General features: G+C 54.0%; 2 protein-coding genes across 2 annotated transcripts; both read right to left on the reverse strand.

Moving 5' to 3' along the window:
• Positions 1-657: 657 nt before the first annotated feature.
• E2F2 (E2F transcription factor 2) lies at positions 658-28,368 on the reverse strand. The gene is made up of 7 exons (XM_065421774.1): positions 28,084-28,368; positions 7,815-7,920; positions 6,930-7,149; positions 5,504-5,662; positions 4,455-4,569; positions 1,896-2,052; positions 658-872 (listed from the first exon to the last, which is right to left on the reverse strand). The coding sequence occupies exons 1-7, from the start codon at positions 28,366-28,368 to the stop codon at positions 658-660; spliced, it is 1,257 nt and encodes a 418-aa protein (XP_065277846.1).
• A 9,231-nt stretch (positions 28,369-37,599) lies between these two features.
• Positions 37,600-53,769, reverse strand: CATSPER4 (cation channel sperm associated 4). The gene is made up of 11 exons (XM_065421852.1): positions 53,683-53,769; positions 53,216-53,299; positions 51,222-51,365; positions 49,086-49,187; positions 47,157-47,254; positions 43,367-43,487; positions 42,367-42,500; positions 41,428-41,620; positions 39,476-39,690; positions 38,005-38,167; positions 37,600-37,716 (listed from the first exon to the last, which is right to left on the reverse strand). Exons 1-11 carry the CDS (start codon positions 53,767-53,769, stop codon positions 37,600-37,602), a joined length of 1,458 nt encoding a protein of 485 aa, XP_065277924.1.
• Positions 53,770-70,261: the final 16,492 nt, after the last annotated feature.

A 70,261-nucleotide genomic window follows, 5' to 3' on the forward strand; every position in this document is an offset into this window, starting at 1 on the left:
GCCCCCCGAGCAGCTGCGGGAGCTTAAGGATTTCTTCATTCACAGACGCATACGTGCCCACCCCTGCCCAGATTTCAGGGAACGGGATCTCTTGCTCCGCCACGCAAATCCCCTGGCAGACCACAGAGCGTTCCACTCCCCCTCTGCTCCCCAGACACAGCTGCCCTGCGTGTTCCGCAGACAGGTCGCTTCGGGGGCGGGATGCCAAGATTCACTCTCCATGACAAGAGTCCCAGTCTCCCAGGGGCTCCTTGCCCGGCCCCAGCATCCCTGGACAGGCCAGGAACGTGTTACTGGCGTGTGTGTGGGGGGCGGGGAAAAGATAAACGGGCGAAGGCGCTCCATTCCTGCAGCAGGTTCTATGGGGACATGGTGGGAGACTCCTCCCCAGGTTGCCCTCTAGGGTCTTGTATTGCATTGACTGCTACGCCCAGTCTGTGCTGGCCCCAGCTGCCCCGAAGAGTGGAGGAGGAGCTGTGGAGACCACGCATGGGTGGAGCAGAGCAGGAGGAAGTCCTGCCCCACGGGAGGTCTCCATGCCCCTGCTCTGGTGGCCAGGAGGGGAGGAGCTCAGAGTCCACACTTCAAGTCAAAGCCCCGGACTCCAGCAAGGCCGTTAGCACCATAGCGGGGAGGGAGAGGGGCCCCCTCGCCGGTTCAGTTCTTCAGCAGGTCACCAAGGTCATAGGCCTCAAAGAGGTCGCTCACTCCCTCGCCCCCCTCCAGCCCCCACAGGTAGTCGTCCTGATCGAGGGGCGGGGAGAAGCTGACGAAGGGGGCGGGGTCGCCGTAGGGCAGCTGGTCCTCTGTCTGCTGCAGCAGGTGATGGGGCATGTCCAGGAGCCCGTCCTCCACCTCCATCAGGGGCTCGGCTGGGGAAATCGGAGAGACGGAAGGGAGAGCTTGAAACGAGCTTGGTGGAGCTAGGTACGTGTAGCCTGCCCCAGCGCAGCAGAGCCCCCGGTACCTCCTCGCACCATGGGCCAGGTGCCCCACGAGCCCCCCATTCACCAGCGGCATGGGAGGAGCCTGGTGAGGGCAGGCAGTAGGTAGGATTCTGCCACCCGGCCCTATTAATGCCCCTGAAACCCAGCCTGCAGCTCGTTATTATCTGCCAGTGTTCCAGATGGGGAGCCCCACCCCTACCACAGCTCTGCCAATGCCCCTCCACCCCAACCCGCAGTCCCCCCATTATACCAGTCCTGGGATCCTCACCTCACCCACAGCTCTGCCAATGTCCCTCCACCCCAACCAACAGCCCCCCGTTATACCAGTCCTGAGAGCCTCACCCCACCCACAGCTCTGCCAATGCCCCTCCACCCCAACCCACAGCCCCCCATTATACCAGTCCTGGGATCCTCACCCCACCCACAGCTCTGCCAATGCCCCTCCACCCCAACCCGCAGCCCCCCTGCTATTCTAGCCCTGGGATCCCCACCCCAACCACAGCTCTGCCAATGCCCCTCCACCCCAACCCGCAGCCCCCCCATTATACCAGTCCTGGGATCCTCACCCCACCCACAGTTCTGCCAATGCCCCTCCACCCCAACCCACAGCCCTCCTGCAATTCCAGCCCTGAGCCCCCAGCCAGACCCCGCCCTGCTTTGCCAATGCCCCTCACTCCCAGTCTGTGCAACTGGCAAAGGGCGGGCCAGGGTTCCAGGAAGCCAGACGGGAAGCAGGGCCTTGCCAAAGGCCGCTTGGCAATGAGCAGACCTGGCGGCTTGGAGGGGTGGATCTTGGCGCAGAGCCCGAGGCCGGGGCGGGTACGGCAGCCACCCGGGCGAGAGCTCAGGGGCCGCCACGAAAGAGAAAGTGAAACCCGCCAGCATCAGACTGGGGGGAGGAGAGGCCGGGCCTGGGCAGAGATCCCTGCAGCCCCAGCCGGGCGTTACCTTTCCCGGGGGAGGGGTCGGTGCCATCGCTGCTGTCCTGGAGGGAGGGGGTGGGGAAGCTGCTCTCCTTGCCAGGGCTGAACTCCAGGATCTCCTCGGGGCACAGGTACACCGCGATGGGGCCATTGGTGCTCTTCAGGTGGAGCTGAACGCTCTCCTGCCCGGAGAGGGGAGGGGTCAGCGGGATCCATCACACAGGGGGTCCCCTCTCCCACCCCTCCCTGCACTGAGCCGGTCGCTTGGCCAGCAGAAGGGGCTTCCCAGGGTGACTCAGCAGGGCCTTGCCCTCCAGGGTGGGTGGAGGAGAAGCAAAGACAAGTGCATGGGAAACCGAGCTCCCAGCCCCGTCCCGTGAGCCCTAAAGTCACCTCAGGACGGGATGCAGAGAGACACCTTAAATGACTGCTTCTTGGAGCAGCTAGTCCTGGAACCCACCAGAGGAGAGGCAGTTCTCAATTTAGTCCTAAGTGGAGCCCAGGATCAGGTCCAAGAGGGGACTATAGCTGGACCGCTTGTTAATAGTGACCATAATAGAATTAAATTTAACATCCCTGTGGCGGGGAAAACACCACAGCAGCCCAACACGGTAGCATTTAATATCAGAAAGGGGGACTACAGAAAAATGAGGAGGTTAGTTAAACAAATTAAAAGGTACAGCGCCAAAAGTGAAATCCCTGCAAGCTGCATGGAAACTTTTAAAAGACACCATAATAGAGGCTCAACTTCAATGTATCCCCCAAATTAAAAAACATCGTAAGAGAACCACAAAAGAGCCACCGTGGCTAAACAACAAAGTAAAAGAAGCTGTGAGAGGGAAAAAGGCCTCCTTTCAAAAGTGGAAGTTAAATCCTAGTGAGGAAAATAGAAAGGAGCATAAACTCAGGCAAATGAAGTATAAAAATACAATTAGGAAGGCCAAAAAAGAATTTGAAGAACAGCTAGCCAAAGACTCAAAAAGTAATAGCAATTTTTTTTTTTTAAATACATCAGAAGCAGGAAGCCTGCTAAACAACCAGTGGGGCCACTGGACGATCGAGATGCTAAAGGAGAACTCAAGGACGATCAAGTCATTGCAGAGAAACTAAATGAATTCTTTGAATCGGTCTTCACGGCTGAGGAGGTGAGGGAGATTCCCAAACCTGAGCCATTCTTTTTAGGTGACAAATCTAAGGAACTGTCCCAGATTGGAGGTGTCATTAGAGGAGGTTTTGGAACAAATTGATAAACTAAACACTAATAAGTCACCAAGACCAGATGGTATTCACCCAGGCCAGTAAGCCTGACTTCAGTACCTGGCAAACTGGTTGAAACTATAGTAAAGAACAAAATTGTCAGACACATAGATGAACATAATTTGTTGGGGAAGAGTCAACGTGGTTTTTGTAAAGGGAAATCATGCCTCACCAATCTACTAGAATTCTAGAGGAGGTCAGGTCAACAAGCATGTGGACAAGGGGGATCCAGTGGATATAGTGTACTTAGATTTTCAGAAAGCCTTTGACAAGGTCCCTCACCAAAGGCTCTTAAGCAAAGTATGCTGTCATGGGATAAGAGGGAAGGTCCTCTCATGGATTGGTAACTGGTTAAAAGATAGGAAACAAAGGGTAGGAATAAATGGTCAGTTTTCAAAATGGAGAGAGGTAAATAGTGGTGTCCCCCAGGGGTCTGTACTGAGACCAGTCCTATTCAACATACAGTATTCATAAATGATCTGGAAAAAGGGGTAAACAGTGAGGTGGCAAAATTTGCACATGATACAAAAGTACTCAAGATAGTTAAGTCCCAGGCAGACTGTGAAGAGCTACAAAAGGATCTCTCAAAACTGGGTGACTGGGCAACAAAATGGCAAATGAAATTCAGAGTTGATAAATGCAAAGTATTGCACACTGGAAACATAATCCCAACTATACATGTACAATGATGGGGTCTGAATTAGCGGTTACCACTCAAGAGAGAGATCTTGGAGTCATTGTGGATAGTTCTCTGAAACCATCCACTCAATGTGCAGCGGCATCAAAAAAGCGAACAGAATGTTGGGAATCATTAAGAAAGGGATAGATAATAGGACAGAAAATATCATATTGCCTCTATATAAATCCATGGTACGCCCACATCTTGAATACTGCGTGCAGATGTGGTCGCCCCATCTCAAAAAAAGATATATTGGAATTGGAAAAGGTTCAGAAAAGGGCAACAAAAATGATTAGGGGTATGGAACGGATGCCATATGAGGAGAGATTAATAAAACTGGAACTTTTCAGCTTGGAAAAGAGACGACTAAGGGGGGATTAGATAGAGGTCTATAAAATCATGACTGGTGTGGAGAAAGTAAATAAGGAAGGGGTCAACTCCCAGACACTGATTTCCTGTGTGATCTCGGGGAAGTTGCTGTATCTCGCTGGGCCTCAGTTTCCCCAGCTGTAAAATGGGGATAGTTGCCCTTCCTATCTAGGCTCCTCTAATCTCACACAACGGGGTACGGAGCTCCGCTGGGGTCTCCGCTGCGGGCCAGGAGGGTGGGTTTTCCCTGCACGCAGAGCCCTCCTCCGGTGCACTCACCTCATTGAAGTCCGGCACCTCCAGCTTGGTTTCCGGGGGGGCCTTGACCGCTATCACCGTCTGCTCCTGGAAGTTGCTGATGGCGCGGATGTCCTGGTAGGTGACATATGCTAATGTGGGGGTGGAATTAAGGAAATACCGACCACAGACAATCTTCTCAGCCCACAAATGACAACAGTCGGTTCTCTGCAGACCTCATGTGCCGGACCCTCCCCAGCTCCCAGCTCCCCCCAAAACTAGGCGGGTTCCCACCCCAGCCCATGAAGCCATCCTCCTTGCCAAGCACAGATTAGAAACCTCTTCTTCCATCCGGAGAGGGACACAGGACTACATACCTCTCCCGCACAATGAGGCCTTGACCACCATGCTCACCACTTCCACTCCCCCCAGGGCAGGCAGCAAGGCATTGTGGTGTATGGAGCTGAACGCCCCTGCCCAAGTCCACAGGCTGGTGGCAGGCCATCATCCCATGGCTCCAAGAACGCCGCTGGCTCCGTTTGTTACTGAGCCAACCCCAGAGTCCTGGGCCTGTGAGGATTGGCACGCGGCCATCTCCACGTCTGCTCCGTCCCCCCAGGGGCAGCACAGCTGGGAAAGGCCCTGGATAAGACAGCTGCTGGAGGTAAAGTTTTCTTGGCTGCAAAACCCAAGCCGTGGGGCTCACTGGCAGAGGAGAAGAGACGGAATCCAAGCCAAACTGTGCTCAGACAGGAAGGCAAGGCCCACTGGGAGCAGGCGCTTTCCCCAGACCGCTCTGAAACAGAGCCCACATGCTGACCTGTCAAAACTCAGCCCCTACCCGGGGGGGAGTGGGACAGACGACATGGACGGTGGCTTTATCAACAATGAGGCAGGAGTTCAGTCCAAATCTCTCCCCCAGGTTGGGCTGCTCCTCGGCTCCTCCCTCCAGGCTGCTCAGCCCTCACCCTAGATCCTCCCTCAGACCCAATATCCCTCTGAAGGTCATTTTCAGACTGGGTTGGCTCATGATGCAGAGACACCCCGCAACCCCCTTCCTCCGTAACCCTTTGCCTCCCCGTGAAGGATATCTCTGGTTAGTCTCGTCCTCTGTCAGGTGCTTCAGCTGGAGGGTGCAGTCCTGGATGCGCTCATCCAACGTTCTCTCGGTCTTGGCCAGCTCTGCCAGCTCTTGGCGCAGGGACTGCTGCTTCACCGTCACAGAGGTATCCTCGAAAATTCCTGTGCCCCTGGGAAGACAAGCAGAGCCGGCCACTGAGGATCAGTGGAAAGCAGCGCACTGGGGATAGGGCGACAGCATCACCCGCCTCAGCAGGGACAGCACAAGGTCTCCCGCGAGGGAGCATGTCGCTTTCACAAGACGCGCAGCTCCGAGCGCTCTGCGAAGCAGCATCGTAAATACTTGCCGCTAAACGGCTCTGTGAAAGGCAACAAGCGGGGCTAGAGAGCGGCCTGAAAGCAGAGCCCCCCAAGCCAGGAATTTAGAACCGTTCAAAGACAGAGCCACGCTGGGGGGAGCTTGGGCCCGTCTCTGCAAACTGGATTCGGTGACAGCTGCTTCCAACTATGTTCATTCCATCGTAAAATAACCTGGCACATGTGCCCCACTCGCTGCCAGCAAGGCTGGGAACATAGGAATCTCCATTGGAGGAGATCCCGTACTCCTGCCAGCTCACCACACGTCTCTGACAACAGCCAGCAGCTGACGCAGCAGAACGCAGTGCAAGAATCCTACGGTGGACAATTACAGAGTGGCCTGCCACAGGGGAAGTGTCTCCTAACCCCAGGCAGCCAGTGCTTTGCTTGTGCCCTGAAGCATCAGGGTTTGTAACAGCCGGTGGCCTTGGATCCTGCTTTTGAATCCTGCTGAGCTATTGACCTCAGTGTGATCTTGTGGTGGGGAGTTCCACAGGTTACCTTATGGATCATGTAAAAATATTCCCTGTATTCTCCTTTGTGGTAGTGTGTGGGGGGGAAGGTGGGGGGACAAGTGGGGAGAGAACAAGACCATTGTGCTTAAGGTGTGATAAGAGTCCAAACTCTGCTCTGTCCTACCGCCTGATCCAGGCTGGCGTGGGAGCAGGGCTGACAAGCTATTTCAGGACTGTTCAGCCAGACAGCTCAAATGGGGTCGTGTCCCATCATTGGAAGAGCTACGTTCTGGTCTCGCCTACGGTGCTGGGTTTAAACTCAGTTCTCATGGAGGCCCTTCCCATCCAGACTCCCGGGCCAAACCGTGTTAGAAACCAGCCGAGTTGGGACCGTGTTTGACCCTGGATCTTAACTCATACTCCTTCCTGCGCTGGCTTGGGGACAAAGATCCAGATCCCTGCAAGCCCCCCGGATAGACGCAGGGAAGGTCACTCCACCCCCAGACAAGACTTTCACTTGAACAAACAAGGCCCTTTAGAGCTGACTGTCCCAGCATAGCCGGTACCAGCCCCAGAGCCCTGCTGGGAACCCGGATCTCTGCCCCCTCCGCACAAAGCCTCTTACATCCACTGGATGTTGTTCTTAGATTTCTTCCGGATGAGCTGAATCCCCTCCAGCACGTTGGTGATGTCGTAGATCCGGCGCTTCTGCACCTCCAGCACCTCGGCCGCCCGGTTCAGGTCCAGCACCCCGTCCTCCGACTCGCTCAGCAGGTGGATGAACTTCTTGGTCAGCAGTCCCAGGGAGGTGTCGTACCGCGTCTTCTCCCCGGGCGACTTGGGGGCTGTCGTGGGCGGGGAGAGAGGAGACGGGTCAGCTGGGCTGAGCCGGGGAGAGGAGCTGAGAAAAGTCACAATGCCGCCCAGAGAACGGGCCAGGCTGATTCAAGATTCAACAGCTGCTGGCTAGAGGCACGCAGGGCCCCACCCACGGGGGCTGCCATGAGTGCAGCCTGCAATGGGTTTCAACAGCCTAGCGCAGAGGGCGGCTGGGTCCCTCCCCTTTAGCTCAAGCTGCGGAGGCTCATGCTTTCAGTGCCGACGGGCCCGGGTTCAAACCCCACGGCAGGTCCAAGCAGGGTCAGTTACAGGTGCTCCTGTATTTATGGCAGCACTAAGCCGGGTGGGGGTATACTGGAAGCAGATGCTCATGGATGCCTGTTCGCTCCAAGCCTGTCCTTCCCCACAGGAGGACGGCACGGACTGTTCCTAACTACAACACACACTCGGCTGCCTGAAGGCCACATGGCAGCCCCACCCCTACAGGGCTGGCTTCCCCCATCCCTGTGTGGAATATCCCAGCGTCACTACACGGCACTTTCCTGGTGAGAAACGTCTCCAGGACCCAGCTGCTTCGGACAGTGGGGCAATGCAGGTCCTTTGCATGGGAGCCCCCCACCCAGGCATACATCTCCCCTCCCTCACATCCCACCAGCTCAGCACCACTTACTTTTGGGGCTGGGGATTCGAGTGACCGTCCTGCCCTTCCCCTTGGGTGTCCGGAATTCTGGGATGCCCGGCTGGCCGGTCCCTTCCAGATCCAGCTTCCTTTTGGCCTGATGGGCAGGAGAGAGAATTCCAGTTAGTTCAAGAGACGGACCACCAACAGTAGCACCCACGACCCCATTTTGCCCTCTGGAGGCCCACACAGCACCCACGACCAAGGCCCACCGTCGTCTCATCTATCACCCTTTGATCACACTGGTCCCTTCTGGCCTCGGAATCGAGGACTGTAAGCTCTCTGGGGCAAGGAGCCTTTGTACAGCGCCTAGCGCAACGAGGCCCTGATCTTGGCTGCCGCTATTGTAAAGCAAATAAATGAAATCGTAACCAGAACTCGGGCCCGGTCTACAGCAGGGGTTTGTCGCAGCTGCAGCCCGGGGTGCCCAGTGCTAGTGTCGGCCTCTAGCTTATGGAGCCGGGCTCCAAACAGGTGGAAACTGCACCTGTGCAAATCACAGCTTGGAGCAGGGCTGTCCTGGGAACACCAGGGGATTGTATCAGCGCAGCTGCACCAGGGGGGCTCAAATCCCCAGGGAGCGGATACCCCACCGGGTCAGACCCCTGCAGCTCCCTTCCCCCTCCCACCAGGAACTCCATCACGGCCCAGCCTCTCTGCGGAGCAACACGGGCCCGATCCTGCCAGGTCCTTGGCACCGGCGGCCGGGATACGGGGAGCTGGAGCTGCCTTTGAGGCCAGATCGGTAGGGACATTAAGCCAGCTGCCAGTACGGAAGCCTGGAGGGGCACATGTACCTTGGAAGGAGACAGCCCAGCCTTGCTTCACCCCCACCCCTGGGGGGCGGGGGGCTGATTAGAACAGACGCTTTCAACACAACAGGATCCAGCCCCAGGTTGGGATAGTCCCAGGAATAGGCGTCCAGATTGTCTTTTAATGCTTTCTGGCAACGCCAGCCCAGCCCCCCTGCTTAACCCAACACATGCAGTAAGCAGCCTCCAGCCCTGTTGAGCCAGCCACAACCCCCACCGCCCCCCATGAACCAGGAGCTCATCCCCAGGCTCAGAGTTGGGCCAAGCCTGGCACTGTTTGGGGCCCTGGTACAAACCCAGCACACGCAGCCCTCTGGGAGCGGCCTCAGGGAGTTACCATGGACGGCTGCTCCGCGGCCTATGGGGCATTCGCTGCTGGGTCAGTCCCACACACTGAAGCCCGGGCGTCCATGTCACTGAGCCTCCATCAGGATTGGGCCCCGCTGCTGGCAGACGCAGAGAACTGACGGGCCCGGTCTCTAGCTCTGAAGCCCCAGGGCAGGGCTGAGGGGCCGCGTGCACTGATCTGAGCCCGGCCGCTGCTCCGTGCCCAGAGGCCTTTCCCTGGCACCGAGCACGCTATCAGAGAGCCCAGCCACAGGAAAGCGCTTGCGTGAGACATGTCCGGTTACAACAGCGGATTCTGGGAACCGGCTGCAGTTCAGCCCCGGGTGGGGGCAGAGAGGCTCGGCGGGGGGCATCGCCCTGTCCCACGAGGAGCTTGGGGGCCCGCCCTGAACCCTTCCAATTGCACAACAGAAGGGGCGAGCGACCCCCAGCGGGTTGGGAAGGGGAAGCAGCACGTGGCAAGGCCGGGCGGCCGGCTCCCAGCAGCTGCCAGATCGCTTCCTGCCCACTTCCTGAGCGGCACTGGAGGCTGGCTCGGGCGCTGCCTGCCATTCCCACAAGTGCTTCCCTTTTGGCACCGGCTCCTCCAGGCCGGGTGGCAGACCCTTGGAGCCGTATTGCCAGGCACCGCGCCAAACCAGAAAGAAGGAAGATGGGGAAAGCTCCCTCACCCTGATGCCCAGAGAGCAGCTGGCACAGTCCGCACCCAGGGAAGGCCGGGCTAGCAGTTGCCAGGATACGGACACCATGCAATCAAGGCAGCAGGTAGTGTTAGTGGGCTGGGCTCCCGCGCTGCCAGCTGGCGAGGGGACCGGATGCTGTGATCCACCATCCACACCCAGGTCCCTGCGAGGATGCTACAACACACCCAGCGCGCTGAAGCTAGAGGTCGACAGGAGCACGTCATACTAGCCCTCCAGCAACTCCACCAGCTCCCCATTCATTGCCAGGAGCCTGGTCCTCGGAGACAGCCTCACCATCCGTGAGCCCCCGAGCTAGCCAGGGGCAACCCAACCGGGAGAGCCCCGCTGTGCCTCTTGGGCCTTGGGGGGGGGGGGCACTTCCAGCCCCACGCTGTGAAACGCCTTGCCTGAGATCACACCAACGCTGCTCAGTCATTTCTGGAACCACACACCAGCTCCGCTCCCACCAGGAACGGCCACAGAGGGGTGTAAGAAGCAAGAGACAGACAACACAGGATTGAGCATTGGCCTGCTAAACCCAGGGTTGTGAGTTCAATCCTTGAGGAGGCCACTTAGGGATCTGGGGCAAAAAAAATAGTTGGGGATTGGTCCTGCTTTGAGCAGGGGGTTGGACTAGATGACCTCCTGAGGTCCCTTCCAACCCTGAGATTCTATGATAACACCCTACCCCATCATCCCCCCTCTCCATCTCTTAGCGATCACACACACCTGCAATAGGTGAAATCCCAGCTTTGAGCAAAGCTCTGCTGGGTTCCTTATTCCCTAGGAGCTTTTTGTTCCCAGAGCAGCATCTTCCATACACGGTGCGTCTTTTCCCCTCCCCCAAAACTCTACAGAGAGAAACAACTAGAGACGGACCAAGCGAGGGCTCTTTGGGTCTGGATCATGACTAGCCTTAGGCTCCGGGGTAGGTGTCGAAGTTGGGCTTGGGTTGGACCGTGCTGACATCAGCCGTCAGCGAAATGTCCCCGCCTCATCTGAGCCGACACACAAGGCTCCGTTCAAGTTTTGCATCAGTAACGAAAATATCCAGTGGCAAGTTCTGATCAGGGAATTGGTAGCCAGAAACGCTGAAGGTTCAGCCCAGCTCAGATAGATGCCGAGGGAGAGGGAAGCGAAGCCGCGCCGGAGAGAGATTTGTCGAGACAAGATCTGAGAGGTGACAGCGGGGAGGCTGCTCCAAAGGGCAGGAGCTGCAGAGGAGAAGGCTCTTGAACCAGCCGGGGCAAGACAGCATGACGGGCTCATGAAGGAGGCTGGCGCCAGACAAGGGGAGGAAACCGAGATGAGTAGAGAGAGGAACGGCACACGAAGTCTGCTGGATCGAGCCCACACTGGGGAAGGTCCCAATCCCCAAACACAGCAATTGAGCGGTTAGCAGAACCATACCACAGGAGCGTTGGAGCAGCCGATCAGAAAGCCATGGGAAGAGGGATCCCCCAGAATCAGAGCAAGCTGGCAGCAATCCTCACCCTGTGAATGCCCATCCCCTCTTTTCTGCACGAGCGGCTCTCAGGCCAGTCTGTTCTACCTATGTCCCTTTACAGCTTTTCATGCCTCTAGTATCTGAGCGCCTTCTAGTCATGCATTAAGCAACATAACATCAGTCACGGGCGGTTCACCCTCTCCCTGGGGAGAATTGCACGTGGAGCGTTCTTGCCGGGCTGTCTTTTTTGGGGGCGGGGGGGGGGGGGGGGAAGCAGTTCTACGTCCATGCGGCTCTGCCATTATATCAGAGAAGGCAGATGATAGAAATGGGTCCAGCCCTCGGCGTGGTGGTCTGGGACGGCCCTTCGTTCCTGTGGGCGATGCTTCCGCAGTCTCACCCTGACCCCCACAGTCGAGCTCTACCCACAGAAGCCCCTGGCAGCCGAATGGTTAAACCCAAGCACATGGGAAACACCTGCCAAAGTAATAATACCACAAGCACATCTGCTGCGCCAGGCTGCCCCCCATTTAGGCCCGGAAACCAGAGACAGCGGTGGGGGGGAGGGAGGGGGGATCTTCTTGGTTTCTCCCCCTCCTCTCTGCCCACAGGGCATCTGTTGGCAACAAATTAGTTAGCGAGGGCCAGCAACAGGTGGCTGTGACAGTGCATGGCTGGCGTGGCCAGGCAGGGAGCGGCTCGGCAGCCGGCAGGGCCAGCCCCCTGTGCAGATGCACCAGGTGTCGGGAAGGAGGATTTTGGGAGTCGGTCTGGTGCTTACTTTTCACTAACAGCAGCGCCTGGGGAGGGGGCCACAGTCCCCTTCGCGTCTCCCCCGCCCAAAGATGCCTCCTTAAAGTCCGTCACCACCGCAGAGCTACCAATGCACTGGTGGCATCACGGCCCCCTGTGATAGGCCACGGGCCACGCCCTCCCCCAGGCCACCCCACAGCGCCCTCCTCTGGACGTTCGGCTGCATGGTGCAGAAGAGGCTTGGGAGTTCAGGATGCTTGAACTCTCAAGGTCAAGAAAGGGCTAAATTCCCTCCCTCCCTGTCTAGACACTCTTCCCCTGCGCTAAGGATACTGGCTGGGACGCTGCCTCGCCCCTGCCCCCAAGAAAGGGGGTTCTGGGACCAGCCTGGATGACTGGGAAGGGGAAAGCATGGGGTACATTCAGATGGTAACCCCCAGCTCGTATCTTGCACGGCTCATCAACAGATCTCAAAGCACTTTACAAAGGAGGTCAGTATCACTAGCACCATTTTACAGATGGGGAAACTGAGGCACGGAGCAGGGGAAAAGTGACTTGCCCAAGGTCACCCCGCAGGCCAGTGGCAGAGCTGGAAATAGTCCCAAGGACTCTCAAATCCCACTTTGGGGTCCTAGCCGCACTGCAAAGAGGCTCCCAGATGAGATGTGATGGGAGAAGGAGCTCAGAATCCGCTTCTGCTCCCCGAGGCACTGTCCTGGCACCCCTTTGCCTTGGGCCAGGCCCGTTCCTGGCTGCATACCTGCATCCTCCCGCAACTAGAGCCCCCGTGAAGCGACTGCAGAAGGCAGATGCGACTCAGCACTACAGCGGACCAATGGAGCTCCCGAGAACAGAGGGGATCGGTCGCGCCCCATCCAGGGCACGCGGATGAACTAATCCCACTGGCGATACACCAGCGCTGCACCCTGGCCTCTAGAAAGATCTTGCAGGATTGGGGACTGGTTAAGACGTGGAACGGAGACACCCCAGGGCAATCTCGCTGCTGCCGAGGTGGTATAAGAGATGCAGTAGGGGGCGCTGTCCCCATGGGAGTACTGCGGCTACCCAATGCTGTTGGGGAGCGCTGTGCTGCTGGAAGGGGGCCCACCCTTTGGCTGAGGCACTGGGTACCAGCAAAGAACCTTTGGCCAGGGGCCCTGCCCAAATCCACACTCCGGGAATGATGTTCCCCCTCCTTAGCCCCTCTCCCTGCATTCTGCTGCCTGACCAGCCCTGTTACACACCTGTCACAGTCCACCCCAGAAGTGGCTGCATTTCAGCGCTGGGTGAAGCCCTCCCCAGTAGACACCGCAACGCACAGAGCATTTGGGGGTCCGCCAGGTCCGAGGGTGCAACTGAACTGGGAGATAAGAGCTGGGCTGGGAGCTATTGCCCAGCTCCTGAAAGGCTTCGAAAGGCAGGCGCTCCAGTCCAGGAAGAACAGGAGCAAATAGATGCTTTCTCTGCTAGTGAGCAAGCGCCCAGGTCCCTGGGTCAAGTGTGCACCCCACCCCAGCCTGCCGGGCTGAGAGCGAGCATGCGGGGAGCGCTGCTTCTTTCCGAATGGCAGGGAAGGGGATAGAGAGGAGGCGGATTTGCAGTCCCTGCTGTCCCACATTTGGGGGCAGGCGATCGGAGCAGAGTGGGGTTTACAGTGCCTCCCATTCGGCCTGGGCGGGGGGGTCACACCCTCCCTGCCAACCCTTGTGTTGGGGTCGGAGGGCGACAGTCATCGCCTGCCTTCCCCAGGCCGAGCGTGTGGTAACTGAGGGATGCTTGAGAAGCCCCGGGGTTGTGGAGATGGCGGGAAAGGACAAAGGGAAGCCCAGGGCAGATCTCCTGCCAGCTACTGGCCCGGCCCGGAGCTGGCACAGTCTCCCCTCCCCAGCAGGGGCTGGATTAGCCACACAACAGCTGGCCAGCCCCTGCACATACTCCTACACAGCCACAGCGCAGAGGGTGGGGAGCAGCTAGGCTGCGGCTCCGGGGCGGGGGCAGCAGCAGCAGGGTGAACGCTGGAAGAGTCAAAAAGAGAAAAGCCCAAGGGCCCCATTGCGCCCCGGACACTGCTTCTGCTCAGCAGCCTGGCTTCCAGGCCACAGGAATGTGGGAGGAGAAGAGGGATGGAGAGGATGCCTGGGGAAACTTCCTCAACCCACCCCTGTATTTCTGCTGAGGGGCATTTAATAATTATATTACCCGGCTCTTCTCTAGATCGCCAAGTGCTTTACCAAAGGAGGGCAGAGTCACTCTCCCCCATTTTACAGATGGGGAAACCGAGGCACCGGTTGATGACGTGACTTGCCCAAGGTTACCCAGCAGGCCAGTGGCAGAGCTGGGGAAAGAAGCCAGGTCCCATGAATCCCAGTCCAGTGCTCTAGGCGCTAGGCCACACTGCTCTGAAGAGAAACCAGCGTAGGAAGCCTGCATCCTCCAACTCCTCTCAACCCGGCTGCTCCTTGCCAGCTTCATGGGGGGGCGGGGGCATCAGTACAAGCCGCAGAGCTCCACGCAGCTGAGGGAGGGGAACGTCACAGCCTGGCAGGAAGCGGCTAGAAGGCTGCAAGGATGGGATGCAGGTGGATGGGAGCCTGCCCCACCTAGGCCCAGAAGCAAGAAGAGGGTAGGAGACGGGGAAACACCTATAAAGGCAGCTTCTGCACCCACTGCAGCCCCGGCGCCTTTGCCCTTTATTTCCGGGGGCGCTTCGTCTCAGCAGCACGGGGCTGGGCTTGCCAGGCCCGTCTGGGCAGCTCCGAGGCCTGCCCTCACCCCACACCCTCCACCGCAGGGCGTGGGAACCCTGCCTCTGGATTATCACAGAGTCCCACAGCCCGCAGCTCCAGAGCGCACACCCTCTACGCACACACCGGGGAGGGAAAGCTGGCAGCGAGCCTGTGCATAAAGGGGAAGACCGACTCGCCTCTTCCAATCCCCCCCCCCCCCCTCGCTTCCTGGAAATCCAGGGAGGGTTCCCCCTGCATGCTGCAGCCTTCCACCCCACCCCCCTCGCCCCCACCAATCCTGGAGGGGTCAGCAGAGGCATTCACCACAAAAAGCCATCTTCAGTGGCCTTGCTCAGCATTTTCCTCCAGGGGAAAAGCAGCAGCTGCCCCTGGGCGAATGCTGGAGGCGAGAGAGAGAGAGAGAGCGGCAATGAAATGAAAGACAAGCCAAATACACCTGCGCCAGAGGTAAGATGCGAGTTCAGACCCTCCCTGCCCAGGGAGCAAGGGCTAGAAGGGACGAAAACAGCCCACTCGGGAGGGGCCGTCCGAACCGCCAGAGCAGGACAGACAGCAGCAGCACTGCCAGGCTCGCAGGGCATATCGGGGCATCCAGCTGTGACCCAAGAGGAAGGATCGTGGTAGCAGCAGGGCGACAATAACTGAGTGCTGGCAAAAGGCCCCAGTTGGACAGCCCTGGAGGCTGAGGTCCCGTCTGTGGACAGACAGGTGCAGCTAGGGTCACAAGATCACAAGGTGCTGGGGTTTGCTGCCCAGTCCCTGGTTTGGCCTGGGCTATGCAGTTTGTTGCGCCCCCCCCCCCCCCCGCCCCCGGGGGCTGCGCCCAGAGGCTGGGCGCAGCAGGGCTCTGCCCAGACAAGGCAGGCTCTGCCCATTGTGGGTGGGGCCCGGCTGATGCTCTGGGTGTTGATCAGCTCAGATGCTGGCCTGACCGGTACCGTGAACCTCCCTCCGCGCTGGGAGCAGATCCATGACTGGTGTCTCTGGCCCACAGAAGAGTTTCCTCCCAGACTCCACTCCTGGGGCAGCAATTGACCAGCAGTCAGCTGCATGCAAGAGTGACTCGAACTCGCTGCTCCGTCCTGGCGCCGATCCGGCCTTCGTCTCTCTGCTCCAGCAGGGTGGGGAAGGGGGTTTAGGGTGCCAGTGGAAGCTTGCCCGCAATTCTAGCCCAGGACCGCATCTGCGGCAGCCCCAGGTAAAGAGGATCAGCCGAGAAATCTGGGCTAGCAGAACATGGTAGGGATTTCCCCTTCCCAGAGACATACACCCCCCACCCCCCTGTGCTCATTCACCACAACTCTCCAGCAATCACACACACTCCTTGGGCCCCGCCCGTGAGTCACAGGCCTGGTCTACACTACGAGTTTAGGTCGACTTTAGCTGCGTTAAGTCGACTTAAGCCTGGACACGTTTACACGACGAAGCCCTTTCTTTCGACTTAAAGGGCCCTTTAAACCGGTTTCTTTACACCACCTCGACGAGGGGATTAGCGATAAAATCGGCCTTATGGGGGTCGGAATTGGGTAGTGAGGACGGAATTCGACATTAGTGGCCTCCGGGAGCTATCCCACAGTGCTTCATTGTGACCGCTCTGGACAGCACTCTCATCTCAGATGCACTGGCCAGGTAGACAGGAAAAGCCCCGCGAACGTTTGAATTTCATTTCCTGTTTGCTCAGCGTGGAGAGCACAGGTGACCATGCAGAGCTCATCAGCACAGGTAACCGTGATGGAGTCCCAGTCCCAGTCTCAGGATCGCAAAAGAGCTCCAGCCTGGACCGAACGGGAGGTACGGGATCTGATCGCCATCTGGGGAGATGAAGCAGTGCTGGCCGAACTCCGAAACAGTAAAAGAAATGGCAAAACATTAGAAAAGATCTCCAAGGCCATGAAGGACAGAGGCCATAACAGGGACGCACAGCAGTGCCGCGTGAAAATTAAGGAGCTAAGGCAAGCCTACCACAAAGCCAGAGACGCAAACGGAAGGTCCGGGGCTGAGCCGCAAACATGCCGCTACTACGAGGAGCTGCATGCCATTCTAGGGGGTGCAGCCACCAGTAGCCCAAGCGTGTGCTATCAGTCCCTCTCTGGAGACAGGGAAGCGGGTTCGGCGGACGAGGAAGATGAGGATGGAGAGAACATCATAGATAGCTCACAGCAGCAAGGAAGCGGAGAAACCAGTTTCCCCAACAGCCAGGATATGTTTGTCACCCTGGACCTGGAACCAGTAACCCCCGAACTCACCCAAGACCCTGTGGGCACACAGGGGACCTCTGGTGAGTGTACCTTTGTAAATATTACACATGGTTTAAAAACAAGCGTGTTTAATGATTAATGATTAATTTGCCCTGGCAATCGCGGCCAGTACAGCTACTGGAAAAGTCTGTTAACGTGTATGGGGATGGAGCGGAAATCCTCCAGGGACATCTCCAGAAAGCTCTCCTTCATGTACTCCCAAAGCCTTTGCAAAAGGTTTCTGGGGAGGACTGCCTTATCCCGTCCGCCATGGTAGGACACTTTACCACGCCAGGCCAGTAGCACGTAGTCTGGAATCATTGCATAACAAAGCATGGCAGCGTATGGTCCCGGTGTTTGCTGGCATGCAGACAACATCCATTCCTTATCGCTCTTTGTTATCCTCAGGAGAGTGATATCATTCACGGTCACCTGGTTGAAATGGGGCGATTTTATTAAGGGGATATTCAGAAGTGCCCCTTCCTGCTCTGCTGAACAGAAATATTCCCCGCTGTTAACCACGCGGTGGGGGGGAGGGGTGAAGTGACCAACCCAGAGAATTGGGTGTGTGGGGGAGGGGAGTTAGTTGGGTTTGTGCTGCATGTTAAACCTGAAACCTCAGCCCCTCCTTTTACATTGCAAACCCATTTTAAATGGCCAACCCAACGGGTGCTTGGTATGGTTAATGAGAGCAGTACTGTTTTAAACCATCCCCACTTGTTAACAAGGTTAAAAAAGCCAAAAGACTGTGTCGTACCATGGCTGCCTGCAAGCTGAAATCTGTGGCCTGGCACTGCGTGAGTGATCTCTCACACCAAACCGGCAGGCCCTCAATATAAGAGGAAAAATGCGACCTTGCAACGAAAGCACATGTGCTGTGTGATGTGAACAGCAAAATCTAACGTGAAAGAGTGTACCCATTGTTCTCTAAAATGTATCTTTTTTAAACAACTCTCCCTTCTCCTCCAACAGCTGCAAATGTTTCACCTTCACAGAGGCTAGTGAATATTCGAAGAAGGAAGCGAAGGACGCGTGACGAAATGTTCACTGAACTACAGACTGCCTCCCACGCTGACAGAGCACAGCAGAATGCGTGGAGGCAGTCAATGACTGATTTTAGAAAAGCCCAATATGAGCGAGAGGAGAGGTGGCGAGCTGAATCGCTGGCTGAAGAGCAGAGGGTGCGTGCTGAAACGCGGGCTGAAGAGGAGAAGTGGCGTCAGCTTGTACTCAGAAAGCAAGAGTCGATGCTCCGGCTGCTGGAGCATCAAACTGATATGCTCCTGCGTATGGTTGAGCTGCAGGAAAGGCAGCAGGAGCAGAGACCGCCGCTACAGCCCCTCTGTAACCAACAGCAGGAGCAGAGACCGCCGCTACAGCCCCTCTGTAACCAACAGCAGGAGCAGAGACCGCCGCTACAGCCCCTCTGTAACCACCAGCCCTCCTCCCCAAGTCCCATTGCCTCCTCACCCAGACGCCCAAGAACACGGTGGGGGGGCCTCCGGCCACCCAATCACTCCACCCTAGATGATTTCCACAGCAATAAGTTTTAAAGTTTTAAAGTGCAGTGTGTCCTTTTCCTTCCCTCCTCCCCCACCCATCCCGGGCTACCTTTGCAATTATCCCCCTAGTTGTGTGCTCAATTAATAAAGAATGCATGAATGTGAAGTAACAATGACTTTATTGCCTCTGCAAGTGGTGCTTGAAGAGGGGAGGGGAGGGGAGGTTGGGGTGCTTGGTTTACAGGGTAGTAGAGTTAACCGGGTGCGTGGGGGGGGGGCTGCGATTTCATCAAGGAGAAACAAACAGAAGTTTCACACCATATCCTGCCCAGTCACAAAACTAGTTTTCAAAGCCTCTCTGATGCGCACCGCGCCCTGCTGTGCTGCTCTAACCGACCTGGTGTCTGGCTGCGCGTAATCAGCGGCCAGGCGATTTGCCTCTACCTCCCACCCCGCCATAAATGTCTCCCCCTTACTCTCACAGATATTGTGGAGCGCACAGCAAGTAGCAATAACAATGGGGATATTCTTTTCGCTGAGGTCACAGCGAGTCAGTAAGCTGCGCCAGCGCGCTTTTAAACGCCCAAATGCACATTCCACCACCATTCGGCACTTGCTCAGCCTGTAGTTGAACAGGTCCTGACTCCTGTCCAGGCTGCCTGTGTATGGCTTCATGAGCCATGGCATTAAGGGGTAGGCTGGGTCCCCAAGGATCACGATAGGCATTTCAACATCCCCAATGGTTATTTTCTGGTCCGGGAAGAAAGTCCCTTCCTCCAGCTTTCGAAACAGAAGAGAGTGCCTGAAGACGCGAGCATCATGTACCCTTCCCGGCCAGCCCACGTTGATGTCGGTGAAACGTCCCTTGTGATCCACCAGGGCTTGCAGCAGCATTGAAAAGTACCCCTTGCGGTTTATGTACTCGGTGGCTTGGTGCGCCGGTGCCAAGATAGGGATATGGGTTCCGTCTATCGCCCCACCACAGTTTGGGAATCCCATTGCAGCAAAGCCATCCACTATGTCCTGCACGTTTCCCAGAGTCACTACCCTTGATATCACCAGGCCTCTCATTGCCCTGGCAACTTGGATCACAGCAGCCCCCACAGTAGATTTGCCCACTCCAAATTGATTCCCGACTGACCGGTAGCTGTCTGGCGTTGCAAGCTTCCACAGGGCTATTGCCACTCGCTTCTCAACTGTGAGGGCTGCTCTCATCTTGGTATTCTGGCGCTTCAGGGCAGGGGAAAGCAAGTCACAAAGTTCCATGAAAGTGCCCTTACGCATGCGAAAGTTTCGCAGCCACTGGGAATCGTCCCAGACCTGCAACACGATGCGGTCCCACCAGTCTGTGCTTGTTTCCCGGGCCCAGAATCGGCGTTCCATGGCATGAACCTGCCCCAGTAACACCATGATTTCCACATTGCTGGGGCCTGTGCCTTGTGAGAGGTCCATGTCAATTTCCTCATCACTATCGTCGCCGCGCTGCAATCGCCTCCTCCTCCTCAGCTGGTCCTCCTGGTTTTGCTTTGGCATGTCCAGGCTCTGCATATACTCCAGGACAATGCGCGTGGTGTTCATAGTGCTCATAATTGCCGCGGTGATCTGAGCGGGCTCCATGATCCCAGTGCTAGCTATGGCGTCTGGTCTGAAAAAAGGCGCGAAACTAGTATCTAAAGACCAGGGGAAGAAGGGAGGGAGGGAGGGAGGGGCGGGCGACTGACGACATGGCGTACAGGTACAGGGAATTAAAATCAAGAAAGGTGGCTGTGCATCAGGGAGAAATACAAACAACTGTCACACAGAATGCCCCCCCCCCCCAGAGATTGAACTCCTAAGCCTGGGTTTAGCGGGCCGTTGATTTGACGGAGGGAGGGGGGAAGGAAATGAATAAAACACAAATCTATTTTTTACATCTTAAGACGACAGTGCAGCATGACTGATAGCCCTCGGCATTTTCTGGGTGCTTGGCAGCCAATACTTGGCAGCAAATAGTATACTACGACTGGTAACCATCATTGTCCAACGAGGACGGTTAAAGGCAAGGGGTTGCTGCTGTGTAGCAATGTAGCCCCACGTGTGCCAGCCACATGTCTGCCAGCACCCAGATCGCCCTCGGCCTTTTCTGGGTGCTTAGCAGACAATACTTGGCAGCAAATAGTATACTACGACTGGTAACCATCATTGTCCAACGAGGACGGTTAAAGGCAAGGGGTTGCTGCTGTACAGTAGCCAGAAGGCTCGGTAAAGGCGCTCAGGCTACAATAATCTATGAGCATTTCAGGCAACCTCTAAATTTACTTGCTTTCAGACCTGAGGAAAGCTCTTCTTTCAGATCTGCTGAGCACCCAGATTGCCCTCGGCCTCTTCTGGATGCTCAGCAGACAATACTGACAGGACGGTTACCAGTCGTAATAAACTATCTACTGCCAAAAGGCAAGGGGCTGGTGCAATGCAGCCCTACGGCTGCCAGCCCCACAGCTACCAGCATCCCGAGCGCCGATGAAGGCTACTACTCATGCTGCACCGTCTACCGCCAAAAGGCAGTAATCTGCTGCTGCTGTTTAGCAATGCAGTCACACGTTTGCCGGCACCCGGAAGACATATGGTGACGGTGAGCTGAGCTGAGCGGGCTCCATGCTTGGCGTGGTATGTTGTCTGCACAGGTAACCCAGGTAAAAAGGCGCGAATCTATTGTCTGCCGTTGCTGTGACGGCGGGGGAGGTGCGTGACGCAATGTACCCAGAACCCCCCGCGGCACTGCTTTGCATCATTCGGGCATTGCGATCTCAACCCATAATTCCAATGGGCGCCGGAGACTCCGGGAACTGTGGGATAGGTACCCATAGGTACCCATAGTGCAATGCGCCGGAAGTCGACGCTAGCCTCGGTACTGTGGACGCGGTCCGCCGACTTCATGCACTTAGAGCATTTTATGTGGGGACACACACAGTCGGCTGCATAAAACCGGCTTCTATAAATCCGGCTTCTATAAATCCGACCTAATTTTGTAGTGTAGACAAGCCCTCAGAGACATGCTGGAAGAGAAGCCAGAGCCTTTCCTGGAGCAGCGCCCGGGAACCTGGCGCCACTCACCCCCAGCCATGTTTAAAGTCCTCAGAGCAAAACCAGCTTTACGCTCCCCGCCCCATCAAGGGGCAAAGCTTGGCTCAAGCCCAAGGGATGGAGCCCCAGTGGCCAGGGCTTAAAATTCTCCCTCCATGCAACAAGGGGGGGGGGGGGGAATTCCCAGCTGAACATTCAAACCCCTGCCCCCAAGGACACCCCCAACCCCATTGCACAGTCAGAAGCCCAGTTCCGTGCCCCGCCGCGGAGCCTGGCTCGAGGCAAGAAGGGGGGTCATCCCTCCCCCAATCAAATTAGCTGAACATGATAGAAAAGCCCCATTAGGACACAGGCCAACAAGTCTGAAGCCACGTTAGCCGGCCGTGGCCCAGCCCAGCCAGCGAACACTGATGCCAACCCCTCCCTTAAAGAGCATGGGGCCAAAACCCCAGTGAGAGACTGTGACCCACCCAACCCTAACCACAGCACAAGGCTGCAGTGTCCTGGGCTGGGGAGACCCTGGTGTTTAGAGCCTTCCCTGGCATCCATCAGCATCAGCCCCAGGACCCAGACAGTGCTACGTGAGATTAAAGGAGGCCCAGGCAGAACGGTCTTTAGCAGGTGCCCCTAAGCCCAGGGAGGCTGGAAGGGAGGGAACAGAGCCCTGTGCTGGCTTTACCCTTTATATATGCCCGGTTTAGGCAAAGCCAGGGCCTTTCCCTCCTGACCTTTGATCTTGACTTTGCAAAGAGAGGATTTGCAAAGCTAGAACAGACCACTGCTCTTCTGGTCTGGTCTCGAGTCCACCAGTGACAGATCCCACAGAGCAGGACAGGACTGCCCCCTCCTCCTCCCATGCCTGTTTGTGTCTTGCTGGATACTGAGTGGGGAGGAGGTATACCTTCCTGAGCCCTCCAGCCATCAATTTACACCTTGAAGCATGAGACTGCATTATCCTTCTCTTGGGACCTGCACAGCTGTAGGATTCCTGCCTATCGGACTTGCCAACCACCCTAAAAATCCTGCTGCAAAACTTGATTTCAAGGCCTCCTCCTGAAGCAGTGAGTTCCACAGGTCGGCCGCGTGTAGTATCACCTTGTATCTCAGGTGACATACAAGTTTGACACACACTAGCCCGTTAGCACCCATTCTGCAGGGCTGTACCAACCCACCCAGAGCCCCCGATGGGACCCTAATGGGTTCAGCCATGAAAGTAAAGCCAATGGGGAGAGAACCTCCTTCCCCCACCGCCCCCAATTTAGCTAATGGAGTCATGGCCATATCACCACAGGCTGGCCAAGCAATACACACACAGGCCATACCCAGCAGCCTGGCAAACAGAGGCAGCTCTTTGCGATGCACCGAGCTCAGCAAAGCTAGCGAAGCTGGAGACGTGACTGCAGCACACACAAGAGGCTCTCCATCTCCCCACACGGCAGCCCATCTCCAGCACCGGGAGGATCTCAAAGCACGTTATGAACTTTACAGAACTAAGCATTTTAAAGATGGGAAAACCGAAGACTAGCTAAAAGCGTTTTGCCCTAGGTCACAAAGTCAGGAACAGTACCCAGGCATCCCTAGACCACCTGTGATTAATTTACAAGCCCCTTAGAAGCCCCCTCTGTTGCAAGACCCAGGAAGCAACCAGACCAGCACTTCAAATAGGTAGCTGAATACCGATGCCCACACTACCTGCCTCATAGGTGTGGTACTTAACAGGTCATGTTCCAATTCCTTGGCCAACTGGAGAAAGCATCATCAGCCTTATAGGAGGAAATCCATAGGGCTGTGCTCCTACCCACCACCCCGCACTCTCATCACGCCAATTGCCCTTTGTACAAAGAACAAAGCTGGTCCGCGTTTCAAGTTCAAATCCAAACAGCTTCTCCTGTGGACTCTGCACTTCTGAATCAGCCAGCTCAAGAGCAGCCGGGGACAAGCCACTAGATGTGGGGAGCCACACAGAAGAGTCAAGACAAGAATTTTAATAGGTAGAAGGGACGCGACACTGGAATTCCTTTGAGGTCAATGCTTCCAAACCTACCAGAATCCCATTATGCTCACACACAGGTCTGGAAGGACACGTGAAACAAGGATGATGGGCAAAAAAAAAAAAAAAAACAAACAGCCATGAAACAAACATACAGAGAGGCCCGGATGCATTTGTTTAAAGAATACATCCTGACCTTCTTCAAGAGTCTTTGTGCTGAACAGGAATCAAACTCAGAAAGGTTCCCGAGAGAGCACTACCCAGCCAGTTTGTCCATTACATGCAACTGATCCTAAAAATCTCCGAATCTGCCTGCCTGCCTCCATCTTGGAGTTCAAAGGCAGATTGTTGCAAGAGGAGTCATACACCACATGCTCTCATCAAACTCCTGTAAGGAAGGGAGGTGCTACACACGGGTGATGGAGGCAGAGAGAGACTAAGGCAGGGGTGGGCAAACTTTCTGGCCCGAGGGCCACATTGGGGTTGCGCAACTGTATGGAGGGCCAGGTAGGGAAGGCTGTGCCTCCCCAAACAGCCTGGCCCCCGCCCCCATCTGCCCCCTCCCCCTTCCCACCCTCCTCAGAATTCCCGACCCATCCAACCGCCCCCTCCTCCCGACTGCCCCCCAGAACCCCCTGCTCCCTTACCCAACCCCCCCGGTCCCCATCCCCTTACCAGCAGCAGGAGCTCGTAGCCGCGACACCCGTCCAGAGCCAGCTGCACTCCCCACGCTGCCCAGAGGGAGCGGCGGGCCAGAGCACGGCCTGCGTGGCTACGGGGTAGGGACCGGGGACTAGGCTCCCCGGCCAGGCATTATGGTCCCGCGGGCCGGCTATGGCCTGTGGGCCGTAGTTTGCCCACATCTGGACTAAAGGAATGTCTACACTTCGAGCTGGGGGTGAGATTCCCAGCCCAAGGAAGAATACCTGTGCTAGCTCTGATCAAGCTAGTGTGCTAAAAATATAGCGTAGCAGCCGGAAGGGCCGGCGGCTCGGAGTATGCGCCTAGCATCTTGGACAGGATCACACGCTGAGCAGCTCGCTGCTTGCACTGCTGCAGCTACACGGTTTGTAGCGTACAGGCTCCATCAGGGTTAGCGTGAGCAGGTCTCCTTGAGCTGGGAACCACCCCATACCTTGAGTGACATGCCCAGAGTGACACAGGGAACCAGGGCCAAGTCAGAGATTGAACCAAAGTCTCCGAACTTGCCGGCTAGCATCAGACCCACTGGACTAGCCCTCCTCCTCTTGCTGCTGAGCTGTCGCCAAGAGACAAAATCCAAGGGCTGGCTGCCCTGCTCGGCACCCTCAGGTTTGGCCGGAAACATGAGCTTGCCCGTGGGAGACCCATGCAGGATTTCCCCAGGGACTGGAGCAAGGTAGAGAGGACTAGAGCCTGGTCTTGCGAAAGGGGCCGTTTTAGCAAGGACTCCGTCAGCAGCACCCATGTGACAGCAGGATGGCGCCCACGGAAATTGACATGGCAGCAAGGAACGAGAAGGCAGGCGGGGGGATTCGGATTCGGCACGGATTGGCCAGGCAGCCTGATGCCCCGGAGGCAAATGCCCCTTTTGGAGACGCTCATGGGTCAGTGTGAGGGAGAAAGCCCATGAAGGCCTTTTTTCCTCCTCCTGCTTCTACAGCCAGGAGACACCCCCTTCCCCAGGCCAGATGGCTGCACTGCAAGGCCATGACCCCAAGGAAGGGGGGAGTTAAAGCATGGAAAAAACAGCAGAGGGGGGGGGAAAGCAAGAGACCTTTGGGAACAGTGGGGTCCCACTGAGGGGGGGAATAAATGCACAAGGGATGCAGAGCATCAAACCCTCCTGTTCTGCTTAGATTTCCATGCAGATTGTCCACCCACCAGTTCATTGCCTAGTGTTTCTCCTCTAAAATAGAGGTATTAACCATTAGAAGGCCAGCACCTTCCACACTGCCAGAAAAAAGGACTCCTTAGGAGGCTGTCTACAGGGCAGGGGGTGGGGAGAGGGCATAACAGCTGATTTAGGGCTTTAGCACTAACAGTCTTACTTAGACCATTCCAGGGCCCAATCTCTCTCTTTCATAGCACTGTGACCTCACTGCAAGGAAGCTATGGCTGATTAGCCAGGGGTGTCATGTGATGTTTCGATGGGCTCCAAGCATGCTTTGATTAACAAGAGGCAGTGTAGTCCAGTGGTCAGAGCAGCCAGTCAGCCTTTAGGGGTCACTTCCCACCTCTGCCACCGACTGACAACATGGCCTAGGCCAAGTCACTTATCCTCTCCGTACCCCGGCTCCTGCCCATCTGTCACAGAGGGACAACAGCCCAGGGCTTACATGACTATTGTGGGTCTTCATCACTGGGAGTTGGTAAAGAGCTTTAAAATCCTCAGGGGAACTGGGGGGGGGGGGGGGAGAAATGTTCTGGAAGGAAAATTTGTTCTTTAGGCCACTGTCATGCACGCGGTTTGGTGCGGGTAGACCCTGCACCTGCATGGAGCCCTGTTGACCCACACATAGGTTGCAGGATCAGGCCCTTAGCGGGTGGCTGTAAAACCACCTCTGCGAAGGCTACGCTCTGCCTTCAGCCCGGGGAAGGGTTTTAGCAGCCTGGGTCTCTCTCGCTGCACACAACAGCCCTCGAAGCTACACGAGGCATCGGGGGAGACATTTCATGTCCCGCTCTGTGGTTGAATATAAACGCAGCCAGACACAGGCAGCGAAGACGAGACAGGTGGCACTGGAGCCCGCTGGGGCCTGCAGGCACGGGGGCTGTGCAGAGAATGGGTCCTGAGCCAGATCAGCGTCCACTGCCCGAGCAGAGCAGGAACGTTATGGATCAAGTGGAGAAAGGGAAACCAAGAGACACGCTCGCGGGCTGCCTTCAGAGAGGAACGTGGCAGAGCCCACACCTGTCAGGAGGCATCAGCAGCCCCAGGGCAGCCCAGACAGGCAGTGAGAGAGGGAATCGCTCCCAGGCCTGCCTCAGAAGCAGCAGTTACACGCCAGCCCTCTCTGCCAATTAGCACGGCTGGCAAAAACACTCGGCAGGGGCCTACAGAAGGGGAGGCAAAGCTGGTTAAAACTGCCTGCCCTACCCAGCGTCTGAGCTCTGCTTTCACAGAGCCAGAGCCTGGGGAGCACGGAGGAAGTGAATGATAAACCAGCAGGGCCAGGATACCACAGCCACTCAATGCCCTTGACTCTTCCCAGGTCAGCCAGGGCCAAAGACACTCACCGCCTCTAGGATCTGGCCCTGAGCAGTGGCAGCTCGTCCTCCAGAGCTTTCCCTACGTTTGGTTTACAGTGCAATCCACGCATCCCTGTGATGGCAGGGCTGTCATATATAGCTTCACTCATCACAGGGGGCACAAGCACTTTAAATTCCCACAGGCCGTACCGCATCAGACCAGTGGTCCATAGTCCAATATCCTGACTCTGACAGAAGCCAATATCACATGCTTCAAAAAAGCAAACTGTAACCCCTTTCCTCCACCACATCCCCCCATCATGGAGAAGTAAGACGAGTCTCTAGGCCTTATTTATACATCCCCATGTGACTCATGGAGGCAATGTGATCAAGTGAGGACTTGAATCAGGACTCCTGGGTTCTATTCCCAGCTTTGCTGACTGTGCAACTTCAAACAAGTCATATCACCTCTCTGTGCCTCAGTTTCTCTCTGTGAAATGGGTATAATAATATTTCTCACACACACACACACACACACACACACACTCTTACAAAGCGCTTTAAGATCTATAGGTGAAGAACACTAGTTACTAAGGTTGGATTTGCCCTTTAGACAGATTTTGACCCTAGCACAGCAGTGCGGTAGCAGGGCACCAGCAAACTCAGTTGTTCCTCCCTCCACATGTCTTTCTTGTCCAGTTAATGTCCAAATCCTTACAGTCCCTCTCCTGCAGATTTCCTAAGCTGTCATATTTCAGGGCATCCCTGCTATTAATATGGAATCCTATTCAAATTCAGTCTCCCCCCACACACACAAAAAAGAAAGTTACACCCCACTACTGACTTCACCCCACTACAATCCTAGGCTCGGATCTTGTCTCCGCAGAGTCCTGTTCAACTCAGTGGAGTTCTGTACAGGGCTCCACTGGCCAACGGCGGAGCAAGGGCCCTGCCCTGAAGCGAGCTCACCTCCACTGAAGTCAGTGGAAAGACACTCACTGATTTTGGGTCAGAGCCTAGGGAACAGATGGCAAAAGGCACTCTGCAGGAAGCCGTGTGATGTAGGATTCATCTCCTTAATGCAAGAGATTTTCTACGGCCTCGGCTCTCAGGGCTGGAGTTTCTGATGGGCAGTAACAGCTATTTGCAAGAACAGAAAAGAGGAAGAGGACAGCAGCTTTTTGTGGGGGTAAACTGGAGTCGAAGGGAAGTTGAGAAACGCATGAGCCACTGTGCTGGGACTTATGGTCTAGTACCAAGCCATTAACATTTTGCATATTAAAGACACCCCAATCCTCAATACACTAGCTAGTGTTTGGTTTTAATAATGTCCCCCATCACAGTGGCATCACAGCACCTTGCCAGGATGATATTATTGAATCCCACATTTCGCCTGGGTTCAGACTCTGCTACGTCCAAGTGACACCAGACCCAACCCACAGCAGGTTTGAAAAGGGCAGACAGACAGGGGGAAAGCACAAGGGCGCACAGGGGTCAGACACTTTACCGGCAGCCTTCCTGCAGAGGCGGATCGGATGGTTTTGATTTCAGGTCCATGAGGGGTAGCGTAGAGACAGCTGCCCCTGGATGCGGGGGCAGCGGCCACACTCGGAGGGTACAGCTGCGTGAAATAGCTGGCCGGGATGGAGTGCATCTGGGGGCTGCTGAGGCTGGAAGTCACCAAGTCTGCAGAGCTCATCACAGGCATGACTTTCTTCTGCTGCTGGGGGAGGCAGGCAATGGCGCAGCACCCCCTTTCTGGGGCTGAAGACACTCCCTTGACTCTCAGCATTGTTCAGCCATTTAAAACAGGGCGTAGCATGCAGGATCAGTGAATGGCCCCCAGTTTCCAGTCTGAGGTTGTCTTGGGGGGGAAAATCAAGCCGGAATTTTTGCTACAATGCATTGGGGGAGGAAATCACTGAACCAGCCCCAGTCTAGCCCCCTCCTTTCTTCGTGGAAGATCCTGTCGCTGACCGGCCAGAATTTGCAGCTGGCTGTTTTGATCCCAACACACACAATTCAAAGTGACTGGTTGTCTCAAGGGGACCGGGGCTTTGCAGCGCTCAAACGCCCGTTCACTGCCCCCAAGCCTCAGCCTGCAGGTGATTGCAGGGGCTGGTGACTCTCAGCTCCCAGAGTGGGAATCGACTCCCACCCAAGCGTGGTGCATAATAAAATCACCCCCCTAAATCGCTGCTTTGGCTGCTCCTTCTCCCGAGGCCCCCAGCGCGGGGGGGTGGAGCAGCATCAGGCCAGGGGGAGCTGCGCCCCCAGCCCGGGCCCTGGATCCGGCCGAGGCCCCGCCACTGTCTCGCATGGAGCGGCTCCCCCTTGCAAAGCTGGTGGCTGCCTCCCGGCGGGGCTGCAGCGAGCCGGGGCCGGGATGGGGCCGGATTGGAGCGGGGGCGATGGCTGCGGAGCGGCCCCGGTTCTTTCTCTTTCCCTTTCTCCCGCGGCTCCGCTCGCTCCTCGGGTTTTTTTTTTTTTTTTTTTTTTTAAGCGCCAAACGACGTGCCGCGAAATTCGGATCTCCCGCGGAAAAGGCCGCGCTCTGATTGGTCGCTGCAACGCGGGCCGGGGCCCCGCCCACCGGATTCGATACATTCGGCGAGGAAAGAGGCGGGGCGGGCGGGTCTTAAAGGGGCCGCGCCAGCGCGCGCCTTTCTCCCGGGGGCTGGCTCCGCCTCGGGCTCTCCCCCTCCCGACGCGCCGAGTGGGCGTGGCAGTGGCGGGAAGGGGCGTGTCCATGCAAACAGAGAACTAGGGACCGTCTGCAGTCATCCCTCCCCCTCCCCCCCCGAGTTAAAGTGACCTGGGCTGGGACCAGCTGTCAGACCTGTGGCTAGGGGGAGCCTATCAGGGGGGACGCTGATGCAAAGGCTGCTCCGCCCATGCACCCCGCTGGGACGTGCTGTTGTTGCAAACAAAGCCCTGAGGCAGTCAGCCAGAGAAAGCAACGGGTAGCCGGGTTTCATAATGGCGGGGCAGCGTGGCCAACAGGATTGGGTTCCCACAGGCAAATGCAGGGGGGCTGGAACAATGGGTATAGTGGGGGAGCTGAGAGCCATTGAACCAAACTGTAAACCCTGGATAGGATGGAAACCACGGGGGGTGCAGCACCCTTAGTTCCAGCCCCTATGGGCAAATGTGGCCTTTCGAGACTCTTTGGGGTAGGGATTGTCTCGCTTGTACAGCACCTAACACGATGGCACCCAATCCTGATTGTGGTCTCAGGAAACTGTTGCAATGCAAATCAACAGGGGCCGCTCTAGTTATAGGCAAGCTATGTAGCTGCCTAGGTTGGCCGATTACTGGGCAGCTGCCTAGGGCACCCAGACCAAATGTTGAGTGGCAGTGCAACCCCCTGCACCAGGTCCCAATGCCACTGCCTCAAATTTGGCCCGGCCACCCCTTTGTCGTGACGGAGGGGCAGTCGGACCAAATCTGAGTGAGTTGGAGGCAGCCCACTGAAGAGTTGCCTAGATCGGCAGAGTGTGTTGAGAAGCCTCTGCAAATAGAAACTAATAATCAGTTGCATGCCATGGTGAGCTCATATGTCTCAAGAACATAAAGCAGATTATGGAGAGCAGATTAATGTGGCCTTATGTGGTAAGGAAGGCAACTGTGTTTGACCCGAACACCTATTTATTGTTATTCTGGGATGAACAGTTTATGCTGCACAGCCCTAGCCGTCCCTTGGGTAGGGCAAATCGGGGCAACCGCTCCAGGCCCCACACTTTGGGGGGCCCCGTGGGCCGGTGCGATTGGCCAGCGCAGTCGATCCCGGAAGAGACGAATCCGTCACTTCCGCCCCAGGCCCCGCACCCCCTTAGAGACGGCCCTGGTTGTGGGCTAGTTTAAATTAGTGGGTCTCAATCTTTTCCATACTGGGCCATAAGTGCGGGAACTTGGGATGCTGGAATTGGCTCTCAACACCCCCACTATACAAATTGTTCCAGGCCCCCTAAACTGGGCTCCCCTTTTCTGCACCAGGACACCCACGCACACACAATCCTCTCCCATTTAGCCTCTTTGTTCTGTGCTTGTACAGCTCCTAGTACAATGGGGTGCTGATCCAATATAAACAGAAATAGCCAAGACAACCCTCGCATTTAGCAATATACGTAGAGTGGAGTGGTCTCCAACTTCTGACACCTGTTCCTGACCCCTGGGTTGAGAAGCCCTGGCTTAGGTACTAGGTCTCCTATGCTGTCTGGCTAATGCACTCCTCCATGCAGACACAAGTCACATGGATCTTTTAATTTTTGCTGGAAACAACATAGGAATAAAATATTCTATCCCCCCACAGGAGATGGTTCCTAATTACTTGTGGGTGCCCAAGTGAGCAGGCTAGGAATTGTCCCTGGTCATTAGTGATGTAAGTGATGCTTTGGTCCCTATCTTTCCCATTCGCTGTTTTCGGTCTGATTGATTGTTTCTTCGGGGAGTCTTTGTTATTTAAGGTTTCAGAGTAGCAGCCGTGTTAGTCTGTATCCTCAAAAAGAACAGGAGTACTTGTGCACCTTAGAGACTAACAAATTTATTTGAGCATAAGCTTTCGTGGGCTACAGCCCACTTCATCAGATGCATAGAATGTAACATATAGTAAGGAGATATATATACATACAGAGAACATGAAAAGGTGGGAGTTGCCCTACCAACTCTAAGAGGCTAATTAATTAAGATGAGCTATTATCAGCAGGAGAAAAAAACTTTTGTAGTGATAATCAAGATGGCCCATTTCCGACAGTTTGACAAGATGATGTGAGGAATGGCTGAGCCATTACACACATTGAATGTATTTCCCCATGATAAGTATCCTCCCACCTTTTCATGTTCTCTGTATGTGTATATCTCCTTACTATATGTTTCATTCTAGGCATCCGATGAAGTGGACTGTAGCCCACGAAAGCTTATGCTCAAATAAATTTGTTAGTCTCTAAGGTGCCACAAGTCCTCCTGTTCTTTTTGTTATTTAAAACTTTCAGGAAGGATTTTTAGGGTTGTTTTAGCTTCAGGGGAACATAAAGGTTTGGCAAAGTGTGTGTCTAAAAAGCCTCTATTATGTATCATTTCAGTAAAGATGGAATAAATATTATTTCTATTACAGGAACATCTAGAGACCCAAACTGACATCTGTGCCCTAATGTACTGGGAGCTCTACAGACATGCTAAAAGAAAAAGTCCCTGCCTTCAAGTGTTTAGGAGCACAAACAGAGGGGGAAGTGACTTGCCTGAGGTCAGCAGCAGATGGAGGAATAGATCCCAAGTCTCTTGCTGCCTAAGCCTGTGCCCTAGCCACTAGAGACACCAATTTCCCAGGCAGATGGATCAGCTGTGACTGAGGTATGGGCCAATGTCTCACCACTGCCCTCTACTGGCTGGCACGCAAAAATCTGCCCAGTTGAAGTCATTTCACCCTGCACTGGCTGGGCCAGAAGGCAACATTTCAAACCCAAGTGCCTAAAACTGGTCTCCTAAATCCTAAACAGAAGACTGATTTGTAGAGGTCCCAGCCCCGCAGTGAGGTCAGGCGATCACCATCAAAGCTTCTGCCCATTATGAGACAGCTAGATTGGACAAATTTGGCTATAAACTAGTGTAGCAAATGGAGAGTCTTGGTTAGTTCAAAGAGAAAAGGCTTGAGTCCCCTCCCCGAACCAGGCCAGCGAATGGGACATTCTCTGTCCCCTCTGTCCGTGATCAAGCCAAATGTCATTACTCTCATTCCCAGTCAGGTAGGGGGAATGGACCACTTTTCCGCAGGCAGCTAGATTTCAAATTTGACTATCTTACGAGGTGACATGATTGTCCCAAGTTTCAGACTGCGGTCTTCTTCGCGCCTGCCTGGACTGTAAGGTCTTTGGGGCAGAGCCTGTCTCTTTGGCCTGGTCTACACAAGAAAATTAGGTCGGCATAACTACGTCACTCAGGGGTATGAAAAGCCGAAGTCCTCGTGCAGCCAACACTGGGTCATTGGAAAAATCAATCCATCATCCTAGCTCCTGGCTCTCAGGGAGATGGATTCCCTACACCAATGGCAGAACCCCTCCCATCACCGTAGGTCGTGTCTACAATGAAGGACGACAGCGGCCCAGCTGCGTCCCTTGTAGTGTTGGAAGCCCTTTGTGTGTGTAGAGCACCTACTGCAATGAGGCCTGTGGCAGGGTGCCATCTTCAGAGCACACCCTCTTACGGCCCCGAACCCTCAGTTCCCTCCTAGGGCTCCCACCAATTTTTGCACAGTCCGGAGTACTTAAAACGACAGTCCCCTTTGTAGCGAGTCTAATTCTTCATAACCAAGTCCTTTCCACCATGATGTCTCTGCTGGAGTGAGGTCTTCCAACCATCCTCACCACTTGGAGACCAAAGTCAAACCAGCTCAGGCCTTTTCCCTCTGGGCTGGCAGAGGTAGGAAGTCCTTCTCCTGCTAGCAACTCTCTCGCTATGAAGGAAGAGGCAGATTATACCTGTCCTCTTTCCCAGAACTTGTCCTGTTGGCTGAGAGAGAGCAGAGCTTTCTCCCACCCTACAGCACAAGTCTCCTGGTCCCAGGCCCTTAAAGAAATAGAAACTTGGATTTTCCCCCAGACACTAGTACCCTGGGACCACTTTCTCTCTCCCAGCATCTGTTTTTGTCATTTCCTAGGCCCCTCAGCTGCTCTAGAACTTCCAGAACACAAGGTTCCAGAAGATCCCCACGATCCCTTATAGGGGACAAAACACCATTACAGGGCCCTGATCTCGCCTGGAACCTCTAGACACTAGTGTAATAGAAATAATAAGCATGTTGCTGCTGTGATTGTCTAAAGGTACTATCTGCAGCCTGCTTGATAGCTTTGTGCCAGGGTGTCTCATTTTGACTCTCCAGTTTTCAGTGGGTCTGCTTCTGAACTCTTTGCAGTGTTGTTGTGATCGGGTTGGTTCCAGGATATTAGAGAGACAAGATCGGTGGGAAACACCTTGTATTTCTGAGTACATTTCCCAGGATGGAAGAAGAGCTCAGTGTCAGCTCAAAAGCTTGTCTCTCTCACCAACAGAAGTCCGTCCAATAAAAGAGATTCCTTCCCCCACCTTGTCTCTCTGATTCTGAACTGCTCTTATATGGTTAGGCCAAGATTTTCAAAGGAACAGGGGGGAGTTGAGTGTCTAACTCCCCTAGGTTTCTTTGAAAAGCTTAACCATAATTTTGCCCTCACTTTAAACTACATTAAAATGCCCCTGCCACCATCCACCTGAGACAGCAAGTCTGGGCCGAGATTCTGGATAATAACGTCGCCCCTTTGGCCCACAATGCCTTGCAGGGTCATTCCCAATAGGATGAGAAATGGCTGATAAGAATCAGGTCTATTCTTGGTGTGATCTTGTCCGTCTACAACAAAACTGTAACCAAAGCCTTGTTTCCCTGAATCCAACAACTGCAGGCAGGTTCCTTGCTCAGAAATCCCCAGGTCTACCGCTCCAGCAAGTTCTGTGCTCAAGATTTTCCGTCCCCGCTCAGTTTCTTCTCATTCTCGTACTCTCATCTCCTTCTCCTGGCTTTCCCTGCCAATACACATGCAAGCCTGCATCCAATACCCTAGCCAGGGAAACCCTTCAGCCCACATGGCTTAGCTCTGACCTGCCAACATGCGGCCTATTACCTTGGGCAGTAGAAAGGGTATCCCCACTGGCTTCAGTGAGGTCTGTGATTGTCTTTGGGCTGGTGACCTCCCTCCTCCATTGGCATCTTACAGAATAACACTCATTAAATGTAAGTAAAAATTCTAATACTCACATGTCAATCTGACAAATGTCCATCCGGTTTGACATCGAGATGTGATAGCTCTTCTCTCATCCTTCACTAACCCCGCCCACTCTGGCAGTCCATCTCCAAGCAAGTAGAGAATGGTTTGACGTGGCTGGAAAGAGTCCACACTTGGGACCATTAGCCTCCGATCTGCATCCAGGTCTGGAGTGTGCTATGCTGCATGAGCATAGGCTTGTTACCATTCTGTTCACTGTTTTCCCCACTGGAGTGCTACAGGACAAACGAGGAGAAGATTTCCATCCCGCGCAATAGATCTTGAAAGGCAGGGGGCCTAGGGGTTAAGAGCTTTGTTAGACATTCGTGTGCGCTGCCATTCGTTGTGGATCTGGGTATTTCAAAGTAACGTTAGCACCGACTTCCTCACACAACACCTGTGCAAAGCAGACTAGCAGATTGGGCATCTGTCGATGGCCGCATCGCACAGAGGCCTGCAAGGTGCTGAGCGCTCTCAACTTTTCAAGGTCAGGGGCTGGAGTGATCAATGTCTCTAATCTCCCACCCGCCTGGAACAACTCTGTGTTTGACTTAAGGGCCTGGCTACCGTGCTTGATTGCAGCTCATTAGACATACAGAAACGAGCTATAATCGAGCTAGCATGAGCGCCAGTAGCTGTGACGCCGTGTCCAAAACCCACCCGAAGCCCTGGATAATTACTCACGCGGCGAGCCCACACAAAAGCCCGTGCTGCCCCGGTTCTGCTAGATTAAAGCTATTTTAGATATGTCTACACAAGCTGTGGTCATACTGTGATGGGATCCCCGGGGTGCAGCCTGGGACCGTGGGACTGCTGTGTCCCCTGAACTCTCTCCAGCCTGGGCTGTCTCTCACAATGCCTTGCTAGTGACCAGCAGCAAACCCCTCCGGGGGCTGTGATCACTCACCACAACAGCATGTGGAGCCCCACACCCAGCTGGATTGCATGAATGCTCCCAGAGCCACTCATGAACCACACAGAGAAAGGCACCAAAGCCAAATCCCCCCAGCTCCCAGCACTGTACCTCAGGAATATACCATCTTGCACTGCTCAAGATGAGCAATGCAGATCTATTAATTGATTCACCGCTTCATCAATGGAAAGTGGATATACACCAGCCTTTGCAAAACCTGAGCAGATTTGCCACACACTTCATACAAACTCACTGGTATGAGTTAAACAAATGTATTGACTACAAAAGATAGATTTGAAGTGACTATAAGTGTTAGACAGAAAGTCAGAGTTAGTTACCAAAAGAAAAGAAAATATAAGCATGCAGTCTAAACTCTCAACCCTATTAGACTTGGCAACATGTAGATTAAGCCGTTTTTCTCACACCCTGGACATTGCAGTCCTTAATATACAGATCTGTCCCTTAAATCTGGGCCAGTCTCCTCTGTTGGAGTCTCAAGTCTTGTTCAGTGTCCTTGTTGCTTGCAGCATAGGTGGGTGAAGGAGAAAGGCCCAGCATGTGGCCACTGTGTTCTGTTTTATAGCCTCAGTCCCATGAAGTTGGGGAGCACAAGTCCAGGCATGTCTGGGGGGCATTGCTGAGTCCCCAGGCAACGTTGAGCAATTCCCCTGGTGTGGCCTCATGCAGGTGGGTCACTGAATTGTAGCTCCCTTGGTGGACAATGGCTGGTGATGGGTTGTATCACCCTGCCCGGGCGTTGGTTACTTTCCTTACTGTTGCCTCTGGGGAGCCAATATCTGGCTGCTTCCCCAATTTACAGCATGTTTTAGTGACAACCATACAACACAATTCTCATAACTTCATATGCATTAATGATACACATCTATGGATAGAGAAATGACTTTCAGCAGATCAGAGCCTTTACCCTGATACCTCACACGGCCTGCTTTATATGTAAGATCCCGATTATATAAAAATGAGGAATATGGGGGTTACAGGACGCTCCCCCAAGATACAGAATGTCACACATACCCTGTGACTGCAGTGTAGACATCCTTTAGACTCAAACACTGAACAAGGTGAAATGGGAACACAACGGCTTCAGAAACACAGCTCAATGCTCTTTATTATGATCATTCATCCGAGACCAGCACAAGCATCACAGCTGATCGACACAAGCCATGTATTTCTTGACTAGTATTAGTCTCAAATATGCTGGCATCAGCTACAGCTACTTTCCCCAGACACTGCTCATCTTAATGCAAGGGTACAGGAGTGCTGGAGTCCAACGAACATGGGATCAGAGACTGCTGAAGCAGAGCAAACTCCTTCTGCACCTGGAGTCTGGAGAGTGCTGGGTGGGAAACGCAGATGTGGGGCGGAGCACCTCCTGGCTTTGGAAAGTCAAACAATCCCATCCAGGAGACACGTCAGCACCTCACTGGGTTGTGTCACTCACCGTCATGAGCAGCCAAGGTAGGGAACATGGTCCAGAACTTGATAATGGGTATTAAAAGTGGGAAATAATTTCATCAGCCCTTTTCCACTCACTGCACAGGGCAGGGCCTGTGCAACTAGTCCTGGACTTCCAGGTAGCTCCCTGTCGGTAGAGTCTCAAGGAGGCATCAGCCAGGACAACGTGATGGACACATCTTCTGCTCCACCACACATTTTCCAGATTTGGACATTGCATCCGCTCCTGACGCTGCAAGAGAAGCCCCTTTTACAGGCACAAGCATGAACACCCAGTGCTTCATCCTGCTCTTACCACCTGGACAGCTCTGTTCTCACCTGTGCAAAGGTACCCAAAGGTGATTTCCCCTGAGACTTACACAGACACATGCCCAGGGGCTCTGGGACAGAGGGTGGGAGCCGATGCTCTGACCACAGGCGCGGGCTCTGCAGCAACTCTTCTTTCCCTGATGTTCTTTGCTTTGTGCTTTGGAGGCACCAAACCATGAATACTCTGACATGGTCTCCATCCAAGAGACAGTCCAGGCCATATCAGAGTCATCCCAATGCACACAGCAAACATGACAGACCTGGCATTAATCCAAGCCACCCCTGTCTCCTGCCACTCCTCCAGGTCTGCTTTGTCTGTCTAGAAGCTGGTATTTCATGGCGCGTGCTCCTTGGAGCTCCTACCCCTTGTCCACACTCGCTCCTCGGCATCCCAAAGACAGAAGCGTCTCCTCAGCAAAGCAAATAAATCCCCCTCAGTTACAAAGGAAGCATTTACGCCGCAGCTCCACTAACAGCTCCACGGTTGCACGGTCCAGGGGAAGATTCCCACTCACAGCTCCATGGTCCCGCTCCGGCACGGCTACGGAGGGACTGACTGGTTAAGAAGAGACTGGCGTCGGGCTTTCAAGAAAGCCATCTTCACTGCCCCCTTGTGGTACCCTGATGACGTGACATCCTGTGGGTCAATCATGTTCGCCTACCGAAGGGAGAAAGAACAAGCCTGATGAGCAAGGGCCAGTTCTACCCCGGCGCAGAAAACAGCCTTTACACCTGCAGCCCCTGCCCTCCTCCAAGAGATTTGGGATCTCATGCTAGCTGCACATTTAGTGCAAAGGGGCCAAGGTACTTTCAATGGCAGCTGAAATCAGTCGGCGCTGGGGGCGCAGAGCCCCTGAACAGGGCGTGAAATTCACCCCGGGGCAGAGAGACAGCACAAGGCGTAGGCACCACTGACACCAGCTGAGGATCGGGCTCTATACTGTACCTTCTCCAGAGTCATCAGCGTGGACAGGATATCTCCAGACCTGCCAGCAGCCACCTCGTTGCAAAGCAGGCCGTCAGAGATGTTGGTGTTCTGGACGTTTCGCAGCACTCTCTCCTCCTCCTGTTCCTTATTGAACGCGATGGACCTCACCTCCTTGACTATTCTGTGGGGACCAATCCGGGAAAGTAAGCAGTGAGCTTCTGCCAGCAAGTACATTCACCCCTTCCCCCCCCCACCCTCCCAGTGCTTCTCCTGCAGCTCTGGGAACATCCGCTTCCACCACCAAACACACCCATCTCCAAGTCTCCACTGTAGGGCTTCCACCCCCCAAATGGCCTTGTCTTCCATTCTCCCGTCCTCCAGGCAGTAGGGAGTGGGGCTTTAAGACCACCACTTCAGATTCTCGTTCCCCAGGAAACTGCACCACCACATGCCTCCCAGCTCTCTTTCCTGGACCCCATGACAGTAAGGTTCAACCATTAAAGCAGTATGGTCCTGAATCACAGCCCACTGAAATTGCTGGGCGTCTTTCCACTGGGCTTTGGGTCAGGCCATCTCCTTCCAAACTTCATCTCCCAGGCCAGACGCTGACGTATTGTCCCCTCCATGCTATTAACACCAAGAACTGTCACCCAAGAAGTTCTGCTCCAGAGGCCCCAAGCCTACAAGCTCCCCTCATCAAGTCCTAGTCAGCCAGGGGGCTAGATAATTTAGGAGATAGCAGTGGGGCCCACCGCCTCTACCTTGCAGGTCTGCATCCGTCCTAGGTCAGGAGTGACAGGGATGCCTGTAGGACATGAACTTGGTGGTCTCAGCACAGGTTTAGTGGAGAAGGGTCCAAAACGAACAGTGACCAGCATGCCGTGGGCCCCTGTTGGCAGTTTCAGTGAAGGAGCCTAGGACTTGATGGACCATGGAGGCTGAATGCCCTAGAGGTGATCCCCAAGGTAAGGCTGAGGCATGATGGTAGGGGGCAGCTTGGGGAAGCTGTGCCTGTTCTGTTACTATATTCTTGCCCCAAGGTTACAATAGCCCATACCCCACTGCTGATAGCCCGTTCTTACACAGACAGCGAAACCACGAGCTGCTGTCATCCTCCAATTCTCTAATCGTCCTAGGGCAAGGCTCGGAGCTTTGCCCTTTACCCACCAACTCTCTTCCCTGGGTTTCAAAGTCATGCTCTTCCACCAGTCCTCTCCTGCCACAGAACCCAAGACATGGCACTTTCAAGGGTGTAACGTTAATACCTGAAGATGTGTCAACAGAGCCATAAGCCCCACCCAGCCACTCACAGGATCACGGACTCAGCTCTCCCACCACGGCACATAGGACTCCCTCTCTGGAGTCTGGGTGGCTGCATCTGCCCTGCGTTGCTTTGATGAAGTGAAATATAACTAAATTGACCCTGACCCTGCCCACCAGGGAGATCCCAAACCCAGCACAGGAGAGGGGCGTGCGCAGAAGGACCTACGTGCTAAGCTCATCCCGGATCTCTTTGTATCGTTTCAGGTTCTCTTGGATCCCTTCCAAGATGAGACAGAAATCGTCACAGGTAGCTTCAGTCAGGTTGCCCAGGTTGCCGGAGATCAGCGGCATCTGGCGATGCGTCATGAGAGTATCCTGCATCACTGCTTTCAAATGCACCAAGTTCAGCTCCGGAGATGAGTCGTCATCCCCAACATCGAACTGAAGGAACATAAGAACGGCCAGACTGGGTCAGACCAAAGGTCCATCTAGCCTAGTATCCTGTCTTCCAACAGCGGTCAATGCCAGGTGCCCCAGAGGGAATGAACAGAACAGGGAATCATCAAGTGATCCATCCTCTGTTGCCCCTGGAATTTTCCAATAGAAAATGCAGTTTCCACAAACATTTTTTGTGGAATTTTGTCAATTTTGCTGAAATTTTTTTGATTTTGTCAGGAAAAATCCAAGTTGGTTCAACCCTAATCAGAGTATTTCATTTGACTGAACTGACCCCAAATTTTTCTTTTCAAGCCAGCTGCAACATTAAACTGCACCTCCCTATTGTGGTGTATTCTCTCCAGCGGACTGGGCTCTTTGAGGGATGATAAGATGGACTCCCCTCTAAGCCAGCTGTGTGGTGCATCACAGGAATCACATGGTGCATCGTCAGGCATTTAGTTCAGCCAGGGATCTGGCCAGTAGTGAAGAATGGGGGTATCAGGCGCCCGAAATATAAATCCCACGAAGCAATGCGCCACAATAGGGCACAGCAGTTTAATGTCAAACTGGCTCGAAATAAAGGGTTTTGAGTTGGTTCAACGAACCAAAATTAGACGTTTCTCTTTCAGCCGGCTGAAGTGTTTCATTTCGATTGACAATGTCAAGCAGAAATTTTTCAGAACGTTTCACCCCGAGCAGAGCGTCGGGGTTTCGACATGGCCTCGCGATTTGGGACTCAAGCAAATGTTGGCATCTCGGCATTTCCCCTGGGACAGAAATTCCGGAACTTGGCTCAGCTCTGCTTGGTACCTTTGTTGATGAGCTCAGAGAAGGGAGTGGGTGGTGCTCAACCACTGCCATGCTGTCATAAGGGCACTTCCTGGTTGAAATTAAGCCCTGTGCAGGTTCCAGGCACCATAGGAATGTCCCTAAGGGTATGTCTACGCTTAAAAAAAAAAAAGGACCCGGGGGAGCAAGTCTCAGAGCCTGGGTCAACTGACTCAAGCTTGCGCTACAGGGCTAAAAACAGCTGTGTGTAGCCTTTCCCCCTTGGGCTGGACTCCAGGTTCTGAAACCCAGTGAGGTGGGAGGGTTTCAAACCCAAACCTGGTCATCTACACTGCTATTTTTAGCCCCCTGGCACAAGCTCCGGGAGCCTGAGTCAGGTGACCCGGGCTCTGAGATTCGCTGCCGCTGGTCGTTTTTTCTTGTAGTGTAGACATACCCTCAAGCCTCCAAAACAGATCTTCAGTGAAGTGCCTAGACCTCCTGTTGGCTCTCAGCACAGGAGTGCCATCCCCAATAGGAGACTGTAGTACAGCTGGTCAAAAAAGGGGCTCCCTGGTCAGATTACACCTCCCATGATGCACCACAGGCTCCCCTTTTGGAGAGAAGAGGCAGTGCATCATGGGAGATGTAGTCTGGCTGGAGAGCCCAACCCATAGAAGTGAATGGGAACATACAGCAACTGAACTACAACTCCCATGAGGCACCATGGCAGCATTTCCAAATGTTGATTTTGGGGCATTTGTGTTTTGGTCTGTAGCTCACCCTAAAATACAGGATCTTTGAATTTTTTCAAGCTACAGTGCTTTGCTTTAATACTCTAGGGCCAGATCTTGAGGGTCTTCCTTCATCAATGTTCACGCAGTCCTTACTCAGGTATAACTCCTAGTGGGAGCAAAACCTGAGCAAAAGCCTCAGGATTCAGCCATCACACTGGCTGCGCCCGGCACTTACCTCCCGGTCCACGTACTTGTCGGGGTGGAGGAGCTGGTCTCTTTTCTGCTTCTCCTCAGCGTAGGCGAGCATTGTCTGCTCCAGGTTTGACGTCACCACGGCCACCAGCAGGTTGGTGCAGATAAAGGCCCCGCCCGTGATGAAGATGAAAAAGTAAAGGCCACCCCCTATTTTCAGGGCGATCCCCTCTTCCCTGACGGAGATAGAAGGAATTCATTCATGGGGATGAGCAGCAGGGAGACTCTGCAAAACCTTCCTGTAAAGTCTTCAGAGACTTATGAAGAGGGGAACCCCACCCATCCCCCCTCTGTGCCCCAAATCAGGAGAAGGGGAGCAGTCCTGCCAATCTCCCTCTGAGCCCCAAGTAGGGGGAACCTCCCCCATTTCCCTCTCACCCCCCCTTATGGAAGGAAAAGCAGGCCATCCAAGGCCCCGCATGGGGGTCAGACTTCCCACTTCTCGGATCACACTTAAAGACCCTCTCAAATTGGCTTGAAATAATTAGGACAAAGGAAAGGGTTTGATCGCAGAGGCTTGCTTGTGTCTACGTAACAATACACCGCCATGGGTCCCCAGCAGAGCCTGAACCCCAAATCTCTAGCATGAACGGCATCAGTTTCTACCACCTGAGCTAAAGGAGGGAAGTTGTTAGGTGGTACTTGTAGTAGGCTCTTATCCTCCGAGATGGAAGGAGCCCAAAGACCCACACTCGCTCTCCTAGCATGGATTACATTACCTGCTCGTGGGTGTGTTCATGTGCACGCATTAGCTATCTCTGGGTGCGTCTGTGCATTGCGGGGAGGAGGAGAGCATTGTGCTGTTTGCGTGTGCATGTGTGTCAGTTGGGGTGCACTCCTCTTGCAAGAGTATGCTGTTGGGGGGGCTTGTTTCCCTATGCTGGATGTGGGGGTGCGTCTGAAACCTAACAGGTTCACTCACTCAAAGATCTTATATATGTTCATCCATCCGTCCTGCGTGAGGCAGATGAAGAGCGAATACAAAGATGCCCCTAGATTTCCAAAGTGCATCGGGACCAGATTTCCAAAGAGTGTCACTCCGAACACTGAAAAGACCTGCAGAGAGACAGCGCTGGCCAGAAGCTCTGGCCAGCTCCAGCCCAAGACCCACGGTCAGCCTCAGCCAGCTAAAATGAGCAGCCACATCCCCCCAAATCTACCATAAAACAAACCCCTCGCAGACTACAGCTTGGAAGCAGGTGGGCACTTCCGGAACTAGGTTCCTCTCTCTCTCTCTCCTTGAACTCTGTGCTTGTTCTAGGAGGATCCACACCCTTTCACCATCCAGCTGGTACCTTGCCCTACACCCAGTAGAGTCCAAAGGCAGCTCAGAGATCCCTAACCAGATCTCCCCATAGGCGCCGACTCCGTGGGTGCTCCAGAGCTGGAGCACCCACGGAAAAAAATTAGTGGGTGCTTAGCACCCACCGGCAGTCAGCTCCCCCTTCCCCTCCAGTGCCTCCCGCTCGCCGCCCACCAATCAACTCCTCCCCCTCCCTCCCGGCACCTCCCACCTGCCGCGATCAGCTGTTCTGGGGCATGCAGGAGGCGCTGGGAGGGAAGAGGGGATGGGATGGAACTGGGTGGGAAGAGGTGGGGCGGGGCTTGGGGGAAGGGGTGGAGCAGGGGCGCGGCCTGGGGGTGGGGCAGGGCGCCTCTGGGGCAAGGAGGAAGGCAGCGCCTGTGGATCTCCCGTTTACTCCTCCAGGTTACGATGAAGGCTCTTTGATGCCGTTCACAAATGAGCCAGCTCCCACCGCTGTTTGTGAGAAGGCCCACTGTGGAGGGGAAGGGAATGGGGGAAGTGGAACGAAAGGAGAAGAGGAACGACATAGAGGAGAAGAAAGGAAGTGGAAAGGGAAGGAAGGAGGGAGAACTCCAGTTTTATACCGGGCCCCACCCAAAGGGCTTGACTGTCTCACCAGCATGATGACAAAGAGCAGAGCCATGATATTGGCCATGTCTGGGATGGACTGTAGGATCACCCGGATCATCCTGGCCAGCCCGTTGACCAGCGTGCAGACGTGCATCAGCCTCATCACCCTGAGAGAGACAGAGGAGTCGTGAGCAGCTTGCGCTAGGAGGGAGATGATGCCAGGCCCACGTGACTTGGAAGAAAAACCGTTCGAAGAATCTTTCGGGGCTCCCAGACTCCAAGCAGCTCCTCCCACTGCTCAGCCCAGCAAGGGCAGCCTAGCTCCACACCGGAGTGAGAGCAGAAATCTGCTAGCCAGGATTTCTGGGTTCCACACCCAGCTCTGCCACTAAGGCCCGGTCGACACTCAAAAGTTAAGTCGACCTGCTATGTCGCTCAGGGGTGTGAAAAATCCACACCCCTGAGCGACGCAGTTAAGCCGACCTAACCCCTGGTGTAGACAGCGCTAGATCGATAGAAGAATTCTTCCCTTAACCTAGCTACCGCCTCAGGCAGGTGGATTAATTCCAGTGACAGTAATGAATCCTCCTGTCACGGTAGCAAGTGGCTATGCTGAAGCATTACAGCTGGGCCGTTGTAGCGTTTCAAGTGTAGCCTCAACCGAATTTACTGTGGGACCTGGGACAAGTCAATAGGCCAACATTTCCACGAGGGGACTCCAAGTTTGCTTTAGACACCAGGGCTTGCAGTGCGGTGCTGGAGTTGCTGTGCCCGTTGTGAAAGTAGAATGAATTATACTGTAAAAGTAAAATGGATTAAAGAAATGCTGTATGTTCCTTTAAGCAGGAATGAGGAATGTTGAGATAAAGTTGACAGGAAGAGAAACATTAAGGTATTGAACAATGGGTCCACTTAAGCTGATGGTGGGACATTAACAGGAGATCGGTAAGAGTTAATAAGGAAATAAGATATGTGTGTCTAGCCCCAGGTAAACTTATCAGTTCTGCTCCCTTTGTCATCTTGTTAAGTTCGGGCTCTTTTTATCTGTATAAATAAGATAGTTTGGGCCTTGCATGGCACTCACATTATCTGGGTGTATTAGCAGAGCACTTTTGCTAATAAACAGAGTGGTCTGACAAATTGTGAGTGCTGAGTCTGACTTTGACACCGTGATCATTTTCTTTTTTAGAGACCCACTTTGGTCTGGAGGGAGCGTAGGGTCCAACACTGGGACTCGGCTAGAACTGGGCAGGAAACATTTTTCCTCTCTGGCTAATATTTTCAAGAGTTCCAAACTTTGTCCCATATCAAATCGGGATGAAACGTTGAAAACTCACCAATATTTGCAAAATGAAGAAACATTTTTTTTCCCACATTGGGTCAATCAAAACCTTTTTTTCCAATCATTTTGAAATATTTGGTTTTGATTTCAACCTTTTTTTTCACCTCCTCTCTTTTTAAACTTTTTTTTCGGTCTAATTAGCTTAAATTCTGAAACAAAATGCTGTTCTGAACCAGAAAACTGGGCGTTTTCTTTCCGAAAACATTGAAACGAAACATTTGGACAATTCTGAAACGTTTCCTCAACAGTTTTATCAAGTCAGGAGATTTGCCAAACCCAACCCTGTTTTGCAAACAGTTTCTGTCCTGACAAATTGGCCTGTTTTCCATTTTTCAAAAACAATTTGTCGAACAAGTCCCAACCAGCAATAGACTCCGGAGCTCTCAGTTCTGCCACTGACAGGCTGTGCGACTCTGGGCAAGTTACTTCCTCGCTGTGTGCCTCGGTTTCCCTTCCCACCTTTTGTCTGACTTGACTGTTTAGACTGTAAGCTTTTGGGGGCAGGGACTGTCTCTTACTCGAGTATGTCTTCGCTGCAGTCAGAGGTGTGACTGCAGCATAGTAGACATACCTGAGCTAGCTTTGATTTAGCTATCTTCAGTAACAATAGCAGTGAATTGGCAACAGCACAGGTAATACTAAGGTAATACTATGGGCTAGCCATTTGACTACATTTCCAAGGTCCTGAGTAGCATTGTATAAACCAGTGGTTCTCAAACTTTTGTACTGGTGACCCCTTTCACACAGCAAGCCTCTGAGTGCGACCCCCTAATAAATTAAAAACACTTTTTTATATATTTAACACCATTATAAATGCTGGAGTCAAAGCAGGGTTTGGGGTGGAGGCTGACAGCTCGCAACCCCCCAGGTAATAACCTGGTGACCCCCAGTTTGAGAACCCCTGGTATAAACCGTGCTGCTGCAGCATCATTGCTGTTGTTACTGGAGGTAGCTAGATCTAAGCTAGCTAGGGTATGTTAGCCAATGTATGTACGTTAGGCGTAGTATACACCAGGTTTATAAGTATTATGTACACAGAATGAATGTAAGTGTTGGGAAGTTAGGTTAAGTATTCTGCTCTTCCCACAATGCTGTTCACCCACGTCAGGTATCTCACAACACTTTGAAAGCTAAAGTCCGCTTTGGCATTAGAAAATAGGAAACCTGTCAAAGGCAAAATACTTTAATGTTCTGCCTGGTTCGAGCTGGGGAAGTACCTTCACAGACCAATGCCAAAACAAAGAGAAGGAAAGTACAGAACAGCAAGTTAAGGAACAGGGTGGGTTGGATTTTAGTGACGTGTAAAAAGTTTTGTAACTTGGAAAATCGTCCTTTAAATGCTATTAGCTGAAACGCATAGCTTGGAAGCACACCGGCTGTGGAAGGTGAACATTTAATAAAAATATATGGAGATATATCTATCTCATAGAACTGAAAGGGACCCTGAAAGTTCATTGAGTCCAGCCCCCTGCCTTCACTAGCAGGACCAAGTACTGATTTTGCCCCACATCCCTAGGTGGCCCCCTCAAGGAGGGAACTCACAACCCTGGCTTTAGCAGGCCAATGCGCAAACCACTGAGCTATCCCTCCCTCCCCTGCAAGAATTTGCTTTCTGGCAGGAGGGCATGTGTCTCTCCTTTCCATATTATACTGTTTTTCTTGAGACAAGAAATTCGGCTAAGTTTGGCTATTTGGACTCTTGAACATTTTTAAGAACAAAACGGGTGTGTAGTCAAACAATTGGGTCCACCCTTGAGCCAATAGGTACGTCTACACATGCTGCAGCTATATCTCTAACTCAGGGGTCTCAAAGTCCTGGCCCGTGGGCCATCTGCGGCCCGAGAACCTCCCCACTGAGGCCTGCGGAGGAGAGACGCATGCAGACACGCTGCCAGCCATGTCTGCTGCAGGCTCCGCCCCCTGCAGCTCCGATTGGTCGGGGGAGAGGGACAGAGATACCATTACTAGTCGCCGGGCAGAGTCAGCCATGGAGGCAGCATGACTTTTTTCCCCCACAATGAATATAAACAAATCAAAATACCGAACACAACTCTCTGATGCCCACCTTGCTGCAATCCTGAAGGTTTCAACTGCTCAGTCACGGAGGCCAAACATCAACAAACTGACAGAACTGAAGCGTTGCCAGGTGTCTGGCAAACACTAAACACTCTCTGGCAGGTGAAGAATTGTATAAAGTTGTCGGACCGTTTTATTATTTCTAAGACATTCGAAATAAAAAATACAATATCCACATTTTCTTTTCTGAACACCATCTTCAGTCACATTATTGGCCCGCTGGGAGGATTTGAGGACTGGCCCTGGCCCTAAGGTAAATTGAGTTTGAGACCCCTGCTCTAACTGCAGTGTAGACGCACCCTAGGAATACATGCAGCACGTCGCGGAATGGGGCCTGATCTGTGTTTTACCAAGAGCTTGTCAACCAACAAATAATACCAGCATGACAAGCTTTAAGACAAAGTAGCCCTTTCCCTACCTGAGGACCCGGAAAATTTTTTGGTTGTTCAGCACAGGGATGAAAGGCCCCACGCAGAGATATGCCACGATAAAAAAATTGACGACGTTCCAACCGTCCTGCGGAAGAGAAAACCCCACCCTGAGAAGCAGAGGACAAGCGTTCAAAGCAGGGCTGGTCAGCACAGGCCAATGAAACTATGGGACTGTATTTTTGCACAGCACTTCGCACAACGGGGCCTTGAGCCCAGATTGGGGCCTCTAGGAGCTACCGTAATACATATAATACACGGTAATAATGAGAGAACAGAGGGAGAGGGTGCATCTCAGCTTGAAACCTGCCAATAAGAAAGGCCAGATCCTTAGCGGGTGTGAATCAGCATCGCTCCATTGAAATCAATGGGACAATTCTGTCTTATACCCGCTGAGGATCTGGCCCATAAAAACATCTCTGAAATCTGACTTGACCACTCACCGCCAGATCAAGAATGTGAAGGATTTTACATTCTATTCCCAGCTCAGTCGTAGTCTTACTACGTGATGTTGGACAAGACACTTACTCTCGCCGGGCCTCAGTTTCCCCAGTTGTTAAATGAGGTTAGTGCTCCTTACCCACCTTTCAGTGTTCTGAGGTCTGATGGATGAAAAATATGCAGAGCCGGATTCTCTGCTGTCCTACACCTGATGGAGTCCTTTACGTCAGTGCAAAGTGGATGTGCGACACCACTGACGCCGAGTGATAGTGCTGCCACACCCACTTTGCACTCCACAAACGACTACACAAGGTGCTGGACCATGGAGAATTGGGCCCTAGGTAAGTAAGTGTCTAGCTTTGAAACCTGGACTGGTTTTGTTTCTTTTAAAGCCAATTCTATTCCAGAAGGCCCTTGGCATGGCCCAGAGACGTTATTCATGGTTCCACACAGATATGAATAGCCCGTCAAGTATGCTTTTAGTCATTTAACTCTGAAAATCAATGGTAACATTCCCACTGACTTTAAGAGGAGAAGGAGCAGGCCCTTAATCTGTATTAGTTTTACTGCAAAGCATCTAAAACATATGCTCTCTATTATAATCAAGTAATAATCTGGCATATACTTAGTGCTTATATTGTTCCTTTCATCCCAAAGCATAATTAAGCCCCTTTGTTATAGATAAGGATTATTAGACCCAGACAGGGAAACTGAGTCACAGAGAGGCAAAGTAACTTTTCCAAGGTCCGAGTGATTTGATAACCAAGAGTTGAACCCAGGAGTCCTCATTCCCAATTGGCTGCTTTAACCTCTGGACAGCACGTCCCCTGCTTTGGATACTTTGATTGACAGACCTGATCCAATCAAATATAGGGCGTTGATTATTTTTGGCCTCTTAACAATGATCATGGACTGCAGCCGGCAGACCTTGGGCAGCAGCCGCTGCTGCGGCAGGGGGTCCGGGACTGCCAAGGCCGGAGGGAGCGGGCTAGGGAGCGATGTGGCAGCCTGGGGGCTCGGGGAGGAGGCGGCTCCGGGCTGGCAGGGGGGGCGTGGGCAGGCAGTGATGTGGGGTGCGGCGGAGGGAGGCGGCGGGGCCCGCGGTTGCAGAGGACGCCCGCAGAGGTAGGTGCTAACGTGGCTGCGAGCAGCCCGTCCCCCCGCCGGGAGCAAGAGTGTAAAAAAAAATTGGGGGGCACCACTTTTTGGCACCCCCAAATCTTGGCACCCTAGGCGGCCGCCTAGTTCACCTAGTGGTTACACCGGCCCTGCACGTTGCGGAACGGTGAGACCTATGCAAAGCCTGGCGGGGCAGCTTGGATAAGAGGAACAATTTGAGGAACAACATTGTAGGCTTCGGAGAGGGGCCTGGAAGAGTTGCAATGGGACCCTGGGAATGGGAATGGAGCAATAGAATAACAGGAATGTGGTTAATGGCCAGGAAATATTGGCTCTAACTGGCCGTGCTTAGCGCTCACCTTCCAGTACATCCGGAATCCATAGTACCAGTTGAGAAGCACCTCACAGGTAAGGACAGTCAAGACGATGTTATCTATGGCAGAGAACAACCCGTAGTATTTCTACAATAGAAAATAGAAGAAAAAACAACCTCAGCCATGTCCCCAGGGGACTCTGCTTGTGTCTTGCTCACACTGTTCAACTGCGATCAGTTTCAGTTCAGCAAAGCGCTTAGGGGTGGGTGAATTCAATGGGGTTTACCCACATCCTTAAATTTCAGCACACACGTAAGTGCTTTGCTGAATAGGGAGGCGATTACTTACGTGCTTAAGTGGCTGGCTGAATCGGGGCTAGGAGGAGGGACGTGGACAGAGGGGTGGGGATAATGGACAGAAGGAGAAAAGGTATAATGGAGAGACAAAGAAAAGTGCTGCAGTCAGCTGAAGAAAAAATAATAGTAAAAGGAGAGGGCAAGAAAAAAATACAGGTGAGGAAAAACCTCTGGGGATAGGAAAGACATTAGATTAATTTTAAAAAAAGAAAAGAAATCACAGAACAAGTAAGAGGGTCAAAGCAACTTTTTTTTTCTGTGAAAAACTTTGATTTTTTTTTTGGCAGAAATTCAAATGCCGAAATATTTGGGCTGAAAACTAAAATATTTGTGTTTGAAAATACTGCTATGTTGCCTCATGGTAGTTGTAGTTTCAGTGTCTCATGCTCCCATTTCTCCTCTATGGGACAGATTCCTTGGTCAGACTACAGCTCCCATGATGCACCACAGTCTCCTCTCTTGGGGAGAGGAAGCAGTGCATCATGGGAGTGCCGGGCCATGATACATCATGAGAGATGTAGTCCAGCCAGAGAGACCTTGGCCTATAGAGAAGAATGCGGATATGAGGAAACTGAATACTCAAGGAGATGACTGAGGAGATATCTGAGCCATTAGCGATTCCTGGAAGTCAGGTGAGATTCCAGAGGACTGGAAAAAGACAAATATAGTGTCCATCTATAAAAAGGGGAATAAGGACAACCCGGGGAATTACAGACCAGTCAGCTTAACTTCAGTAACCAGAAAGATAATGAAGCAAATAATTAAGAAAACAGTTTGCAGATACCTAGAAGATAATAAGGTGACAAGTAACAATCAGCATGGATTTGTCTAGAACTGAATATGGGGGGCGGGGGAAACGTTCACAGTGAAATCTACTCAGCGGTGGAATCATCTTCCATTCTATGTCTGTATCGCATCTAGCACAAAGGGGCCCTGACCCTGGATTGGGGGTTCCTCGGTGCTGCCTCAATACAAATACATTTTCATAAACTAATTAAACGATCTACTTGCAGGTGCTCAGAAAATTCATCCAGTCCTCAAAGAGGGAGTGGGGAGAACACGCTGCATTCTCCCTACATCACAGAGGCCTTGCTTGAAGTGCAAAACTCACTCAGCCTTAACTCGGGGACAGCAACTGGTGCTTCCAGACTAATGAACGAATGGGAGCCGTATCGCTCGGGAATTTGGAAAGCAACAAGCGTAATGCATGAGACAATGACTGGGAGGAAACAATCCTGCACTAGCTGGGGAATGAACTCATGGGGCCCAGATCCTCCAGTGCCACACAGCTGGCATGGGTAAATCACACCCCTGTGGGGAGATCCGCTTGTGGCATAGAGCCAGCGTGGCAGCTTCTACACTCATCCCCTCCAGGCTGCCAGGGGAAAGAGGACAGAGCCAGGCCACTGTATTGGGCTGTTAACCGCTGACTTCATCTTAAGTAGCCTGAAGCTGAGGCACTGACTTTGCACCCAGCCATCCCAGGATTAAGGGACCTCTGATCTGCCTTTACCCTCTCGCCCCCTTCTGAGCAAGGATTGGCTCACTGGGTCTTTTCTCTCTCTAATTGGCCTGGCCCATAAGGTCTTTAGCAAAGCACTAAATATAACCAGCATGGGGAGAAGAATAGGAGAAAAGGAAAAGGGGAGCGGAAGCGTGGAAATGAAAATAGCTCTTTAGGGCAGCAGCTCTCACGACGTGTACGTACAGCGCCTAGTGCAACAGGGCCCCGATCTCAATCCTGAGGCGGCGGAGTCTGAGCTTGTGCTTTCCCTTTGCTCGGAGTTTGCTGCGTGTGGGACCGATTCAGACATTGCCAACGTACCTCTTCGACCTTCGTCTCCGTCCGGCTAGCGATGATGAGCGCGTTGCCGATGATGAGCGCGGCCAGCGTGATTTTAAAGGCGGGATGGTTGAGAAACCTGCCCATGCACACCTTTGAGACAAACTCCTCCACGTCCCAGTTATCCTAGGGAGAAAACAGAGAGCTGCGTCACCGCCAGAGTGGAAGTGGGCCGAGCCAGCCGTCTGCAGGAAAAAAATTCCAGCCCCAGTTCTGAGCTCCTCTTCTTTCCTATTGTGTTGCAGGTGGGGAGCAAAGGGGTGTGTGGAGGAGGGAAATTCCATTCCACCAAGGGTTTCTAATAGCAACGGAACCTGAAAATTTCAAAATTCTCCACAAGGGAAAAATCCACATTAAAAGAAAAATCATTTTGGGTCGATCAAAACATTGTTGTTTCAATGTCAACCTTTTTAAAATGTTGTATTGCAGAACTCTCCTTGTCAAAAACCAAGATGTGGCGGGACAAGGTCTAGTGGTGGGAGCAGTGAAAGACGGGCCTACTGGTTGGTGCGTTGGTAGTCGGTCTGGGAACTCGAGCCAGAGATCAGAACCAAGAGTCAAAAGTGGGGTCAGAACGAGGCAAGCGTAAGGCTGGGAGATGGATTGGTGCAAGGGCAGGACTGGGAACGAGGCTGGAGCTGGTGCCAGAGCAGGCGGAGGCCTGTGGAGTCCGTCTCCACTATCAGGCAGGGGACAGTTCCTCACCATACAGTGACGTTGGCCAGACTGGGCAGCTCGGTCTCCTGTGAGGCTTATATACCTGCCCTGAGAGTCACCTGACCAGCTCCTGGCTTGCGGATTGGCTAGAGCCTCGCACAGGACTGACTCATCACCACATGCGGCTCAATCAGGCACTAGTTCAGGGATGACGCCTCACCATGTTATATTAATACGATACAAAAAAAACATTCACAATGAAAATTCGTTTCCAGACAACAAATTGAAACACTTTGTTCATAAAAGGTCTGAACCTCCCCCACCCCGCCCCACCTCCTTCACCTCCCCCAGTTTTCTTCCGGTCTGAAACTCCAGCAAAACTGCCCCAGTATGGACAGACCTGCATGTGCCGATGGAATACGGTTCGCTAAGTTTCTCCCACCAGCTCACCACAGTATAACCCCCGGGCTAACACACTGTGGTTCTTCTCTGCCCTCAAGTCGCTGGATCACATACAGGCTATAGAGTGTCATTCAATGGAGCTGCCTCTGTTTGCTCAGGCACTAGGGGCTGCGAGCCAGAGGTTCTGGGTTCAATCCCCACAGACAGCATCTCATCCTGGGGCCTCACGTCACAGCAGGAAGGCAATGGCCCGGTTCCCCAAAGAGCCCAGTATGTTGGGTGCTGAGCTCCTTTGAAAACCTGGCTCCAGTTGTGGGCACGTGAAGATGTAGCCACACATGGTGAGTGAGCCCCCTTTGGCAGTACCAATACAGGACGCTCAGCTAAAGAGAAAAAGATCAGGATAAAGGCCCGGATGCACCCAAGGACAGTGTCTTCTCCCCCAAATAGGCTCCTTGGCACATCCCAGCCCTTGTAAACTATGGAGATGCTCAACTTCCTGCCAACATCGAGCACTGAAACGGGAGGCAGTCTGGTGTAGGGGTTAGAGCAGGGCCCGGATGCTGGGAATCCTGGGTTCCATTCCCAGCTCTGCAACTGATGTGCTAAGTGACCTCGGCCAAGTCACTTTTCCTCCACTGGACCTCAGTTTCCCCATCTGTAAAATGGGGGTGTCCCACCTCTATCGGGGTTTGGAGCTCTGCAGGCAAAAGGGGCTAGAGGCACAGATGGTTAACCATCACCATGAGCTGTCAGAGCCACTTAACATGGCCTGCTCTCACTGCTCCCCATCTCCCAGTCCTGCTCTCCCGCACGCCTGTGGGCCCAATCCAGTGCAGCGGGCTTTGGATCCAGCCCCGAGAGAACCGCCTGGCAGCCACAGGCAGCGTCCCGCAGGGGAAGGGGGCAGCGCGTACCTGGACGCATATGATGTCTCTGCAGTTGATCTTCACCTCTGCGTTCTTGGCTTCCTTCTCCTTGTGTATGGTGTGGCGGCTCCACTGGTAGGAGACATGTGGTCACACACGCCCTTCCCTCACCCCCAGCTTACCCCCACCCCATCTTTGGGCCCCAGTCATCCTTCACGCCCACAAGCCCATCCTAGCTTGCCAGGGGTTACACACCCACCCCATCATGGGCTTCCCATGCACTGGGGGACAGGCCAGAGGGCAGGGGGGGCAGCGAGGCGGAGTCCAGCATGGGCTTCCAGCTGTGCACATCTGTAATGTGCAGGAAGAAGACACATCTGGAGGAGCAGGGCCTCTGTGGTGCCAGGCACAAGAGGGATGGTATGGGGGGTGAGGGCAAAGTGCTGGTCCCCAAGGGGGACGGGCTGCAAACCCCTCTGTCCCCCAGGCTGAGGGCGCCAGCCCCTTTCTCTCACCAGGCGGGACCCCTGATAAGCAGCCATTTCAGCTCCAGCATGGCGCCTTGGAGTTGCACCTCCTTGCCTGATGTCAGCCACCGGCATTATGACATCACGGTTCTAACCCAATGGAAGCCTCCTGCTGAGCATGTCATCACCGGCCTGCTCTCTCTGCGGTCACCGCTCCCTCCCATCACGGCAGGGGAGAGAGGAGCAAACCGGCTAGGGAGAGGGGTCAGACGCTGGGGATGGAGAGAGAAAGAGAGAAGGAAGGAAGAGCCAGAAAAAAGAGCCAGAAACCAGGAGCAGGTCTGGAGAAGAGGGGAGCTGGGCAGGGGGAGCCGGAATCTGGTCTCATCCCCCACCTTTTAAACCAAAGTAACTTCAGTGACTCAAGTGGAGTCACTCCTGATTGACCCCAGAGTAAAGGAGAGAAGAATTAGGTTCCTTGGAGGCCGCAGACTTTAGCACTGCTCTCTGCATTTTAGGCCTGCACTTCATACGGGTGGACCGGTATAACTTTGTCGGTTAGGGGATGGGACTTTTTCTGTTCTAGTTAGAGCAGGAACTAGCAGGGCCTAGGGTGGAGTTTACACTGGTATAAAGATGCCTCAGGACAGTACAGCTTAGCCCCCTTCCCGCCCAGGAATAGCGATTCTGGGATAAGCACATTTATGCCAGCATGACTGCGTCCACACTAGGGGACGTTGTACCACTAGAATGATCTCAGCTTGTGTGTGTGGACACGGCCGTAAGAAATGCTGCTGCTTTCAATATTAACACCAGGTAGAATGAGGCCCAAGCCTGAATCGCTGTCAATGCCAGTTTTTATTTGTTCCACTGAAACAAGGGAAACTTGCCAGGTATTACTGCCATTACCCTAGTATCGGAGCACCTCACAATCTGTAACGTATTTATTCTCACAGCGCCCTGGGAGGTAGGGCAGTGCTGTTATCCCCATTGTAGAGATGGGGAAACTGAGGCACGGAGCAGCTAAGTGACTTGCCCGAGGTCACACAAGAAGTCTGTGGTACAACAGGGACTTGAACTCAGGTCTCCAAGTCCAAGACCACTGGGCCTACTGTTTCATGCAACATCACACATGTCCTAAGATATTTACAAGGGTCTAGAAGGAGGCGGCTCTCAGATGGGATTATATAAGGTGATTAGGGAGGATTTTGTTCCTTCTACCTGGTTTTATGAACACCGACCCCAAGCATCCAAAAACCATGAGTCAAGCTCCCCCCCCCAAAAAAAATCATGAGATTGGCTTAAAAATCAGGAGGTTTTTTTAAATAATAATTGGGGTTCTTCTGATTTGCCTTCTGGTGAATGAAAGGGATGGAGGCTGATGGGGAGACAGAATGGGGGGGTCTGAGGGTGGGGGGGAATGAACAGGGGACAGAGGCTTGTGGGACTGAGTGGGGGGACTTGTGGAGACTCAGTGGAGGACACATAGGACAGGGTCTGAAAATGATCTGAGAAGGGGGTAATGGATGACAGGGGAGGGTGCCCCCGCCAGAGCTGTCAGCTAATGCACTTCACCAGCAATAAATCCACACCATTCAAAACATAATCATAATAAAGTTACGGGTCATATGCAAACTATTGGCAAATATGCAAATCGTCTCCTGACATAATTTGCATTCAGTGTCACACGGGTGGCTTCCCCAAACTTGGCACTTTAGCATACTGACGAGGTCCGCACAGAAGGGCTGGGGCCCGCGGTCCTGCCCCTTTAGGATGTGACCTTGCCAGATTCCTCAAGCCTGGCCAGAGACGTGGCTCAGGGAATACCAGGATGGTTCAGCTGCTGACTCAGCCCCCTCCAACCTGCCCCCCCTCCAGGTCTACCAGCATCCACGCCTCACCCCATGCCCGACTAGACCTCCAATTCATAGACTCCGCTCCCAGGACCCATAGGTGCTGGAACTAGGGGTGCTACCACACCCCCTGGCTTGAAGTGGTTTCCATTATATACATGGTTTACAGTTTGGTTCAATGGCTCTGAATCAGCACCCCCACTATACAAATTGTTCCAACACCCCTGCCAGGACCCGGTCCCCTTGGGGTGGTCGAACCTCTACCAGTAGGTCATTTTCCTCCATTTTCATTGTTCTGCCCGTAATCACGCCCTGCAATTGCACGTTTGTCCCACCAGAGGCCAGCAGAAGGCTGAGGAATGGGGCACGGCCGATTCTCATCCCAGCCATGGTGGAAAGAGGGGACCGCATAGAGACCCACTCGCGCTGGGTTATTACCTTATCTAGTTCTTTTCCAGTGCGTTCACCACGGAACAGCAGAGGGAGGGGAAGCTGGGGGGTAGTTGTGCCAATTAGGGGGAACAAACGTCCCCTCTTCCCCTCCCCCCCGCCCCAGGTCTTTACACTTGCTCAAAGTTCCATTGGCCATGGAGCCGGGGGAGGCCCTGCTCCAACCACTTTTCAGCCGTGCTTCCGTAGTAACTCCGTCCAGCTGCTGCCAGAGTAATCCAGAGCATTGCTCTGTGTGCATGGGCCCAATGCCACTGGAATGTCACCCGTCCTCCCCTCCGTACAGATGGAGGGTGGCCAGGCCACACTGCGGTGAGTGGTCTTGCGACCTGGTGCATGGGCTGACAATGCCCCTCCGATTTGGCCCCGCCACCCTCCATCCAGACAGAGTTGCGGCCGGGCAAAACGGCACTCCGACCTGGCGGACGAAGAGTCTGGTCCTGGATGGTGAAGCGCAGGGGAGTCTGCCAAGAACTCGACCCCTGGTGGCACTGGCTCATGTGCTGTGTAGGTAAGAGAGAGCAGAGACTTCCCAGCCAAAGGAAATCAGGGGTCCCTGCATGGGAGGAAGGGGAACAAACGGGGACTGGAATGGGGTCCCCACCAGGGGGGTAGAGACTGGAATTTGCCCCCTCCTCTCAAGAAAGATCTGAATTGGTGTGACTGGTTGCGGGGGAGAATGGAGATGGGATGCTTTCCTCACTGAACAGAAGCCTTTTCAGGGTTTGGATCATACCATAGTCTGTATTTCCTTTGCAGCAGCTCCCTGCAGATTCAGAGACTTGTTATCAGAGATCAGTTCCAGCTGGAACATTCAAACCTGGACTTCTTATGCAGGGCCGGCTCTAGGCACCAGCGCTCCAAGCATCTGCTTGGGGCGGCACTTTCCAAGGGGCGGCACTCTGGCTCCTTTTTTATTTTTTGGCGCTTGGGGCACAAAAAGCCGGGATCCAGCCCTGAGCGGAGGTGAGCTGCGGTGGTGGTGGTGGTGGGGGGCATGGGGAGGGCCGCAGAAAGTAACCCTGAGGGGGTGGGGGGAACCGCTCCCCCCCACCAGTTCACCTCTGCTCCACTGCCGCCTGCTCCCCCGAGCGCACCGCCGCTCCGCTTCTCCTCCCTCCCTCCCAGGCTTGCCGCGCAAATCAGCTGTTTTGTGGCAAGCCTGGGAGGGAGGAGAAGCGAAGCGGCGGTGGTGCACTCAGGGGAGCAGGTGGAGCGGAGGTGAGCTGTGGCTGTGGGGGGCACAGGGAGGGCCGCAGGAAGTAACCCTGGGGGGGGAGCAGAGGAACCGCTCCCCCCCAGCTCACCTCTGCTCCACTGCCGCCTGCTCCCCAGAGCGCGCCACCACTCCGCTCCTCCCCCCTAGGCTTGTTGCGCGAATCAGCTGTTTTGTGGCAAGCCTGGGAGGGAGGGAGGGGTAGGAGGGGAAATGTGGTGCGCCCAGGGATTTGGGGAAGGGGTTGGAATGGGGCGGAGAAGGGGCAGAGTTGGGGCAGGGCCGGGGGGGGGGGGTGGCACAAGAAATTTTTTTTGCCTGGGGCAGCAAAAAACTTGGAGCCGGCCCTGTTCTTATGCCCTGCATGTTCAGGCTCTGGTGATCTGACTTCGGTCCATGCTCAGCTTCCAATGCCTGCGCATGTTCAGACCAGGCCTCTCTCTGGGCTGGTCTTCGCTGCAGTGTCAGCGCGAGGTAGAACTCAAGCGCTGCCCTTAACCGGCTCCCGTCCACACCTAACAATCTCTAGCTCAAGTCAGGTGGCGTATTAGACCCAAACTAACCAGCCCGTTGGGGGTCAAGGCTCAAGCGCTGCTGATACTCCAGCTAGTAATGCAGCGGGGACAGGGCCGGTGCAAGGAATTTTCCCACCCTAGGCGAAACTTCCACCTTGCGCCCCACCCCCCAGCCCTGCGGCAGCTCCCCGCCCCCCCCCCCCCGCCCTGAGGCGCCCCCCCTGCGGCAGCTCCCGCCCCCCGGGGAGCCGTGCGGCAGCTCCCCACCCCAGCTCACCTCTGCTCCGCCTCCTCCCCAAGCACGCCGCCCCCGCTCTAATTCTCCTCCCCTCCCAGGCTTGCGGCGCCAAACAGCTGATTGGCGCTGCAAGCCTGGGAGGCGGGAGAAGTGGAGCGGCGACCGCGCGCTCAGGGAGGGGGAGTAGGAACGCTGTAAAAAAAAATAAAAAAAAATTGGGGGCACCACTTTTTGGCACCCCCAAATCTTGGCGCCCTAGGCAACCGCCTAGTTTGCCTAAATGGTAGCACCGGCCCTGAGCGGGGACAGCTACTCTACTGCTAACTAAATCCTCCGCCTGATGTATTTGCTCAATCACCTCAGCCCCGCAGCCCTCCCCTGCCCTCAGGGCCGAGCCCTGAGCTACGGAGCCGGCCACCTGCCAGCACCCTCCCTTTTCACAATCTACAACATCAATGGGCGCGAGGCCGCGAGCAGCAGCTTCGGGGGGTGCCCGCCAAGCCCTGATGGATCATGGCCATGCTTCTGCACTCATTCCTGCTCCATTTCCCTCGCTCACGGTAACATACCGGTTTGGCGTGAATAAGAGAGCAAGTGAGGCTGCCCTCTAGTGGCCACCTGACTATTCCTCAGTGCCATAGCAAGCCTGCTCTCTTGTGGGTTTTCTCATTTGGAGACTAGTGATTATTGCCTAGAGGTAGGGTGACGAGATCGAGATCTCCCGTTTTTAAAGGGACAGTTTTTTGGGACTTTTTCTTATATAGGCGCCTGTTACCCCCCACCCCTGTCCCGTTTTTTCACAGTTGCTATCTGGTAACCCTACCTAGAGGCCCGGCTCGGGGGGGGGGGGGAGGGATAGCTCAGTGGTTTGAGCATTGGCCTGCTAAACCCAGGGTTGTGAGTTCAGTTCTTGAGGGGGCCATTTAGGGATCTGGGGTGAAAAATCTGTCTGGGGATTGGTCCTGCTTTGAGCAGGGGGTTGGACTAGATGACCTCCTGAGGTCCCTTCCAACCCTGAGATTCTATGATTCTAACCCAGCCCTATTGTCCTGGGCGCTGTACAGACACAGAGCAAGAGGCAGCCTCTGCCCCAGGGAATTTGCGATCTAGCACAATGGGGTGCTGGCTGGTCCATGCCTGGGCTCCCAGGCTGTGCAATAAAATGCTTAGTGACCAAGTCAACGTGATGAGATGCATTTTGTAGCATCCTTTGCCCAAGGGCCACAAAATGCTTGGAGTGACCTCATCTCTATGCAAAGGGCCTGTCCCATGTCCCCGTCCAGTGCCTGCCATGCTGGCCATCACCAGCAGCCCCTTCAACTAAGCTGGTGACACCGACCTCAGGATCCCATATGTATCTCGGAGCCCACCCGCCCCCAGCCAGTCATAGGCTGGTGTAAGCCACACCCACTCAATGTGGCGCTCTGTCTCCCTCTAGTGGCCAGGAGGGCAGAGACAGGGGTGGATGAGCCTGCTACAGCCTGGCTAACAGAGATGGGTCCTGGAGCTCATGTTGTAGAAGCTCAACCTTTTAGAAGCAAAAGGTCCTAGATTCAGTTAAGTCACTACATGGGGGGCACGTGGCTCCTGCCCTCCTCACTCCAGATGGTGCAGAGAAAGTGCCTAGGGAAGTGTTATTTACCCCTTCCCATAACACAAGAACCAGGGGTCACCCAATGAAATGAATAGGCAGCAGCTTTAAAACAAACATAAGAAAGCACTTCTTCACACAACGCACAGTCAACCTGTGGAACTCATTGCCAGAGGATGTTGTGAAGGCCAGAAGTTGTGAAGGCCAACTGGGTTCAAAAAAAGAATGAGAGAAGTTCATGGAGGATAGATCCCTCCATAGCTATTAGCCAAGATGGTCAGGGACACAAACCCAATGCTTTGGGTGTCCCTAAACTGCTAACAGTCCAAAGCTGGAACTGGACAACAGGAGATGGATCACTCCAATAATTGCCCTGTTCTCTTCATTCTCTCCCAAGCATCTGGCACTGGCCAGTGTCAGGAGATGGGATAGATGGACCATTGGTCTGACCCAGTATGGCCATTCTTATGCTCCAGTGAGCCCCCTCTGTATGAGTCCTAGAACCAGCCACCGCCTGCATGGAGAGTCAAATCCCCAGAGGCCAGAGAAGGGGAGGGGTGAGCCTGAGGATAGGGAGGAGTGGGCACCCTTTTCTCACACACTCTCACACGCCCAGCTCCCTGATGCCCTCCCACACTGCCCCTTTCTTCTTCCAGGAACACTCCATGCAGGACTGGAGAACTATTAGACTTGTGACATCACGGATGCCCAGGATGTGAACCGTGATTAGCCGAGAGGGGGAAGGGCTTGTCTGGATGAAATCAGAGTGTTTTGCTCTGCATCCAGTTCACTCAAACACCTGCCAAAGAGTTGGAAGGAACAGGCTTTTGTTAAAAAATAATCCCCATCCCTACAATTACGGGCAGCAAGAACCACCAACACACATCTCTGACTCTTCCAATGAGTCCTTCAGCAGCACAGTGAGAAAGAGCAGCCTTGTTATTCCTCACATAACCAATTTTGAAAGCACTTTTCCCATCACAACAGCACAAAGCCATATTTTGCCCAAATGGGAAGGAAGATCTCATGGTTAGACAACTGCCGGGGACCTGGGCTCATTTCCTGGCTCTGCCACAGACTATGCGTGACCTGAGACAAGTTGCTTATCTCTATATGCCACAGTTCCCAGTCTATAAAACGGAGATCACGATCCTTCCTTTATCGGTCTCGTCTCTTGCTATGCACACGTACAGCGCCTGGCACACTGGGACGCTGTTCTCTGCTGGGTCCTGCTGTCATCATTTATTTTCCCTTATTCAGATTCTGGCCTCCCAACACCACCACAGGGAAGAGATGAGGAAAGAAAAGGCAAATCTGTCCTGACTCGATAAACCCCTTCCAAATAGTTCCCTATCCACAATTATTTCCAGCCACTTCAGTTAGAAAAGCTGGTCCTTTATCAATTATATATTTGTTTAAAAAATACATTCCGTATCAAGCCAGAATTCCACTAGGGGGCAGTAAAGGAGAGCATAAAGCAGCCTGAAGGCGCTGCAGATGGTTTTTGTCTTGTGCTGTGGCCCGAACTCACTATACCCAATACAAGCCAGTTCCCGCTGGGGTGAGAGAACTGGCTTCATTCGACACGTGCACAGATTTTTGCATAGCAATCTCGATTGGGCAAAGGAGTTGCATTTACGCTGGTACAAATAACAGGGCTTTAGGGATCAGGGTCGTCCCCCCTCTAAAGTATGATTGGTCTATAACAAAGAGACCATGACCCATTTTAAGCCTTTGGATGGAGAAAGGCCATCAATGTCTTTTGATGCTGGGGTCATTTTCCCTTTAGTCTCAGCCAGCCAGGAATTGCCTATTGGATGCATAGAGATTGGAAGATGGCTCAGGAAATTAGCGACAAAGATCTTTCCTTACCTGATCGCTGAGTCAAAGCCAACCCCGGGAAAGATTTCGCTCTTTGCTGATGGATCGGCGGCCTGTGTGAAATGAGTTTGGTGGGTCTCAGTCAGGATCCCAGTAGACACGACATCCACATCGTTAGCATCGATTTTGCCGGCCTGTTGGCAGGCCCAGCAGATGGACTGAACGGGTTTGGAGATCGAACTCCTTCCTCTCCCCTCTAGAGGGCAGGGCTGAGTCACACTAGCTCTTGTCTAACCTAAGCTGTGGAATCACAAAGGCCGTGGGCCGGGGGGGGGGGGGTGTTCAAACCAGCTCCTTTCACCTGCCCTAAAACGACTCAAACAACAAAGGAAACCCCATCCCCAAGTCTCAACTCCTCCTTATGGGCCTGCTCCATGCAGGTCAATGGAATGATCCTTATTCATTCCCAAGTGCTTTGGATCAGGCTCTGGTAGACCTTGGGTTGGCCAAACCTAGCCAATATCCTTTCCACTCACTGCTCTCCCCCCTGGTCTGAGCTTGTGCCTCCCCCGGCTGTGGCTGCAGCTCCCCCAGGAAGCCGGTCTCCCCACACAGCCACGCTGCCCCCGTTTCAGCCCAGGGTAAAGATGGTTCAGACAACATTTGATCCCCGACAAGCCGGGAAATGCCGACAGACTGCTAGCTCCGGCAGGGCCCCCCCCCCCCCCGCCCCCCCACTGCAGCTGGGACGCCACCCAGGCATATAATTATATCTAATTCCTCCCCTGCCGCGGCTGCGTTAACAAGACCCGCAGCTGCATACTGAAGGGGCAATTAATTGTCTTTGCCCACGTAACCGTGGTTACAAGATTGATACAGGTGGCGGATATCGACGGCAGTAGATCTGTGGCAGCTAGAGGACGGCACAGGAGGCAGTTTCTGGCGGTGTCGTAACTTTGCGTCCGGGAACTAAGGTTTTAATCAAAAGAGTAACTGTCGAGAGTCTCGCGGAGGGGAAAAAAAAAAATCACAAGAGCTGGCAATGCTGGGGATAGCGGGATCAGGGCCCGTGATGCTGGGAAGTTGTACAGCCACGTGGCAGAAAGACGGTCCCTGCCCCAAAGATCTTACGCTCTAGGTGGATACATCGAGCCAGCGATGGGAGTGCAGGAAAGCAGGGAGTGTTAGCACCCTTAGCAGAGCCTTTACCCCACTGCAGAGCCCTGCAGATATTCCCCACCTACGTCAGCAGGGACCCATTGACCTGTGGAGTCAGCAGCTTTTTACCCTTGATCCATATCAGAGCTGGGCCCAAACAGAGACTCCTCCTCCGAGCTCCTGGTACTTCGGATCTCAAAGCACTTTATGCATAGTAAGGAGCGGAGCTTGGCAGCCCCCCCCCCCACCCCTGCCATGGGAAGTACCATCATCCTGGCTTGAGAGGGGGACACTGAGGCACATGGGGGGGCAGGGATGTACGGAGGCTGAGCAGCAATTTAGTGACAGCTTGGAAGTAAATCTGGATGGGTGGGGGCAGGGCTGGGGTTTGACAGAGTCAGAGAGGTTTTGCAGTGGGGCAGGGCGGGTGGACCCAGGGAGGCTAGCGGGAAGCAGATGGGGGGGTGGGGGGTGAAGTCAGGGGAGCAGCAATGAGGCATAAAATGGTGTCTCCTCACAGCAGAGCCACTAGCCGGGATCAGCCCACCTGGGCATGGCCAAGCTCTCCCCAGTCCTGCTCCCTCCCCACCAGGGCTGGCCAGTATAGCGGCAGGACCCTCCCTAGCATGCCTGAGGTGAATGCTGAGCCCTGCAGAGGAGCCTACAGAGGGGCTGCGGCTGCCCCAGAAGCGCAGTTCTCCTAGCCTGGCCTCAGGCGATGGGGAGAGGGAAGGGACGAGAGTCCCTGAGCGTGGATCGATCTGCTCCGTGCTTTTGCCCATGGCTCCTGTCACCCCGCTCCGCCTGCTGGGGTGGCAGAGACGTCTCGAGGGAGCCAAGGGCAGGCAAACGAATGACACGGACAGCGATGCTAACAGTGAGCGGCAGGTGGGTGTATGCTGTGGGCAAAGCGACAGGCTAGGGGTCCAGAGTGGAGCGTGGGGAACTGAGAGCCAGAACTCCTGGGTTCTATGCGCTCCTCTGTCCCTGTCCTGTTGTGTGCGACCTTGGGCAAGTTACTTTGCCTTTCTGCGCCTCAGTTTCCCCGGTCTCACACCTCCCCCCCCCCCCCCCCAAGGCGCTTACGCGGACGACAAGCCTGACTTTCAAAGGTGCTGAACCCCCACATCTCCAGCTGACGTTCATGGGGTGCCCACCTGGCAACGCCACCCAAATCGCCTGCTGGGTGCATTGAGATCTTCAGGTGGAAGGTGCTGGCGCAAAGGATTTGTAATCCTACCGAATGAATAAAGCAGGCAGGTGGGCTGCCCTGAATGCCGTCTAGGGGGCCAGCTCTGGCTAAGTGTCCGCGCCAAGTGGTTGGAAACCATCACCCCTCTCAACCCAGCCCCGCTCAGAGCTGGTGGATGTGCACAGAATGGCGAGTCAGCCGTCTCCTGGGATCCACTCGAGGCCCCCGGCTGACCATGGCCCGAGCCCAGCTTGGCGTTTCCTGCATTGCTGAGCTAGGAAACTGGATCCGGGAGCGAGACGGGACCAGCTCACTAGCCCGTAACCCCAGGCAGAGCGAGGACGCTCCCTGCCCCCAGGAATAATTCACAAGGGGCTCAAACTCGCTCTCATCTAGAGTTACAGAGGAAACATCCAGGAGGCCAGTGACTGTGCACGTTGTCAGCTCTGGCCCCAGCATCGCACACGGGGGCCTGGCTGTGCATGGATCGTGGGCCACACGTGATGGAAACAGCCAGGGCCACACACGCCGTGCACTACAGCGCGTAGGAGACCGGGGAAGAAATCTGTAGCCTGCATGGCACATGGAGGCAAGTGTAGCAAGGGGGCTTGACAGCTGGTGAGTCAGGGATGCTCCTCATTAAGGTGGGGTCTAGCAACTGTAGGGGGAGGCCACGGTGACAGGGTCAGAAGGGTGAATTACAGGAACCAACAGAGGGGCAGGGCCAGGGCCAGGAAAAGACCACCCTTTTCCTCCATACCTGGCTGTATTGAAAGGCAGTGTGGTCTAGTGGGTGGGGCACAGGCCTGCGAGTTGAGAGACCTGGGTTCCATTCCCCCCTTTGCCACTTGCCTTGGGCAAGTCGCTTTCCCCACCCCTACCTGCCTCAGTTTCCCCATCTGCAAAAATCAGAATACTGTCATGATACTCGCCTCCCTATGTAAATTGCTTTGAGGAAGGTGGCTGATCAGAGGTAATTATTACATCTCAGCCCTTGTGCCTGTTCTGGCCAGAAGGCAAAAGCTGCCGCAAGGTGACAAAAATATCTTTCCGAGCCTTAAAATGTCTGGAGTTTGGATCAAATAATAATGGAATAGAGGGGTGAGTGGATGCAGTACATACCTGCCAACACTATATGGCCCCCGAAAGTGGGAAGGGAGGAGAAAGACATGATGACAGCATTTGAGTTTGCCTGACTAAAGAATCCAGTTTAATTATCCTGAGTGGCTGGCAAGTCCACCCAGTAACAACCTTTGATCTAGGGAGGGACGTCCATGTGCAAGCGCCGTGTGTGTGTATATATCTGTAACCAAAAAGAATCAGGAGGGCAGACATCACTATAAACACAACAGAGCGTGAGCCCATGTTATATTGTAAGCCCTCTGGGGCGGAGACTGGGGGTGCTATTCCTACGTTGCTACACAATGGGGACCTGATCCGGGAGCTCCCGTGAGCCGCTATCCAGTAACCCCAGGCTCTCTTGGGGCCCCGACACATCGTCGGAGCTCAGCAGCGACGCAGTCTGAGCTGCGTTTTCGGTATTGAGGGCAGAAGGAAAGGGACCTCTGATCACCTGGCGTTTGCACCGAAAACAACTGGGGCCTGTCCGCAGTAGCAGCCCAACCACTTTGAACACCGGGTGAAGGGGGCGGGCGTGCTGCCCACTGCTCAACAATGGGTCATTTCTCTAGCTCGCGCAAAAATCCATTCTTAATAGGTGTCTCCAGGCATGCCAGGCCACTTCTGTGCCTCAGTTTCCCCATGTGTTAAAGGGGGCTAACGCCACCTAGCGCAACACAGCGGTTGTGATACTCGTTAGTACTTGAAAAGTGCTTTGAGATCCCCCATGAAAGGAGCCAGAATTATTCTTGAGCTTGGAAATCCAGGCTTGCCGAGACTGAACTGCTTAGAATTGAGGAGAGCCATGTAGCCTTGGGCCCAGGTGTTTAATCAGAAGGATTGCGCGGAGATAAACAACCCAGCGATTGTGTGCTTTATAAACACCCCTAGCCACTCCCTGCGCATACTGTGGGGGTGGGAAAGGCTGTCTGTGACACTTCTTTCCTTTGTATCAAACGGGGCATAATGACAATTATTGGCTCCCGCACTGGTACCGCCCCCGGCCGTGATCTCGTCAGATCTCATAAGCTTAAGCAATATTGGTGGGCTGAGATAAAACCCAATCCAGCAGCAGACAATGGCTGAGAAGAGGTTACTCTTCCCTCTGAAAAATGATCGGCCCAAGGGCCCCAGCCTGGTCACAGAGGATACAGTGAGACATCAAACCAAGGGCCTGACCGCAGAGGGTCTTTCCAAAACCACAAGGCTCCTTTTGCAAGAGTTGTGGTGATCTCCCCAGAATGGGGCCAAATCCAGTTTGGTTAAGAACAACGTTCCCTCCTGCTGTTTTTTCAGTTGGATACAGCACACCTGTTCACTTCCTGTTGTGTCGCGCTGTTAAACAGCGACCATGCTCCACTCCAGAGTTGGCTGCATTTCAGCGGTAGGTGAAACGGCCTCTCCGCCATATTTAAAAAAATCCCCTATACGAATGCAAGATTGTTAGGGTGATGAAACTGAGACTATTCTGCAAAAGCGACCGTTACCAATACGGCATTCGCTCAGCAACAGCAGGTCCGTGATACCACCCCACTGCTGGGGTAAATTGAACTCCAATCTGCGGCCGGGGTGTCACCCTTTTTTGGCTCCTAACCGATCCCAGCCAGGGGTGTTGGATCCCTACCGCTCAGTACTTGGGTCAGAAGGCAAACCTTTGGAACGGAGCCTGCTTCATCCTCTGCAAAGTACTCTTAAGTGTCCCAGGGCAGAAGCCTGTCTCCTTCTTCCTCTGTGTCATCGGGACTCCAGAAAGTTTCCCGGAACAAATGGAAAATCTTTCCAGCCATGTGCAGCTTTGATTTGCGTCTGCTGCCTCCTCCTCGGACTGGGCGATGGGAAAACAAGCGGTTCGACTCCCCGGTCCCTCACGGCTCCTCTCTGCCCCACAGGCGACTCAGGAGAGGAGGGCTTAGCACACACCGGGGACCCCGCGTTTAAAAAATAAAATAAAATCCTGGACCCTGGTACGGCAGAAACGCTGAGCCATGATCCTACGCTCCCTTACGCTGGGCCCGACTGGACAACAATAGTGCTACTCCGGATTTACGCCAGCACGGGAGCAGAATCAGGCCCTGGACTTTATCTGGCCTGGCATTTTGCCCCCCCTCCCCATTGCATTTCCCTAGGCGCTGGGGCTGGGCAAAACCCACTCACCAGGCCCATCTGGGCTGTGAAGCGCGGCTTGGCTCTAGCCTCCCCCCCACCTGTTTTTAACTCCCCTTTGTGTTGCGGGGGGGGGGGGGGAAGTAATGCAAAGTTGTTTTAAATTAGCAAACTCCTGACACAGAGAATAACCCCGGCCTGGCTACAGCAGCGGCTGCTGCTGGTGGTGGGTCTTGGCAGGGCCTGGAAACTGATGCAATCAGCTGTGATTAACAGAGGGGAGCGGCTGGGGACGACAGCACTCCCCCACCTGTGTTTGCCATTGTGTTCCTGTTAGCTGCTTGCAGGTGTTTGCTGGCGCCGGGCTGTCTGAGCTCCCCGGCCCTGCTCCTTCCCCTGCACCCCGCCCCCTCCTGCTCCCTGGCTCGCCTCCAATCCCAAATCCATTCAGCGCCTCCCTCTCCCATTCACACGTCTGCAAACAAGCCCAGGGCCCGAGAGCAAAGAGTAACACTTTCCAGCCCTGCTCCAAGCCCCATCAATTACGCTTGAAATGCAATCCGGGGCAAATTCCTGGTTTTTAAGGGGAGGGGGACAAAGGGATTTTGTTTTAGGGGGATCCTCTCTGTGTTGCTCCGTTCCAAAGAACTTTCAAACAGTCACTAGCTGGAGAATTTTTCTTTGATCCCATCAGGCCACACACCCAGCACCCCGAAAGGGACAAGTTTTGAGGGGGGGCGCCCTCTTTCTGGGGGTCTGACTTCTCCCCTGTGTGTGGGTCGGGAGACGGGGCCTGCAGAAAGTCTGCCTGGGAGTGCGTGATTCCCATACAAGAGTCTTAATCCACTGCCCCAAGATGTGGGCACCCCCAAATATTTGAGCTCCGGATTCTGATTTTATGGCTTGGACCCAGAATTGTCTCTTAGGGTTTATTCCTCAATTGGAATGTGATCTTTCAATCCCCCGTGTCCCCTCTTAGCTGGGCTATCCCTCCCATGTGAGTCCCAATTCCAGGTTGGTTAATAACATCCCCACAGTATTTTCAATTGAATATCCCCCATCAAGTGACTATCCCTCTTCAGTGTCCTGTCCTAAATTGTTGTGTGGCGCTGTTAAGCAGCTGCCATGTGCCACCCCAGAGGTGACCGCACTTAATCCCAATGCAATTTGCTCTGTGGGGGGAGGGGACACACTTTAGGGATTCCTCAGGGGTGTGCACAAGGGGGCACAAGCAGGGGCACAGGCTCCCCCAGGAATTGGCAGGGGCACAGAACTCCAGCTCCAGGGCTTCAGCGGGGAGAATGAGCTCCTCCAGCTCCAGGACCGTGGGGTGAGAGCGAGCTCGTCCGGCACTGGGGCCGTAGCAGGGACACAGAATGTGCCCCTCCAAAAGCCATAGGTGCTAGAACTGGGGGTGCTGCTGCACCCCCAGGCTCCAAGTGGTTTCTATCACATAAGGGTTTGCAGTTTGGTTCATTGGCTCTCTGCACCCCCACTATACAAATTGTTCCAAAAGCCGTCCAATTTTTATTCCTGTGTGTCCTGAATATTTTAGATCCTGGCTGCTCTGCATGGCATAAACAAGGACTCGCCTTCCCCAACCCCAGCGTTGTGTGGCATCCTGTGCACTGTTGGTGGGCTAATGTTCTCCACCCCAGAGGTGGCTGCATTTCAGTGGTGCGTGTATATAGTTTACAAAGCTCGTTGGGATCCATCAGGGTGCTACAGACACGGGAAGTGCTGTAAACTGGCAGAGGCCAGGAAACTCACATGTAAAATAATAACCCCACTTCGCACTTCTGCAGCTTGCTCTAACATTGGGCCTTTCAAATGAGGCTCTCAAAGTGCTTTACAAACTGTAAGTCTCACAATGCGCCTGTGAGGTACGTATCTATTTTTTATAGATGGGGAAACTGAGGCGCAGACAAGGGGGATGGAGGGCAATGACTTGCCTAAGTACACAGTAAGCCAGCCCTAGTCTACACTTAAAATTTAGGCCGACAGAGCTGCGTCACTCAGGAGTGCGACAAAGCACCTGTTCCTGAGCAATGGAGCTACAGCGACCTAACTACAGCATAGACACAACTTCTGTTGCCCAAGCTACTGTCACTCGGGGAAACGGTGTTCCTACACCGATGGAAAAACCAACGAGAACAGAACCTCCGAGGGCACCAGAGGAGGGCTGGGTTCCCTCTGGGTGCAGGGTGGGAGGAGATAAATGCTCTTTGTGCTCAGTCTATCTAGTGTCTAGATACTCCAGCCTGGACAGCCTACACTTAACATTAAGTCGACCTGGGGGGGGGGAGTGAAAAATCCACACCCCTGAGCGCCGGAGCTATTCCGACCTAACCCCAATGTAGATGTGGTACCAGGTGCATTAGGAACGCCTCACCTGCATCGACAAGCGGATCGGTAATCCCTCGCCGTTCCCACTGGGTATGGCGTCCTTCCTGTTCCAAACAGCCAACATGTTCCACCCCTGACGCAACTGCACTTCACTGGCGGATGAACGGATTCCTTCACAGGTGTCAGCAACGTTCCTCAACGCTTGGGGGCCTAACGGTAGGAAGCTAAACCCACATTTTGGCCACCTAAGCAGTAGCCTGATCTTCAGCAGTGTTGAGCGCCCCCAAGTCACTCAGGAGCAGCAGGTGCTGGGATCCGCACACTCAGGCCCCTCGTTTGGGTGCCCACAACATCCCTAGCTAGCCAAGTGCTTTGGGAATCAGCCGGGGAGCACGCCCTCCTGGCACCGTGGAACGATCGCTGATGCCCCTTTCCCAAACAGCCTCGTGAGGCCAGTTATTTGGCTCTGCCAGCCTGGCGAGAGGTTATTTACCTGGGAATGTTTGCCAGCAGCTAACAATGGAGCTCACGTGGCCACGGGGCTCCTTAGTCTGGAGTGAGCGGGGAGGAGTCCATCACTACCACCCCCACAGGGTACTTCTCGGGGCTGAATACCTAGCCCATAGCCCCACTGCCACTGGCTCAGCAGAACTCTGTGGGTGCCAAGCCAGCGACAGGACGCAGGGCTAGGTATTCAGCCCCGAGAAGTGCCCTGTGGGGGTGGTAGTGATGGACTCCTCCCCGCTCACTCCAGACCAGGGAGCCACGTGAGCGCCCACGGGCCTGGCACCACGTGCTGTGTGGGAGGCTGTGGTGGATGTCCCTCCCTTCCTGTGTCCCACGGGGAGCTGGCCCCAGCCCCACCAATCCAGCCTCCTGCGGCAGAACCACACAGAGTCTGCTACCTACGTCCAGGGCCCGCTGCTCTCTTCACCCCTCAGTGTCGCCATCGGGACCCTGCCCAGCTGCCAGCACAGCCCTGTGTGCCAACACGCAGGACATTGTGCGCCAGAGTGGGAGAGCAC

The sequence above is a fragment of the Emys orbicularis genome, chromosome 23, assembly GCF_028017835.1.
Source record: "Emys orbicularis isolate rEmyOrb1 chromosome 23, rEmyOrb1.hap1, whole genome shotgun sequence".
In the NCBI taxonomy this organism is placed as follows: domain Eukaryota; kingdom Metazoa; phylum Chordata; order Testudines; family Emydidae; genus Emys; species Emys orbicularis.

Coding starts and splice junctions, on each gene's coding strand:
- E2F2 (XM_065421774.1), bottom strand. CDS start 28,368: ATGCTGAGAGTCAAGGGAGTGTCTTCAGCCCCAGAAAGGGGGTGCTGC. Junction 7,150..7,814: donor TCGAATCCCCAGCCCCAAAA/GTAAGTGGTGCT, acceptor CGCCCACGACAG/CCCCCAAGTCGCCCGGGGAG. Junction 2,053..4,454: donor AGGTGCCGGACTTCAATGAG/GTGAGTGCACCG, acceptor CTCTCCGGGCAG/GAGAGCGTTCAGCTCCACCT.
- CATSPER4 (XM_065421852.1), bottom strand. CDS start 53,769: ATGCCGGTGGCTGACATCAGGCAAGGAGGTGCAACTCCAAGGCGCCAT. Junction 47,255..49,085: donor GATTCCGGATGTACTGGAAG/GTGAGCGCTAAG, acceptor TCTCTTCCGCAG/GACGGTTGGAACGTCGTCAA. Junction 43,488..47,156: donor AAAATTTTCCGGGTCCTCAG/GTAGGGAAAGGG, acceptor TGTCTCTCTCAG/GGTGATGAGGCTGATGCACG.